This window comes from Miscanthus floridulus, chromosome 2, assembly GCF_019320115.1.
Source record: "Miscanthus floridulus cultivar M001 chromosome 2, ASM1932011v1, whole genome shotgun sequence".
NCBI classification, from domain to species: domain Eukaryota; kingdom Viridiplantae; phylum Streptophyta; class Magnoliopsida; order Poales; family Poaceae; genus Miscanthus; species Miscanthus floridulus.
The window spans coordinates 83558015-83630103 of record NC_089581.1 but is presented as its reverse complement, the minus strand read 5'-3'; the positions used below and the strand labels follow the sequence as shown (position 1 = coordinate 83630103).

The 72089-nt window shown below is 48.1% G+C and overlaps 1 protein-coding gene and 1 pseudogene across 1 annotated transcript; both read right to left on the bottom strand.

Moving 5' to 3' along the window:
- Positions 1-22486: 22486 nt before the first annotated feature.
- LOC136526579 (uncharacterized) lies at positions 22487-42400 on the bottom strand (annotated as a pseudogene).
- LOC136536764 (uncharacterized) lies at positions 40328-42374 on the bottom strand. The gene is made up of 7 exons (XM_066528950.1): positions 42051-42374; positions 41630-41792; positions 41451-41554; positions 41113-41362; positions 40780-40990; positions 40592-40655; positions 40328-40333 (listed from the first exon to the last, which is right to left on the bottom strand). The coding sequence occupies exons 1-7, from the start codon at positions 42372-42374 to the stop codon at positions 40328-40330; spliced, it is 1122 nt and encodes a 373-aa protein (XP_066385047.1).
- Positions 42401-72089: the final 29689 nt, after the last annotated feature.

Below are 72089 nucleotides of genomic sequence, written 5' to 3'. Positions count from 1 at the left end.
TCAGCAACCAGCCGTGGAGGAGCCCATGGCAGGGACTCCGCCTGGGCCACAGCGGGCGGACGACCAGACGCCAGTCCCCAAGCAGAATACAAGTGCTCCAAGCACGAACCCTGATGAGGCGGATTCCACGGCGCCAAGGGAGCTGGATCTAGCCGAGGGGCAGCAACCAGAAGTTGCCCGGAGCATGGTTGCCGACGCGACGGCTCGTGGGAAAGCCCTGGTGGTCGTGGAGTCTGCGAACTCCGGACCAGTGCCGCCTCCCGAATAGGAGGCTAAAGAGGATGAAGTGGAAGAAGTCCTGGGCCGTCCCCAAGATAGGCGACAACATATATATGTGTCGCGCTATCGAAACGACGAATGGGTCATGCACGAGGAAATCCTAGAGGTCGAAGAGACCTTAAGAGTCGAATGAGCGGCCAAGCGTCTGGTGACTAAAGTCCAGGTATATTTGGCTTTAGTCCTTGACCCTGTTGTATAGTCGAACTGTCTGACGTAGCTTGTCTGTGTGCAGGACTTGATGAAAACTGCAAGATACCGAAAAAGGTGCTTCGACCAGATAGAAGGAATCATGATGACCAATAAGGAGCTGACGGCTAAAGTGGATCGCCTACGGCGCCAACTTGAAGCCGCTGACCAGGAGAGGACGGACCAAGAAACACAGAACCAAAACCTGGTCGGTCAGCTCGAAAACAAAGAGCAGGAGAAAACCGGTAAGTATTCACCGTATCATAACAAGTGCAGGACTTGTGTTATTTTGTTCTTGACAGTAATAGCTGTAATGCAGGTTTAGAAGCTGAAGTGACCCGCCTCTAGGGGGAGAATAGCCGTGCGCTTGCAGAATGTGGTCGCCTGAAGGAGGACAATGAGAAACTGACACGCCGCCAGTCGGAACTCCAAGACCACACTAACAGAATGAAAGACGACCTGAAAAGTAAGCACTCTAGACCACCTTTCTCATTCAATTGCCCACATTGCCTTGTCGTGTCATCACATTTGATGTCTTGTACCGTTTTCAGTTTTGAAAGTCAATGCCAAGAGGCACCTTGAGGCCGTGATCAAGAAGCGTGACGACTGGAAAGCACAATGCCTTAAGGCCACCGAGGAGCGGGACACGTGGAGCAAGCGGTGCCAAGAAATGGCAACTGGCATTGTGCCCGTCCTCGACCTTATTGACCCGGTGCTCACAGAGGAAGAGCTAAGGACGCCTCAGCTTGGACTGGTCGAGAGATGCAAGCAAGCATGGGGATGGTTCCAAGACTTCGTGAAGGAGGCGGGTGAGTACACGGGTGCCCATGTGCTAAGCATGGTGCGTGCTCACTACCCCCTGATCAATCTCAAACGCTTGGAGGCTGGGTACCCGAAGGAGATAGACCCAGACAAGGCCGAAGAGCTTCGGACGGCCCAGCTGGACTTGTCGTCAAAGATAATTGGCAATATTAACCTGTGCGGAGGTGGGACAGCACCTGTGCAGGGTATGCCATCGACAAGCCAGCTGGAAATGCCATCAGCTGCAAGCCAACCAACGAAGCCTGCGGTCTCGACCAGCCAGGCACCGGCGGGGCCATCCCCTTCAGCTTGACTAGCTCTAGAGTCCCCGAGACTCGAGTAGGGTATCAGAGGTGGCGAGCAGTAAATGCCATGCGCCCCGACCAGCCAATGTAATAGGCTTAGAGCTATAGAAGGAGGACGTAGTTGTGTTATTGTAAACTTGAGCCTTTTTAGGCAAGCTTGTAATAACGTAACTGTATATCATTATAAGCTTGTTTGTTTTATACAAAACGCACTTTAAGCTTAAAATTTTTTGTTGGTGTAACTAAGTGGGAACGTGTTAACGTTCGGTTTAGTTGTACCGTTTTGCTCGACACGTCACCCTGAAAAGTTTGTGCGGCCCTAGTCTGGCATGTGGTCGGAGTATGAGGTACTATGACCTGTGCACACGTGGACGCAGACAAGTCAAACCAGGGGGGACCTGCCGATCACCCGCAACGTAGAGAGCGGATCCCGTGCACGTGTTGGGAGGAACCGGAGACAGGGCCTGCTCCGAAAACTGTAGAAGGAGTGGTGGTCGGCTTGTACTGGCTTAAGTTAGAATAACCATAAAATTCGGAGTGACACATTAGAGTGGTCGGAGAAATCATAGTTGCTTTAGTAAAGTAAATCGAAAATACAAGTAGAGTACATATCTCAGTAGTTAAGCATAGAAGCGTCTAAGCTTGTTGATGTGCCATGAGTTTGGTACGTCCGTGCCGTCTAGATGAGCTAACCTGTAAGACGTTGGACGTGTGACTTCCTTGATCATGAAGGGTCCCTCCCATGGGGTTGCGAGTTTGTGGACACCAGCCTGGTTCGTCTTCCACTTCAGGACTAAGTCCCCGACCACGAAGAAACGCTCTTTAACATTCTTGTTGTAGTACCTGCGCAAAACAGCAAGGTATTTGGCCGTGCGTACGCAAGAATCAAGCCTTTTCTCTTCTGCGCTGTTGACTTCTAGCTCCCGTACTTCGTTGACCTTGCCTTCGTCGAAGTTCTCTACCCGTGCTGATCTGAAAGCTATATCTGGTGGGAGGACTGCCTCAGCGCCGTAAACCATAAAGTATGGTGAGACGCCGGTGTTACGACTGGGCTGAGTTCGGAGGCCCCAGACAACGGCTGGTAACTCCTTGAGCCATCTTCCAGGAGCTTTATCGTTTTCTCTGTACATCCTCTTCTTCAATGCGTCCAAGATCATGCCATTTGCCCGCTCGACTTGTCCATTAGCTCTAGGATGCGCCACCGAGACGTATTTTACAACTATGCTCCTTTCATCGCAGAAGTCCCAAAAAGCGTTTCTGGTGAACTGAGTACCCAGATCAGTAATGATGCTGTTGGGCACGCCGAAACGGTGGATGACCTGGTCGAGGAATGTGACAGCTTTCTCTGAGGATGCCTGTACAAGAGGCATGTATTCTATCCACTTAGAAAACTTATCAATTAGCACGAAAACGCATGTAAATTTCCCAGGAGCTGGTTTGAAAGGCCCGATCATGTCTAGTCCCCAGCATGCGAAGGGCCAAGAGGCTAGAATCGTCTAGATCTCATGTGCTGGTACATGGATTCTCTTGGAGAAGAACTGACAACCTTCACAGTGGCAGACTAGCTTCTCTGCGTCGGCCACTGCTGACGGCCAATAGAACCCTGCTCGGAAAGCCTTACCAACCAGTGTTCTTGAGGCCGCGTGGTTGCCGCAGGAGCCAGAGTGGATTTGGTCTAGGAGATGCTTGCCTTCCTCCTGGGTTATACACTTCATCAAGATTTCCTCCTTAGCGTTTTTGCGCCATAACTTGCCATCGACGAGCAGATACTGCTTACTACGACGCATCAGGCATTCATTTTCTGTTCGATCGATATAACCGCTACCATCTGTTAAGTACTTGATGAAAGGTGTTCTCCAGTCCTGCTCATGAGTGGTCAGAAGCGGCTCGGTTGTGCTCGGCGCCGGAACCGTAGCCACTAATTGCTGGTCTGAAACTTTGTCGGTCGTTGAATCTTCGTCTTCAATGGAAGGCGTGAGCAGGTCTTGGACGAATACGCCATGTGGGATTTTGGCTCGGGATGATCCTAACTTTGACAACGCATCCGCTGCCTGGTTCTTGTCCCGGACCACATGTATGTACTCGATGCCATAGAACCTGCCTTCCAGCTTCCTTATCGATTTGCAGTATGCGTCCATCTTTTCACTGGTCGTGTCCTAGTCCTTGTTGAGTTGGTTGATGACCAGAGCCGAATCTCCATAGACATAGAGACGTTTAACTCCAAGCTCAACCGCAATGCGTAGACCATGCAGGCATGCTTCATACTCGGCGGCATTATTAGATGCTGGGAAATAAATCCTGAGGATGTACCGGAGCTGCTCCTTGGATGGTGATACGAAAAGAACTCCTGCTCCCGCACCGTCAATGTTGAGAGAACCGTCGAAGTACATCGTCCAATATTCGTCGGATCCCAGAGAGGCAGGCGTGCTTAAGTCTGTCCACTCGACGATGAAATCGACGAGTGCCTGAGACTTGATTGTAGTATGGCTTGCAAATTCCAAGGAAAAGGGGCATAGCTCCATTGCCCATTTGACGATGCGCCCGTTTGCATCCTTATTGCGAATGATGTCCCCCAAAGGATACTCGGTCATGACCACCACACGATATCCGTCGAAGTAATGTCTCAACTTTCGGGATGTTATCAGTATGGCATAGAGCAGTTTCTGAATCTGTGGGTACCTGGTCTTGGATTCGTTGAGTACCTCACTAATGAAATAAATTGGCCGTTGTACCTTGTAGGCGTGGCCCGGCTCGTCGCGCTCGACCACCATTGTAGTGGAAACCACCCGATCGGTTGCCGCAATGTAAAGTAGGAGAGTTTCGTCTTCTCTAGGAGCAGTAAGTACCAGAGGCGACGTGAGGTATTGTTTCAGCTGCGTGAAGGCAGCGTCTGCTTCCTCCGACCACTCAAACTTCTCGGACGATTTGAGCAGTTTGAAGAACGGTAGTCCTTTTTCTCCTAATCTTGATATGAAATGGCTTAGAGCAGCCATGCAGCCGGTGAGCTTCTGGACATCCTTCACCTTTTTTGGGGGCTTCATGTCTAAGACAGCTTTGACTTTCTCCGGGTTAGGGCGTATGCCGTCGTAACTGACGACGTTGCCGAGCAATATGCCAGAAGGGACACCAAAGATGCACTTTTTTGGGTTTAGTTTCCATTGGAACGTATTAAGGGCTGCGAAGGTGCGTTCCAGATTGTCAACAAGGGTATGTGCTTCCTTGGTTTTGACAACTACATCGTCGACGTAAGCCTCGACGAGGCCGTCTTTTATCTCGTCGTTGAGGCAGGCCTGTATAGCGCGTTGGTAGGTAGCACCGGCGTTTTTGAGCCCGAACGACATAGTCGTGTAGCAGTAGGCGCCGAAAGGCGTGATGAAAGATGTCTTGATCTGGTCGTCCTTTTTGAGAGCGATCTGGTGATAACCAGAGTAGCAATCGAGAAAGGAAAGCAGCTCGCAACCGGCGGTTGAATCTATGACCTCGTCTATGCGAGGTAAGCCAAAGGGGTCCTTAGGGCAGTGTTTGTTGAGATCAGTGTAATCAACGCACATTCTCCATTCATTATTCTTTTTGCGTACAAGAACCGGGTTGGCTAACCATTCCGGATGATACACTTCTTTGATAAATCCGGCTGCCAAAAGCCGTGTAACTTCTACCCTAATCGCCTCCTTTTTGTCACGAGCGAACCGTCGTAGCTTCTGCTTGATTGGTTTGGCTTTGCTGTTGACATTTAAGGAGTGCTCAATCAAGTCCCGAGGTACACCGGGCATGTCAGAAGGTTTCCATGCAAACACATCCACGTTGCCCCTCAAGAACCTGACGAGCGCGTCTTCCTATTTGGGATCCAGGTCGGCCCCGATGAGGGCCGTTTTGCTGGGATCGCCCTCGACCAGCTGGATCATCTTGTGCTCCTTGGATCTGATGTTCTTGCGCAGAGCCTCGAGCTCTGGGATCTCCAAGTGGTCGGCCGTGGTCTTCTTAGCGTCGAGCATGGTCTCGGCCATGCGAATAGAGAGGTCGTGGGCCTCTGCTATTTTGAAGCTGTCGTCCTCGCAGGTATAAGTTGCATATACGTTGCCCCTGAGGGTTAAAACTCCTTTCTCAGTAGGCATCTTGAGCACCAGATACCTGTAATGAGGTATGGCCATGAACTTGGTGAGCGACGGTCGACCAAGAATAGCATGGTAGGTGCCGTCGAAATCAGCGACCACGAAGTTGACGTAGTCGGTGCGGAAGTGGTCCGGAGTCCCAAACTGCACAGGTAGCGTGATCTGCCCGAGAGGTGTGGAGCTCTGTCCGGGGAGAACGCCCCAGAACTGTGCCTCGTACGGCTTCAGGTCCACCTAGGCTATTTTCAGAGCGGGCAAGCTGTTCTTGAACAGTATATCAATGGAGCTGCCGCCGTCGATCAGTACCCTGTCGAACTGAACCTTGTTGATACAAGGATCAAGGACCAGGGGAAAACGCCCTGGCTCGGGTATGGCGGCCCATTGGTCCTTCCTGCTGAAGTAGATTTCACGGTGAGACCACGGAGGAAGCCGCGGATCGGTAAGAAGGTTGTCGTTCTTTGCCACGTTCAAGCAAGCGCGGGCGAGCAGCTTGCGTTCTCGTTTGGTCTCAATGGACACCTTGCCGCCGATGATGGTGTGCACGCGATCAGTCGGCTTGACGTATTTATGACGAGGATCTGCATCGTCGTCGTCGTTGTCCTCGTTGCGCTGTTCCCTCACGTCATTAGGCTTGTCGGACATATCCAGAGCCTGTTGGCGCGTGTAGATAGTCTTGAGGACGCGACAATTCTCCATGGTATGGTTCGACTTGGGATGGAGCTGGCAGGGGCCCTTCAATGCTTTGGCGTAGTCGTCCTCGTAGTTACGACGTCCGCCGCCCTTTTTCACAGTATTGACCTCGCCATCGTCTTCCCGAGCACGCTTGCTCCTGTAATCGTCATGGCGGTTGCGCCGCTGATTACGTTGATCACGGTGGTCGCGGGAGTCGTTGCGCTGGTTGCGGCGGTCAAAATTGTCATTCCGACCACGGTTGCCGCGGTAATCGTCGCAGCGTGGAGGGTGGTCGGAGCGTGGAACCCTTGCTGCTTCTTCGACGATTATCTTTTTAGCGTCGTCAGCATCCGCGTATTTCTTAGCGGTGGCCAAGAGCGCTGTGACTGACTCAGGTCTTTTCCGGAGGAGCTTGTCTCTTAGGGCATCGTGGAAGCGGAGGCCGGTGACGAAAGCCTCGATTGCTTCGTTGTCGGAGATTGATGGGACCTTGATGCGCATCTCCAAGAAACGCCGAACGTATTCGCGCAGTGGTTCGTCTTTCCGATCTCGGATCCGTTGCAGATCGTACTTGTTGCCGGGTTGTTCACAAGTAGAGATGAAATTGTCGATGAAGGCCTGCTTGAGCTCCTGCCAAGAGTCAAAATAGTTCACCGGCAAGCTGACTAGCCATTGGTGACCTGCATGACCAACGGCGACTGGGAAGTAGTTAGACATAACGTGCTCGTCAGCCATGGCTGATCGGCACGTGGTTTTGTAGAGCATGACCCATAATTCGGGGTTTTCCTTGCCGTCGTACTTCTGAAGTTTCTCGAGCTTGAAATTCTTGGGCCATATGACTTGGCGAAGGTGTGGAGTGAACTGCTTCAGACCCGGCAGGCCGTGGGCGGTGTCATACTCCATACGGCGATAGCTTTCATGGGATGCACTATCGTTGGCTCTCTGGTTGATGCGAGCACGCAGATCACGTCCACCGAGGTAATGGCGAAGATCGTTATTGCCGTCGCGGCGATCTCGATTGCCATCTGGACTAGCCCTGCGACCGTGGTTATCACGGCGATTGTCGCGGTTATCTCGGCGGTTGTCACCTCGAACGTCGTGACGGTTATCCTCTCGGCGACGGTTTTCATCCCGACCACCATCATGACCACCGTTTCCGCCTTGACGGTTGTCCGACGGGTCGTTGTTGCGCGAGCCACGTCGGTTGAGCGGCTGTGAGCGACTTGAGTATTGGCGGCTGTGGCTTGATTCCACTGAAACGGATGGGGCCCGGGCTTGATTCATCTCTGCGGTCTGAGCCATAGCAGCCGTCAAATAAGCTTGTATGTCATCACGGACTGCTTGGGTTTTGGGAGTGTTGGGCAGCCGCTGCATTGTCGCCATGGCAACGGCTACGTTGGCGCTTGGGGTCTTGAAGACTTGTTTGTCCCCCACCCTGTCGAAAGCGTTGTTGAGGTCGCACGGTTGGATCCTTATGCGCCGTGCCTCCTGGTCTGCTTCAGCTTCGATCTGCCGGCGATTAAACCGGTCAATGTTGCGTGCTTCGCGTGCAGTCTTTTCTTGTTCTGTTTCGCCAACTGCTGGCGGCTCGTCATTGCTGACAACATGGATCAAATCCCCTCGTCTTGGCGGGAAAGACGGAAATTGGGGGAAACCCGGGGCGTGGTCTGGTAGATCTAGATCGTATTTGACGCCTTCATCTTCGTGATGCTGAAGCTCGGTGTGGACAGATGCGTTGGATGCGATGCCGGATGAGGAGCTGGAGTCACCCTCTCGGACTGTGTGGACATATCCTTCTTGATAATCTTCAATCCGGACCATGTTGACGATGTTGCATGGCTTCGGACGAGATCGGTGTATAGGACATAGATCCGAGCAGCGTCGTAGGTTGTATGCGTAGCTGGAGGCGGCGTTTCGTAGGCCGTAGGGCTGGACCTGGTGGTTCTCCGTCGGGACTTCGTACTCGCAGAGTCGGAGGCCCGTCGCGAAGGCTGGCTGGCGATGAGCGGAGCGCCCCTCAGGAGTAGATACGACCACAAGATCTGTTCCAAGCCGTGTAGGACGACTGGCCCGAGCTGGTCGGATAGATCTGTTGTGGGGGGCTATTACCTGCTCGTTAGGTTGGCTTTGAATCGTACTTACCAGAGCTAGGGTTTCAGCGAGTTTGATGCCAACCCGATCGATGGAGTTGAGCAGGTCGGTGTCGTCGATCTGCTTCCCTCTGTAGCGGGGAAGCGGATGACGGGTTGTCGGCGTGGCTGTAGGCGTGGTCGGAGCTAGATGTACCGTGGTCGGAGCCGTGTTCGTTGTGGTCGGAGCCGTGTTCACCATGGTCGGAGCCGTGTTCACCGTGGTCGGAGCCGTGTTCACCGTGGTCGGAGCCGTGTTCACCATGGTCGGAGCCATAGCCGATGCAGGTGAAGTAGTCGTCGGCGCGGGTTGAATACACACCTCGGTCATGGTGATGGAGACGTCAGGGCCGGTGGTCCAAGTGATCTGGCCGATGGTGAACGTGAGGCCGTTGGGCGTAGCCATGGAGCCGGAGATGATGACCATCTTGTTTGCTTGGAGAGCAGTACGCACACCCCCTACCTGGCGCGCCACTGTCGACGAAATATGGTCGGCAGTCTACCTAGGGGTATGCCCAAGGTAGTAGATTATCGGCAGACAGGTGCGCAAGCCCCAAACAAGACGGTGACGCAAGACAGACACGAGGTTTTTATTCAGGTTCGGCCGCCAAGAAGGCGTAATACCTACGTCCTGCGTCTGATTTGTATTGCTGTATGTCAATGAGAGATGTCTTTTAGAGGGGTCCCCTGCCCGCCTTATATAGTCCGGGGGGGCAGGGTTACAGATCTGGAAACTAATCCTAGTCAGTTACAATTGCCATATGTGGCCGGATAAGGATTCCTATTCTAACCGACCAGGATCCTGCTTGGTCGCCAAATCCGTCTTGATTCCTTGTGCGGGATTCCGATCAGGTTAACTGGGCCGCACGTCATCTTTCAGGTGGACTGAACCCATCGATCTGGGCCAGCCCAAGCTTAGCCGTAAGGGTATAGGGGTTAATACCCCCACACCGACTGAAGGACAACAATGACGACATTCTCACCAAACGCTTGGAACAGCTATGTCATTTTTCTTCCCCTAAAATCCAGTCTTACCATTATTTACTTAGTGTTTGCTCTGATAAGAGCACCCCGACCTGAACACTTTTTGGCTTGGGTCGCTCAGGGGGCTCCACAAGGATGCATTACTACCTCTCTATTTCATTTACTATCATATGGTGAAATTCCTTCCAACCAGATCAAAAGGGTAGTTCATTCCTTTAATTTGCCTTACGTAGCTTTGCTTTAAAACATTCCGACCGATCGCACCCTGCCCTTTCCTATGGTTATGAGAAGCTGAGCCTCGTGGGCCATGCCCCGGGCTCTCAAGGTTGTAGCCTACGGGACAAACGGGCAGGTATGAGAAAGAAAGAATAAAAAACAAAATTATACTAAGGGAAAACTAAGGAACAAGCTTTCTCGAACGGAGTGACTCCATCATAGAAAATGAAACCGACTGTAGTCATTAAGTACACAGGAACATTTACACGGGGGCTCCACCATGAACTTAAACTTTTTTTGTTTACTAAACTACTTATACTTTACAAGCTATTGGGCTGGCTCAACAGCATCTATTGTCGGTGCGACCGGCGAAGGCGCCGGTGGCTCACTCCCAAGCGGGATGACATTTGGCTCGGTCGAAGCCAGGGCGATGTCCACCTCCGACCTAGGCTTTGTGCCATCCGTAGGCTAGGCAACGTCCTCTCGATGCACGCTTCTGGCCATGTCTTCACAGTGGACATCCATCACCCACTAAGCAGAGACTTGTTCTGCCACTGACCTTGCATGCGGTAGCAAGTTCTCCCCAATCGATTGGATATCCTCTGTGCTCAAGCCATCAGCGTACCCACTGCAGATAGTGGTGAGGTCTAGGTTCAGATGGTGTGTCGCCACCGAAGTCAACACCCCCGACGCTCCGTAAAACAGTCTGCTCGTGATAAGGTCCTGAACCGCATCCAGGACCTCCGCCAGCTGGACGGCGGGTGCGCTAGTGCTTGGCGCCGACCCAAAGACCTCCGAGATGACAAGCTAGGCAACGTTGCGGATCTGGTCAAGTTCCCCCTCGAGAGCACGTCGCTCTTCATGAGACTTGGCCAGCTCCTCTGCATTCCAGCTGAAAGTTGCCTTGACCGTCTCTAGGTCCTGCTCCAGCAACTTCACCTTTCCGCCCAGCTCTGAAAGAAGGGTGACAAGCTTAGAAATAGGCTGAAGGAAGAAACCAACATGACAAAAAATAGAAAAGGTACATACGAACGCGGAAGTTCTCAAGGGTGGAGAATTCCTCTGCCTGTCGGGCCACCTGCTCGCGTAGTCAGGCGCTCGCCTCCTTTGTCCCCATCATCTAGCCCCGAAGCACGAGAACTTCCCGGTCTACCTCTGACTGGGCTTTCCACGCCAACTCTAGGGCATTCCGCTCCGACACCAAGGTGATCTGCTCTGACTCAAAGGCCACCAAGGATTCTTGAAGGGCCACCTCGGTGTCCGATAGGGATATCTGCAACCCCGCCTTGGTCTCCGCCTGGCAGGCCTTCGCTGCCTCAAGCCCTCGCTCAGCGGCGATCACCCGCTCTACTACACATTGCCCCTCCACCCGCACTGCGGTCACCTCAGTCGCCCAGTCCTAGGACTCACGGCAAGCGGACTCTAGCTGACGCTCAAGCTCAGCCACTCGAGCATGCTCCATCTAGAGAAAGCAGGACTTGCAGGATGACATCTCCTTTAGACCCTACGAAAAACGAGCATGCTATGGCAACCAACAAAAGATTCAGAGGTCAAAGACAAATATGAGAAACTCACCTCCACGGTGAGCTGTAGGTCAACCTCGACTAACTGCTGGGCAGACTTAACCTGCTCCTACGTGTCCCCGAGCTTCGTGGATAGGTTGGCGAGTTCGAACACCGCGGCAAGTCCTTGCTCCCCAAGGATGTCCAGAGCCGACGCTCCTGGGAATCCCAAAGGATGAACCATGCCTTTGTTGGGTCCTCAGGGTAGGGAGACTCAAGATCACCTTCCAGCAGCCCGCTAGAGGGCCCCGCCTCCGATCGAACCACCACCAGCTCCCACGACGACACCGATAGCTCCGCCATGACATCCACCTCATCATCAGACAGGATATCCATCACCTCGGTTGCATAGGCCACCGCTGGGCATTCTGACTCTGTCCTGGCCATGCCTCCCTCCAACACCTTTGGCTCCGACCGCAAGGGTGAGCCGTGCAGCTCCCCGACCGGCAAAGCAGGAAGCTCGATCTCCCTCTCCTCTTCCACCGCAGCTGGTGGAGGAGGGGCCACAAGAGTTACCTCCAACGCAACCTCCGCCGTCAGCACTAGGATCGCCACCAATGTTGACGCCACCGCTGCCACCATACCAGCAACCGACCCGAAGGGCACCCTCGGAAGGGAAGGACTCACCACCGCCACCCTGTTCCCCCCGTCGCTCACTGCAACACGCTGTAGGGTGGGGCTCCAAGTCTCCCACATGGGAGTTGGGGCGATGCTCAACCCCGTCATCGCCCAGCCACTAACAAAGAGTGCAGGTAAGTCACGCTCCAAAAAGACTCAACAGCAAAAGATAAAAAAGAAACAAAGAAAAATGTGCCGGGCGATGAGCAACATGACTCTGAAGGCAAGACCCGACGTCGATGGCCCTGCAGGGCAAGGACCGCTCCTAGGATGTGACCCACGCCCCCTCACTTCAGCCGGGGGCAGAGTCGTCCCAACCAGCCCCTGCCCGGACTGTGGGTCACCGTGGCCCTCGGCTCGGGACTCCCCGACCGGAGCAGTGGGTAGGGCATCCTCCGGCTACGAGTCACGCATTGGTGCCAGTTCTAGCGATGCACGGGTGCCAGTCCGCTCCTCAGACTGCCCAGCTTGCTCGGCCACGTCCACGGCAGGCGGTGACGGGACCGGCAATGCCACCGAGGGGCGCGGTGACCGCATCCGCTTTGCCTCCCGTTCGCCAACGGCGTCCACGCTTGCCGCACGCTTCCTCGGCACGAGAACCACTGCATACCCCTCCGCCTCCTGCTCATCACTAGCGGACATCGCCGCAGGATCATGATGCTCCACCGAGGTCACAACGACCTCCCGACTTTCCTCCTCCTCGGAGAAAACCATGTCATCCAGATCTGTGGGATCCTCTGACGCGAACTCCAACTCAACGTCGCTCCTACGTTCCCCGACCTTCACACGCCGGGTGATCTCCTACTCCTTCTCTTGCTTTCGCCGAACCTCCCTAGTTCTCTTCTTCTTCCTAGCGTCTGCCGCCTCCTTCTGGGCAGCCTACCGAGCTATGCCCTCCGGTCCCCTGGGAAGGTGCGGTTGGGACTTGTAAACTCCAAGCCCCTACGGAACAAGTGGCTTGAAATAAAAAAATAGGAAAGCAGAGGAAGAAGCATGGACTAAAATAGAAGGGAGCATACCAGTCTGGACACAATCACGGAGTTGAAAGGTGCGGGCTTCCCATCGACCCTCTCTTTGGGCTTTAGCTATAGCACCCGGCCAAGGCGACTCCAGACCTCGTCGTCCGGTAGCTCCTCTAGTGATGCACGGTCCGGGTCTGACGGGCCGCTGTACATCCACATCGGCCATGTCCTCTCTGCCAACAGTGCAACCCAGCGGCAGTAGAGGGTGTGGAACACCCGCACCCCGTCGAGGCCGTGCCGCACAAGCTTTTGGAGCACCTCCTCGATGATCTCCACCTTCTTCTTCTCCTTACGGGCACAACCCCACGACCAACTGTCCTGCTTCTCCGGCCTCTCACCGGTGAACGCCGGGAACAACGCCTCCACCGGATTCTTGATGTAAAACCATTCCCCATGCCACCCTGGTTGGAGTCATAGGGGATGTACGTGGGATACGAGCCTCCTGCGCTCGGTTTCCTCTGCAGGCCTTCAACACTGACTCCCTCATAGTGGATGACCTCTAGTCCAACATTTCGCTCTGGGATCGCAAAAGGGATTGGTGAGTTTTCTCTTCTCCCTCGCTCTCTCCCTTTTCTTTACTAGAAACCACCGTGGCTCTCAAGAACGCTCACGGCAAGAAGGAAAAGGAAAGGAGGCGGCAGATGGGGAAAGGCGAAAGAACAGGGCGAAAACATTCTCCCTTCTCCTACTTAAGGAAAAGGGTACAGCAATTAGAGGAAGGCGCGTCGATCAGGAAAGACAAAACGGTGGAGCGAAAAAACATCTCTCTTTCCCATTTAATGCAGATGAGACGCGCCCTGATCGATGAGACGTGCCCTACTCGATGGAACGGCTCTTGATCAGATGGGATGTGGCCTAGGTATGGCCCACCACTACCGCATGCCAGCCACTACCGCATGCCGAGCATAAGAACCAAAACGCCACCGCACACAGGCGGCTCTCCGCATCCCCAGGTGGGACTTAGAAAAAAAAATCCAAAACAAGATCTCCACCAGGAGAGACCGTCGGGCTTCTTAAGTCGATCAAACGGCTTAGGAAAAATACCAAGAGACAGGTAAGGAGCAAAGGGACGCCCCATGTAGGCCATGCTGACTCCATCACGAACGATGAGCATGGGTCCTGGTCGGACACTTTCGACTGGAGCTCTTCAAACCCCGTCACTCGAGTCATCAAGGTAACACTACCGACCCCTGCTATTTCTTTATTTAAACCATTTTATACATCCATACGCGCATTCATTCCATACACCCGTGCCCCCCGGATGATTCGGGCCCTGAACCGCCCGGGGGCTCAGGAACTAAGCATCGCACGTGTAGCGAAATACATCACAACGCTCCGTGTTGCATCACAAAGCGGCAGTTGCCTCATTCGACATGAGCAACGACAGAGCCAGGGTAGAAAAACGCAGATGAGCCCTGTGCGGTCCTCGCCTAGTCTGGCAGACAGGGTCATCTTGACCTTCTCGTTCGATCCTAAGCCTCTGTCAAGCCCATAGAATCTCCATCGAGGGGAGGCCGTTAGGCCACCTAGGTCGGTCTCTAGAACGACTCAGGCATCTGTCGGGTTGCAGGTAAAGGAGAAGTGGAATGTCACAAGAGGGCTATGCCGACCCCGTCACGAACGATGGACCCAGATTCCACTCGATCATACCCGTTAGCGAACTCACCAAGCACGTCACTCGAGCCCGAGCGATCTGGACAAGCGACAAAACTTAGTCCCTCCGGTTATGAGGAACCAAGGACAGGGTAACGCACACAACTCAAACTGACCCCTACTAAATCCCACCGGGGCTCGGGGGCTCAAGACACAAAACGCCTGGGTCTACGACCCCGAACTTGCCCCATCCAGCTACGCTTCGACTGCACTCCAAAAATACCTAGGTCTGTGACCCTGAACTCGCCCCATCCGGCTACGCTTTGACTGCACTCCAAAAATACCTGGGTCTACGACCCCGAACTCGCCCCATCCAGCTACGCTTCGACTGCACTCCAAAAATACCTGGGTCTGTGACCCTGAACTCGCCCCATCCGGCTGCGCTTCGACTGCACTCCAAAAAATACCTAGGTCTGCGACCCCGAACTCGCCCTATCAGGATCTACGAGCTTCAGCTCGCCCGATCCCAAACTAACTAAACTAACTACCTCAATTGCGCGGGCCGCACCGAGGCCAGGATCCACGACTCTGACTCGCTCGATCCCACGGCGCGCACCGACGTGAGGATCCGTGAGCTCTGTCTCGTCCGATCCCTAAAAAGACTAATTGCCTCGCCCGATCCCATGGCGCGCACCGACGCCAGGATCCACAAGCTTTGATCCCTTGACTAAACTACCGCGCCTGATCCCATGGCGTGCATCGATGCCAGGATCCGCGAGCTCCATCTCACCCGATCCCTAAAAAACTAAACGCCACGGCTGCGCAACGACGCCTTGGTTGACAATCCTGTCTCGACTAAAAAACACGCACACACGCCCGCTAACAAACACCCCCCAGATGGTTCTGCCCAAACCGCCTAGGGGCTTGGAGGCTACACCCGTGGGCACCCTCCGACGAAACAAAAACCTTCCTCGCTGGCAACACGGAAAACCCCCCCAGATGGTTTTGCACGAACCGCTCGGGGGCTCGGGGGCTACACCCGCGGATGCGCTCGCGCGCACCCACCGTTAAGACAAAAATCCCCCAAACGATTCTGCCCAAATCGTCCGGGCGCTCGGGAGCTCCTATCGGGTTCATAAACATGGGGTCCCTCATGGACCGGATTCTCCACAAAGACTTGGCCCAAGCAGACAGCGTGCAAATGCATGGGCCGGCCCAAGAGTCTAAACAACAGTCCAGAAGGGCGATCCAATCACCGACCGAAAGGTCTGGCCGAGGAGGAGCGGCACCTGTTTTCTGGCTCCAGCCCACCTCTCCTATCGGAGCGCTTGCTCCGACTCCAGCCACCTCCGGATGGCCTCTCCGACCGAAAGGCCTGGCCAAAGCACTACTTCCGACTCCGACCCCACGTCTCCGACCGGGGTACACAGAAGCCCTGCTCACCGTTCTTCTCCGACTGGCGCAACCAGAGCCGACTGGGACCAACCGACCAAGGACGCCCGCCCAGAAACGACCAGAGAACTAACGAAGAAAGCAAGGCAAGGCGCATAAGTCAAACCACAATACTGGAGACTGTACCCTGTACACCTGCAGAAACAGTAGTCTGTAACCTCCTTGACACAAATAGTGTTGTAGGCGACAACATTTTCCTCTACAGTATTGTGGGCGCCATTAACTCCCATATGGTAAGGTCCCCCACAGGCCTCTAGGCATCGACAGTGTTGTGGGCGCCGGCATTTACCGTACCGAGTCAACATGGTGAAACTCCTCACATGCCTCTGGGCATCAATAGCAGGTACCGACATCTGCCATACCCGAACAAAACGACGCAGCCTCTCATGTGCATCCGACATCCAACAGTGTTGTGGGCGTCTACCATCATCCTGTACCTATCGACGTGGACAACAAGGTTTAGAAGCATACGTACTCTCTCCCTCTCACTTGTAAGTTCATCCCCTTCATCTATAAAAGGGGATGTGCTCTCTCCTAAGAAACTCAGTTAACCCAAGTGGATTCAAGTTCATACAAGTTATTCTGGATTCATTAGATCGACCAAGCTCACTAGCTCACAACCATAGAACCGGCAGGTTTGGACCTCAGGCACACGCTTGAATACTTAGCTCATAGCGGAGCTCATGTCGCTCTCGGCCCTTTCGACCGGAGCCCGACCGGACCTCTCATACACCCCATCTTCCTCCTCGTTTGTAACCCCACTGCAAACTTCGAGCACCTGGGCTCAGGAATAAAGTCACCGACCGACTCAAACTGGACATAGGACACGTTGCCTGAACCAGTATAAATCCTGTGTCATTAAGTGCTAGGCCACCTCCGATCACAATGTACGGCAAAACTATAAATATTTACTAGTTGGTCACTTTCTACACCGACAATTAGAATCACAGATTAGGAGATAAATAGCGCTAAACATTGCAGTGTCAGATAAAACACTGAGCACTTAGAAACTTCCCAAGTCACCCAGGAAACAACATTTTATTCAAGCTTTGGAGCACTAACTAAACTATCAAACGTTCAAACTAGGCACAAACAAGCACCCTACCACGAAGTACATCACTTATACTACGTTTTCATATTAACAAAATTTTAAGTATATTTAAAAAATGATAATTTATCCAGCTCTCAAAAACTATTAAGCAATTAAAATCCAGTTAGGGTTTTTGGTATTTTTAGACATTTTCTTCGAATTTTTCAAACATGAACCCTAGACAATTTTTGTTCACAAGATTATTTAGAGGTGTTTGAGCAAAATAGCAAGGTTTCTTGGCAACACACATATTAATTTTATTCACTAAAGTGATTCAAACAAACATGTATCTTATGCAACTCATGCAAGAGTTCATTACCAAGCATAGGAAAACTTATTCATTAGGTATTATTTAGCCTTAAACTTAAACAGGTATGTAACACCTGGGGTGTTACACCTCACTACCAAGGAGAGCTGGAATTGGAATTTTTGTTATCAACATGCGGGTTCGTCCGCCGCAACACTTATACATCAAAGCTGCAATGTTAGACTTATCCTCAGTTCTCATGGCTGAGGCTGCAGCCTTGGCGCTGGCTGCAACTGTTACTGAACAGTTAAATCTACAACATACAAACTTCTTGTCAGATAATCAAGAGCTGGTCTTATTCCTCAATGCTTCAGACTGCTCCAACCCTCTGGACTGGAGAATTAAGCACCTCACACAAACCTTTCATCAACCACACAAAGCAAAAAAGCACAGGAATTTACAAGATTCGTAGGAATCAGAATCAGACAGCAGATACATTAGCTAGACAGGCTGTTTTAGACTCGAGTCCTCAACTCTAAATTTATCTTCTTCCTGTTCCAACAATGCTCATGTATCTCACTGTCCACTTATGGCTGCTCTTCTTTCTGCAGCCATTGACTGTAACAATTTTATCAGCTGGATGTTGTTGAAATAAAATCGTTTTTTGTCAAAAAAAAAACCTTAGTCTCCTGCAGACATACTATTGTTGTCCTGTGATCTCTCACCCTCAGACCACTTGTCTTCTTGCCAGTTCAGATTTATTAGCAATGAATAATCAATAGAAAAGCTATAATACATCCGAGTAAAAAAAATCCCTACCCTACACCCATTTCCCCCCTGTTTAAAAGGAAGTATACTTCTTGGAGTTTTAATTAGAATTGTATATACTATAATAAAGAATATACAAATTTACAATTTCATAGGTAACGTGAACGAGAAATCCAATGTACCATGTTTGGATAGGAAGAAATCTTTGCCCAATTCCTATTGTCTCCAATCGAAGGAAAGGTAGACCTGATCCTCCATCCAACAATGCTCGGGATGTCCTTGTAACAGCTAATAAGTTTGTCTACGTGCTATGAAGCCCATTTCTTATGCATGACGAAGAACATGAAAGAAAATGCTTAAATCTAGTTTTTCTTCATGCATGAACTGATCATAACTCAGTTGATTGGGTTCTCTTGTGATGAAACATGTCCACAATAAATCTAAACTTTAACTTGTCATAATTGTTAGCATTTTCCTACTTTATTTCACAAAGAAACAATGTTATTCATTTAGTGGTACGCAGCTTGCTCATAAATATTGAGACACTTGCAGTGACTTGTCAATCTGAAGATTTAGCATAGCTAATCAAAGATGCATATAAGGATGAGCGTGCGTACAAATATGTTACTGTATACGTATATTATGTTCAGGGGAAAAATCTCATTACGTGACATGATTACAAAAGTTTGATGTATCATGTATATCTTTCTTTTGAATAAATACCTTTACAGATTTATGGATTATGTATTTCCTTCTACCGAACAAACTCTTCGCACATCCACTATCAAACCAAAAAAACTCTGACACATCTTACTATACTACGCTTCTTATCACACGGGTTACTGAGATCTGTTGCTGCAGGATAGCCGTGCAGTGCTAGTCTACTACTCGAGTGAAAGGTTTCTAATGTCGCGTTGCTGACCAGCAATTCCTTTGGCTAACCGCGAAGGTAGTGGAAGCAAGTCAGCTGGTGCGGCAGCAGAGGATTTGCTATTCAGTTTTGGATTGAACCACCTCCTTAACGTGAGGCCATTGATCCTCATCCTCACATGAGACTTCCTCCCCCTGGTATGAAATTCTTAATCGCCTCAGGAGAGAGCCAACTGCTTGACCAATTCTGCACAATGTAATCCAAATCAATCTCTTCAAAATGCTATCAGGTTATTTAAATGGATAACTGAGATATATTGTTTTCAGTAGAATTCACAGAGTGTTCCCTAAACTTATACGTTAAAGTCATCTAGATCCCAGACTCGAATTTTGATATTTGAGTCCATGAACTTGTATAATAGTGTCATTTGGGCTCCAACTCTCAAATTTTGATATTTAGGACTTTGAACTTATACACCAGTGTCATCTAGTTATTGGTACAAACGGGCTGTGATCAGCTCCGTGTACTGAGTATATGCCACATCTGCACATTTTGCAAGTCAAAGGACATTTGGACCAATCCTAACGCCAAAAACAAGTTCATAAGTTTAAAGACAGAGATGACATGTTGGAGCTTAGGGATCTAAGAGAGTAGGGGTGGAAGACGAGAGGTCTGGGCTTGAAACCCCGGCGACGAACTGGCGGCGCCGTGCTCGGCGCCTGGCTGGAAGCTTGATGACAATAGGAGAGCGTGAACAGTAACGCCCGAGGGCCCAAGGTGAGATAAACTCAATCTCAGGCTATCCTTTATTCCTTTAGATTGTTTGATACTTATAACAACTCAATAACAAACCTTTCCTAAATCTAAGGGCTGACAGCCCTGACTCAACAAACTCCAAACTAACTAGGACTCTTAATAACTAACTCCTATAGACCCGGCTGGGGCCCAAACTGGCTCCCACGCCTTGCCCTGGTGGCTGGCCACACCCTAGTGCCTGGCCCGGCCCCTGCTACCTTAGCCACTCATCTTGTTACGGCGGTGGTACACCTTTCCCACCATAACATCACTCCCCCCCTCGACGAACAGCTCGTCCTCGAGCTGGAAGGCAGGGAACTCAGCGCGGAATTCGTCCAGCTGTTCCCAAGTGGCTTCATCTTCCGGCAGCGTCACCCACTGGATCAAGACATGCCAAGTGCCCCACCGAAGCTGGGCACGCAGCGCCCGTGCCGGTTGCTGGAGACGATGGCCGTGACGCAGCGGAGGAAGGGCCGGGGGCGTTGCTGGAGGAGTCCCCCGGAACGGCTTGAGCACGCCCACATGAAAGACGTTGTGGATGCGCGCTCCTTCGGGCAACAGCAGTCGGTACGTGACGTCACCAATGCGCTCGGTCACCTGGAAGGGGCCTGCGAACCGTGGGCTGAGCTTGCCCCGCGGCCCCGGCAGCAGCGACTGCACCGGTCGACGAAGGATGCGGAGCCACACCCAATCGCCCACTGCAAACTCCAAGGGGCGATGGTGGCCGCCGTAGTATCGCTTGGCATATTCCTGGGCCTGGAGAAGGCGTTCGCGCACCTCAGCCAGGAAGGCGTCACGATCCTAGAGAAGTGCGTCGACAGTGTCGGTGCGCGCTGTACCTGCAGTATAGGGGATCAAGGCAGGAGGCGGCCGGCCATAGACAACCTGAAATGGCGAAGTCCGTAAGGCCATGTGGTATGACGTGTTGTAGCAGTACTCGGCCCATGGCAGCCACTCCAACCATGCCCTTGGACGGTCGCCGGTGATGCAGCGCAAATACATGGCAATGGTCTTGTTGACTGCTTCGGATTGGCCATCGGTTTGCGGGTGGAATGCCGTGCTGAGGCGGAGCTTGACCCCCGCTAACTTGAATAGATCCCGCCACACATTGCCCGTGAACACGGGGTCCCTGTCGCTGACAATGGAGTTGGGGAACCCGTGCAGGCGAACAATGGCCTCGAAGAAAGCCTTGGCGACCGAAGCTACGGTGTACGGATGACTGAGCGCAATGAAGTGCGCATGCTTGGAGAAGCGATCGACCACCGTTAAGATGACGCTCTTGCCATTAACACGCGGCAGTCCTTCGATGAAGTCGAGCGAGATGTCGGACCACACTTGTGATGGCACCTCCAGGGGCTGCAGCAGCCCTGCCGGCCGAAGGGAGTCCACCTTGTTCTTCTGGCAGACGGCGTAGGCGTGCACATAGTCACGCACGTGTGTGCGATCTCCCTCGACGTAGAACTGGGCACGCAAGCGATGGAGGGTCTTCTGAACGCCCTCATGCCCAACCGAGTGGGCCAGCTCCAACACTGTGGGCAGCAGTGCCGACTGCACTGGCACGAAGACGCGGGTGCCGTGAAGGATGAGGCCATCCACAACACGCCAAGGGGCGCCGCGGTCAGCGGCTATGGAGTCCCGCAGCGTGCGCATGGCTGTGTCCTTGTCGAGCTCGCGGCGGAGGCTGTCGAAGAGGTTGAATGATGGTCCTGACAGGGCATGCAGCTGAGCAGCAGCCTCGTCACGCCAGGACAGCGCGTCCGCCACCACGTTCAGGCGGCCCGGCCGAAACTCGACGGCAAAGTCGTAGCCGAACAGCTTGGAGACCCACTGATGTTGTGGCAGGGTGGAGAGGCGCTGGTCGAAGAGAAACTTGAGCGCATAGTGATCTGTGCGCACGACGAAGCGACGCCCCCAAAGATATGGCCTCCAGTGTCGAACAGCTTGCACCAATCCAATGAGTTCCCGCTCGTACGCCGCGAGCTTCATGTGCCGTGACGAGAATGGCCGGCTGAAGAATGCTATAGCGCCCGTGCCTTGGTGCAGCACAGCGCCGAAGCCCGATCCAGAAGCATCGCAATCCACCGTGAAGGGTACCCCGAAGTCCGGCAACTGGAGAACCTGCGCTGCAGCCAGCGCATGTTTCAATGCCGTGAACGCCGCTGCTGCCGCCTCCGACTAGATGAAGGCGTCCTTGCGCAGGAGCTGCGTGAGGGGCACAGCGATGGCGCCGAAATCCTTGATGAAGCGGCGGTAGTAGCCCGCCAACCCGAGGAAGCCACGGAGACCCCGCGCTGAACGTGGCTGAGGCCACGACGTCACTGCCTCCACCTTGGAGTGGTCCATGGCCACCCTATCAGCGGAGATGATGTGTCCCAGGTACGTGACGGAGGGCGCGGCGAACGAACACTTGCTGCGCTTGACGCACAACTGCTGTTCCCGCAGCACTGTGAGGACGGCCTTGACATGCTGGAGATGCGCCGTCCACGAAGGGCTGTAGATTAGAATGTCATCGAAGAAGACCAACATGAACTTACGGAGGTAGAGCTGAAGGACTGTGTTCATGAGGCTCTGGAATGTTGCGGGTGCGTTGGTCAGGCCGAACGGCATGACCAAAAACTCGAAGTGGCCGTTCGGCCTGACCAAAAACTCGAAGTGGCCATGATGTGTGCGGAAGGCCGTCTTCTCCACGTCATCCGCATGCATCCGAACTTGATGGTAGCCCGAACGGAGATCCAATTTGGTGAAGAATCTGGCGCCTTTGAGTTCATCCAGGAGCTCTGATACCAGATTGTTATGGATGGCGTTGGGGTTGTTGGGATCGAGAGGAGCGAGTTGAGGGAAGTGGCGGCGATGTGCGTGCTACAGTACCCGCAGCGCTACAGTATCCGTGGGTACTGTTCACGTGGTGGTGGCGGCGGCTAGGGCTAGGGGCGCAGGGGGAGGCCGGGATTTCCTTCTAATCTCTTGCTTGATTCTAGATTGATACATCTCCTCTCATTATATAGAGAGGTCTGACTTGGCCCTAAGCAAGCGACTAATTAACCCTAATGGACTAAGGCCCAATAGGCCCTTGACTCCTCTAACACTACACCCCACCTGGATATGCAGCTCGTCCTCGAGCTGCAATCTAACGATGACACTAACGATGCCTCCACTAGACACAAACCAAACACATAAAAATAAGACTTTTACATCTCGGCTTATTTTATTGACCTGAAGAAGACTACGACTCTTTATTTTTGAATCCTGAAGATACGGCGGGCACCCTCCGCTTGCTGGACCAGCACGTGTGTAGCCACCTGGATCCCATGGAGACCATCGGAATGAGAGGGGTGCACGGGTATGGCCACCTAGAATTAGTGGCAACAACAACCAGCGGAGACGTGCTCGTGGCGGACGGTGGCGGAATGCGATGGCGCTAGGCAGTGCGTCCCCGCCGGTGACAAGGAGGAAAGCTGCTCCCATATCGCCGGTGCCGCAGAGTTGGAGTCCGCCGCCCACGAAAAAAACACCATGCTTGCGCCTGAAGACAACAGCAGTTTGGGGCGGTTGCTGGTGGCCGTCCGACCAGGCGAGGTCGACCGACCATGCTAGGTCGCGCTCCCCTATGCTGAGGTCGACCGCCGTCAAGGTCGCCTCGTGCATAGGTGAGCGCATCTTCTGCAGCCGCCGGCGCGCTAGGAGGCCACGCGCCGCAGCCTGCAGCCGCACCGCCGCAAACACCTTGCAGGCACTTGCCCGCGCAATTGCCTTCCTCTCCGTGAGCTGCAAGGCTGCTGCTGTAGGGACGACTGGACGCCGCCGCTTGAAGATGGGGTGTTGTCGTCCCTGCCGGCGCGCTAGGAGGCAATGCGCCACCGCCTGCAGCTGCGCCGCCGATGCCTGGATGCCATCCACGCCCCCGTAGAAGACTCCATCGCTGTCCTGCTGTGGCGGCACGGGGCTGGGGGTGGTGAACAACGGGATCAGTGAAGGAGAGGTGGAAAGCAGCGCGGGACTGCTGCTCTCCTCGGCGGTCAAGAGTCCGTTGGACGGTTGCGGCGGCCAGCTGACCGGCTGCGGGAAAGGGCTGGGCGCCGAACTCGCATGCAGGGCGGTCAGGGTCGCCTGCATGGCCGCCATGGCCGCCTGCATGGCCGTCATGCCGCGGGCGATCGCAGCCACGTCGGTGGCCAAAGATTCCAACGTCAGGGGCGCTCCCGAGGATGCGGACGACAACCCCGACGCGGCCAACGGCGCTGGCGCTGATGGCAGGTGGTGGACATGATCGAACTACATGATCGAACCAGAGATCTCTGATACCAACACGAACGGACCGGCGGTAATCCCTGGGGCTCAGCGAAGAGGTCCTCGAAAGACTGCAGCAAACGTTCCATCAGAGCCGACCCATCTTGGCGCAGTGTATGGAGGCGCTGAGTTGATTGAACATCGCGCCGTGTCGAGCCGATGCCGCGCCAGAACACGCGACAGCCGTTGCGCGAGAACGGCATACACAAATCATCGAAGTCCCAGAGGATGGGTCCCAACGTCCTCAGGAAGGTGACGCCGAGGACCATGTCATAGCCGTCAATTGGGATCGAGTAGCAGTCGATGGAGAAGTGTTCGTCGGTGATGCGAATGGTGACGTCCTTTGCGAGGCCGCGGCAGGCCACACGGTCCCCGTTGGCGACGATGACCCTGGCGCCCGGGCAGGGATGGAACTGAAGGCCAACGCGCCGGGCGACATCGCCGCGCACAAAATTATGCATGGAGCCTGAATCCAAGAGCGCGACAATCTGGTCATTGCCCATCTGGATATAGAGCTGCATGGTGTCCTCAGTTCGAATGCCCGTAATGGCGTTGAGCGAGATCATGGGGGCATCGGGGTCGAATGGTGGCTGGCTCGCTGCTACAGGTGCCGCTGGCTCCTCATCGGTATCCGCTGGTTCCTCGACGATGTAGTCTGATGCCTCTAGATAAAAAAGTCGGGCGCACTTGTGGCCGCGGACGTACTGCTCATCGCAGTTATAGCAGAGGCCCTGTTTGCGACGTTCATCCATCTCCCCCGATCTCCCTGGGACCCTGCCGACGCAGTAAGTGCTGGTGCCGTCCCCGCATTGCGGCGAGACAGGCGGCCCGACGACGCTGGCAGAGCGAGCTGTGCAGGCATATTCCGCCGCTCGTATGCGCGTGCCAGGCGCATGGCCCGCTGGAGATCTTGCGGGTCGTGGAGCTCGACGTCGACGCGGATGTGGTCCGGAAGTCCCCCGGTGAATAGCTGAGCCTGCTGGTGCGGCGAGAGGCGACCGGCGTGCGCCATCCGCGCCTGAAACGCATCTAGGTAGGCATCCACCGATGATGTGAAGGGTAGGCGTGCCAAGTCCGCCAAGTGATTGGTACTGAGCGGGGGTCCGAAGCGTTGATGGCACAGCCGCTTGAACTCTTCCCAATCGGGCCGGCCGGCGTCGCGTTCCAGGATTGTGTACCACATCTGGGCTGTGCCAGTGAGGTGGTAGGACGCAAGCCAGACCCAATCCGCTTGCCGAGTTTGCTGGCCGCGGAAAAATTGCTCACACTTGAGCAGCCAGCCAAGCGGATCCTCCTTGCCGTCGTAGGTGGGGAAGGACAGCTTATGGTACCGGGGGACAGCAGGACCCTCCGGCTCCGGCGGTAGATGAGGCAGTGGCGGCAGCGTGTGCATCGCGTTCGAAGGTGGCGGTGCAGCGATCCTGGCGCCTTGCATGATGGATGACAGGGAAGGCACGGGCGACGGCGAGTGTGGAAAAGGAATCTGGGTGATGGAAAGCCCCGCAGATGGAGGCTGCGGCGGGAGGGACAGGGCACCGGTGGTGGTGACCCCCGTGGTCGGCACTGGCGGTGCGGAGAACGGGAGTTCCAAGATGGCCGGCCCCGAGGCAGGCAACGCCTGAATGCCGCCGTAGCCCGACAGCCCGTACTAGAGAACCGGGGGCCCCGAAGATGAGGGCTGGCGCTCCACCGCTGCAAGACGCAAAGATATGTCCCCCATCTGACGTTGAAGACCTCGGCGGGGAATGCTGGGGCTGCGGGTGTTGGGCTGAGCAGCGACGCGGTGGTGGCCACAATTGGCGCGGAGGTGGTGAGCACAGGGAGGCCGGTGGTGGTGACAGTGGCAGCGGCAGTGGTTGGAGCGGCGGCGGCGGTGGATGACCCAGGACCAGACATGGCTGATACCAGGTTGTTGGAGCTTAGGGATCTAAGAGAGTAGGGGTGGAAGACGAGAGGTCTGGGCTTGAAACCCCGGCGACGAACTGGCGGCGCCGTGCTCGGCGCCTGGCTGGAAGCTTGGTGACAATAGGAGAGCGTGAACAGTAACGCCTGAGGGCCCAAGGTGAGATAAACTCAATCTCAGGCTATCCTTTATTCCTTTAGATTGTTTGATACTTATAACAACTCAATAACAAACCTTTCCTAAATCTAAGGGCTGACAGCCCTAACTCAACAAACTCCAAACCAACTAGGACTCTTAATAACTAACTCCTATAGACCCAGCTGGGGCCCAAACTGGCTCCCACGCCTTGCCCTGGTGGCTGGCCGCACCCTAGTGCCTGGCCCGGCCCCTGCTACCTTAGCCACTCATCTTGTTACGGCGGTGGTACACCTTTCCCACCATAACATAACACCACGATACAAGTTTGTAGATCTACATATCAAAGTTTGAGAGTTAGGAACTCAGATGACGCCATCATAAAAACATGGGAGATCAAATATAAAATTCGAGAGTTTAGACCTGGATGACACCGTCGTGCAAGTTTAGGAACTGCTTGTGAATTTTACTCTATTGTTTAAAAAAAATTAAAGCAGGATTAATTTGCAAAAGTTAAGCCACGAAATATAAATATGTATAGTACAAGTATCCATATAATAATGGATACGATTTCACCTTCCAGCAAGTTTAAGTGTTTTCAACTTTTCATCAATGTCAACTTGTTTCTTTTCTGTGGGTAACAAGATTGTCACGTTTGGTAACCTTGAACCTGCATCACTAAGAAATGTTAGAACAGAAAAACTAATGTAAATCATACATGAGTACAAAATTCTCCATTTTCTTATTGGTGTTCCAGCCTGTGAGGATATCACAGGATAACCATTTAGTTAGTTACAAGAAATCATAGAACCATGCACATGTGACTAAAAACCATGTCTACTGTGTTCGGATAATTCAATTGACCGAAATAACAGTCAGTAGTTATAGTCAGAAAAAATATCCAGATTATATTTGTCTGCTCGCCTTATCAGGAAATGGCCAATAATCTATATTTATATAGTTTACAATCTAAACAAAATTCACAGGAGCACAAATAATCCATAGACCCTCCATATTTATTGTTTCACACCATTTGTCCAATGTCGGTGGTGCAAAGCATGAATACTTTTTCTTGATTCACTAGAAAATAGAAGCATTAACACACTATTTGATTTTTTTTTTAAAAATAATCTAGCATTCACCTGCAGCCAGTCGATGCTTCAAAGATCTTAATGTTCTAAGAAGAGATACCTGCAAAATAAAAAATATATATACATAAGACATGCTATCAGCTGCATAAATTGCCTCAACCCCAGCAACAACACAAGTCCATACCACATACTCAAAACTGGAAAAAACAAACACATATACTTCTGTCCTCTACGTGATTGGTCCAGAAACTTTAGCCAAATCTCCATGCCATCAGCAGCATGCAACAGATCCATAATTTTAATACAGGGGCTTGCTTTTATATTTTAGATTCCTGAATATCAATGTTTTTATAAACTCTTGATGAGAAAATTCTGAAATAAATAACATGAAAAATGCCAGATTGTTGTGAAAGACGACTCGCAGGAGGCCATAGGAAATCACGGTTAGATTAAAGCAACTTGTGTTGATCTAATGGCTACAAACTTTTGATGGCGTGGCTAGAAGGCATCTAGGCAACGGGCATGACCAGTGCAGCAGAAATCACCACAAAGAAAAATCTAAAAGTGAACCTACAGTAAGCTAACATCTAAGGAGCTGTTTGAGATCGCTCCCAGCTCTCAATTTGTATTGAAAATTACTCCTAGGCAGCAAAACGAGTAAAGCACAACTAGATTCTGGTGGGGATGTGACATGAATTGCTTCTCCATTTACACTGTGAGCTAAGGGGTGAAAGCGGTACGAGAAAATCTGATACCGTTTTCCGTATTATGATACCATTTACGACCGTTTCTGTTTTTATCAAAAGATGAAAGTTGACATTTTTTTTTTATTTTAGCACAACCATTTTTTGAGCTTTTTCCATTAGTTATTTTGATAGAAACAGGAAGTCTCAATTCTGTATTATTGTACTGTTTCCAACCATTTTCATCCCTAGCTGGGAGCTAAATAGACCCGCTCATATTCAATCACCACCAGAATCACTTCCCAACTACTCCCCACCCTGCGCCCCCACCATAAGCACTCCAACTCAAAAAATATCCTAAAATACAGAAACAAGAAAAAGGACACATCGATGTGTCCTTGAATTGCATTCAGATACAGTTTCGCTTATGTGGCATGTTCCAATCAGCAATAGTACCTCGGCTGTGTAGATCTTTAACTTTCTAGCATCAATAAGAATTCAGGTCTCTTTCATGGAAATACTTCCAACTGCTCCTAATGAAGCAGCCTCCTGTGACAAGAAGCCATGCAACTTTCATTAACCTGCATATGTTGAAACAGAGCCATTTTTAATTAAAGATAGCATAATTACCTCCAGTATAGAAAAAGCTCGAATGTCATATTCACCGAATCCTTCGAAATGTGAATTTATATTTGGGTGTTGTGGAATATCACAACTTATTCCCATGTTTTCAATGAAACTACTCTTCAGAGAAGAGCCATGAGGAAGCCTAAGGCACCCCAACACTTGAGATAAAACATCACTTGAGGGTAGTAGCCCAGCTGAAACTGCCTCACGATACACCATAACTGCTGAGGAAGTCCTACAGAAAATACAAATATGACTTAGAAAGAACATTGTAAAGATTTTTTATATAATGAAGAACATTGTAAAGTAATTATTGTAGAGAATTAAGGAACACCTCACACCAGTTAAGGGAGGGGTGACTTTCATATATATAGTCAAGATACAACTTGGAGTACAAGTAAAGTACATACATATCTCTAGACTATGCATATCCCTAATAGCCGCCCACAGTCACAGCCACTAAACAACTGTACAAGTAGTCCCTTAGTCATGATGTCCATGAACTGATGTCCAGAGGGGACATGTAGCACTCGAACACAGACGAAGTGGATGTCAGTCTCAATGTGCTTCGTGTGACGATAATGATAGATATATTAGGCAAGTGTATATTAGCCAAGTATATAATAGGCAACGGCACAAATCAGTGTGATTAGCACCTGCTATGTAAAGCATGTACATGCCTGTTATACCCTGCCATATTGGTTATATATATGAATGTCACCCCCCCATGTTGGGCGTGTGGTGTTTCCCATTTCTCTGTCATTCCACATGGCATCAGAGACCGCGTGATCAATCTGATCCCGGACCTTCTGCTTCCGCCCCTTTCTCCTCTCCACCTTTTCCCGCCGGCTGACCTCTGCAGCCGCCGTCCACACCATGTCTGTCACCGCCAACGGCTCACCGCCGGCTGTGCTCGTCCACCCCTACACCGCCGTCAATGTGAAGACTCACATCCCGGTGGTTCTGGAGATGAAGAATCCCAACTTCACCAAGTGGGCTTCCTTCTTCAAGTCTCTGTGTGGGAAATTCGGTCTCCTCCCACACATCAGTGAGTCTGCTGACCCCCCCGCCAACGATCCATCGTGGCCCATTGCTGAGTGCACTGTCCGCGGTTGGATCCTCAACACCGTCGACGACTCGGTTCTTGATCTCGCCATCACCGACGAGAACCAAACCGCCCGCGAGCTGTGGGTGGAAATTGAAGCCCTGTTCCGCTCCAACCGCGCACCCCGGGCCGTCTTCCTGCTTGAGGAGTTTCACTCCCTCAAGCAGGGCGACTCGACGATCGACGAGTACTGCCAGAAGATCAAGGTCAAGGCCGCCGCCCTCCGGGATGTCGGCGAAACCATCGACGACAAGCAGCTCGTCCTCAGTCTCCTCCGCGGCCTCAATCCGCGCTTCAGCGCCACCGCCGACGACATCGCCAACGCCACCGTGCTGCCCTCCTTTCCCAGGGCGCGCGAGATGCTCTCCCTCAAGGAACTGCGCCTCGCCAACGATGAGAAGACCACGGCGGCCTCCGCTATGGTAGCCGCCTCCGGCTCTAGCTGCACCTCTGCCGAGTGCCATTCCTCCACTTCCAGCGCTCCCTCTGCCCCTTCCAAGGGTCCAGGGGGCGGCAAGAAAGGCAAGGGCGGCAAGAAGGGTCCCTGGCGCGGCCAGGGTGGCTGGCAGCAGGGCGGCGGCGCTGCCTGGCAGCAGGGCGGCGGTGGCGGTCAGCAACACGGGGGCAACCGCCCCATGGTGCCCTGGTTCTGCTACACCCCCTGGGCCCCCCAGGGCGGTCCTCCTCCACATGGCGACTGGCTGCAGGGCCCTCGCCCTGGCTTGCAACACCCCAATGCCCAGGGCGGGCGTCACCAGGGGCTCATGGGCACCAACCCGCAGGCGCACTTCGCTGCACCTCCACCAACACCGATGTGGGATCAAGCCGGCCTCATTGCCGCCTTGAACCAAATGGCGCTCCAGAACTCTGGCTGGGTCATGGACTCCGGCGCCACCTCCCACATGCACAACTCGGATGGTATACTTCTATCTCGTCATCCCTCCTCCTCTTCTTCCATCACTGTCGGCAACGGGCATCAGTTGCCTGTGTCCTGTTCTGGTCACTCCACTTTACCTGGCCGCACCTCCCCCTTCTCTCTTCGCAATGTTCTTGTTGTCCCCTCCTTAGTGCGCAACTTACTTTCAGTTCGCCAATTCACTCGTGACAACCATTGCACTATCGAATTTGACGCGTTTGGTTTCTCTGTTAAGGACCTGCAGACCCGACGCGTGATTATTCGCTCCAATAGCTCCGACGGCCTCTACACCGTCCCCGCCACGCCACAGGCCAACCTCGCCACCTCCACTGACCTATGGCACCATCGTCTTGGTCATCCAGGGGCTGCCACTCTAGATTTGCTTAGGAACAATAATTCCATTTCCTGTAATAAATCAGCTCCTACTTTATGTCATCCATGTCAACTTGGCAAGCATGTGCGGCTGCCCTTTGGTAATTCCAGTTCAGTTTCATCTCTCCCCTTTGAGCTTGTACACTGTGATGTTTGGACGTCCCCGGTCGCTAGCATTTCTGGTGCGCAGTACTATCTTGTCATCCTAGATGATTTCACACATTATTGCTGGACGTTCCCCCTCGTCCGCAAATCTGAGGTAGCCACTCACATCATTAATTTTTGCGCCTACGTCCACACACAGTTTAGCCTTCCTGTCAAAGCTGTACAAGCTGATAATGGCACTGAGTTCATCAATACTGCCCTCACCACCTTCTTTGCCTCCAGCGGTATTCACCTACGCCTCTCTTGCCCTTACACCTCCCCTCAAAACGGGAAGGCTGAACGCATCATCCGTTCTCTGAACGATATATGCCGCACCCTCCTCATCCACGCTCACATGCCACCCAAATACTGGGCCGAGGCGCTCACCACAGCCACCTATCTCCTCAACAGGCGCCCCAGCTCAGCCATTCACCATAAAGTCCCCTATGAGCAACTCTACCAGCAGCCACCAGATTACACTATTCTTCGTGTATTCGGTTGTCTATGCTATCCTAACCTCACCGCTACCTCCAAACACAAGTTGGCCCCCCGCTCCACCGCTTGTGTCTTCCTTGGTTATCCCTCTTCCCATAAGGGCTACCGGTGTCTCGACCTAACGACACGACGGATCATCATTTCCCGTCATGTTGTATTCGCCGAGACGACATTTCCATTTCAATCTGACTCCACCAGTGCGCTGCCAAGCTCTCTGGATTTTCTTGCAGGAACACCAGCGCCGGTGCCACGCGCAGCAGCGGTCGCTCCGTCGCAACCCGACGCTGAGCAGCCGCGTCATCGAGCTCATCTGGAGGAGCTCGCTGAGGACCCGGCCATCCTCCAGATTGGCCCGGTTCTTCCACCTGCACCGGTCGCTCCCCCACCCCTTCGGGTCTACACCCGGCGCCGCACGGCACCAGCTGTTTCCGAACAGCCGGCCCCGGCTCCAGCCGTGGCAGCTGTTCCAGCCATGGCGGCTGCTCCGGCTGTGGTGGCTGCTCCGCCACTGCCACCACCACTGCCTCCGAACCGACCTGTGACGCGCCTCCAGACAGGTTCCCTCAGGCCTGTCGATCGGTACGGGTTCCCTCCAGCAGCTCACGTCGCCACCGGCTCCACTGCCTCGCCCATTCCGCGCGACTACAGGGGGGGTCTTGCTGATTCCCAGTGGCGTGCAGCCATGGCTGAGTACAAGGCCCTTGTCGACAACAACACCTGGCGCCTCGTTCCTCGTCCTCCTGGCGCCAATGTGGTCACCGGCAAGTGGATTTTCCGGCACAAATTCCACTCCGATGGCACCTTGGCTCGGCATAAAGCTCGCTGGGTCGTCCGCGGCTTCACCCAGCGTCACGGCGTCGACTACGACGAGACGTTCAGCCCCGTCGTCAAGCCGGCCACTATTCGGGTCGTCCTCAGCATCGCCGCATCTCGCCAGTGGCCTATCCATCAGTTGGATGTGAAGAACGCTTTTCTTCATGGCCACCTGCATGAGACGGTCTACTGTCAGCAGCCCCCCGGCTTCGTCGACCCAGCACGACCCGAAGCCGTCTGCCTCCTCCAGCGCTCCCTCTACGGCCTCAAGCAGGCCCCTCGAGCGTGGCACCAACGCTTCGCCACGTTTCTCCGACAGCTCGGCTTCGTCGCCTCTGCCACCGATGCCTCCCTCTTCATCTACTCCGAGGGCAGCTCCTCCGCCTACTTGTTGCTGTACGTCGACGACATCGTCCTCACGGCTTCCTCGGCCGCTCTGCTTCGACGTATCATCGCCCGCCTTCACTCTGAGTTCGCCATGATGGACCTCGGGGAACTACATCACTTCCTGGGTATATCCGTCACTCGCTCCTCCGACGGCCTCTTCCTCAGCCAGCGGCAGTACGCCGTGGACCTCCTCCAGAAGGCGGGCATGGCCGAGTGTCACTCGACATCGACACCTGTTGACTCTCGTGCCAAGCTCTCTGCCTCGGCGGGCGCTCCTGTCGCTGATCCCGCCGCGTACCGGAGTCTCGCCGGCTCTCTCCAGTACCTGACGCTTACTCGCCCCGACCTGGCCTATGCTGTACAGCAAGTGTGCCTCTTCATGCATGACCCGCGCGAAGCTCACCTCGCGCTGATCAAGCGCATCCTTCGATATGTGAAGGGCACACTGTCGGCTGGTCTCCACATCGGCACTGGGCCAGTCGACAAGCTGATTGCATACTCCGATGCTGACTGGGCCGGGTGCCCAGACTCCCGCCGCTCTACATTAGGCTTCTGCGTCTTCCTCGGCGACAGTCTGGTGTCCTGGTCTTCAAAACGGCAGACCACGGTGTCCCGGTCCAGTGCGGAGGCCGAGTACCGGGCTGTTGCTCACGTGGTTGCCGAGTGCTGTTGGCTTCGACAACTCCTTCAGGAACTTCATGTTCCCTTGAAGGTTGCCACAGTTGTCTACTGTGACAACGTCAGCGCTGTCTACATGACAGCCAACCCGGTCCACCACCGCCGTACCAAGCACATCGAGATTGACATCCACTTCGTCCGTGAGAAGGTGGCTCTCGGCGAGGTTCGAGTTCTCCATGTGCCGTCACGTTTTCAGTTCGCTGACATCATGACAAAGGGGTTGCCGGTTCAGCTGTTTGACGAATTTCGGTCCAGTCTCTGCATCCGGAATCCTGACGCTTCGACTGCGGGCGGCTGATAGATATATTAGGCAAGTGTATATTAGCCAAGTATATAATAGGCAACGGCACAAATCAGTGTGATTAGCACCTGCTATGTAAAGCATGTACATGCCTGTTATACCCTGCCATATTGGCTATATATATGAATGTCACCCCCCCATGTTGGGCGTGTGGTGTTTCCCATTTCTCTGTCATTCCACAGATAATGAACCGGATTGGAGGTCATATAGACTGCCCTGACGTTGTCACAATAGACAACCATTGTTGAAGGAATCGGGACGTGAAGCTCCTGATGCAACTGTCGCAGCCAGCAGCACTCGGCAACTGCATATGCAACAGCCCGATACTCAGCCTCTACACTGGAATGGGACATTGTAGTCTGCCGCTTTGAAGACCAGGAGACCAAGTTGTCGGCGAGGAAGATGCAGAAGCCCGAAGTAGAACCAAGAAGATGCAGAAGCACGAAGTAGAACTAGGAGTCCGGGCAACCTGCCCAGTCAGCGTTGGAGTAGGCAGTGATGGATGACACACCACCAGTGGCTAGGTGGAGACCGGCGTCCAGGGTGCCCTTCACATAGCGTAGAATGCACTTGATCAGGGCAAGATGTGGCTCTCGTGGGTCGTGCATGAAGAGGCAGACTTGCTGAATGGCGATGTGGCTCTCGTGGGTCTTGCATGAAAAGGCAAACTTGCTTAACGGCGTAGGCGAGGTCAGTCCGAGTCAGCGTGAGGTACCACAGAGCACCAGCCAGACTCCGCTACTCCGAGGGGTCAGCAACGGGGTCGCCTTCAGTAGCAGACAGCTTGGACCGGGAATCAACCGGAGTTGTTGTGCGGTGACACTTAGCCATGCCGGCCCACTAGAGTAGATCGATGGCATACTGTCGCTGCGATTGGAGCAAGCCATCGGCGGAGCACGTGACGGAGATGTCGAGAAAGTGGAGAGTGCCAAGGTGTTGTGGCTTAGGGACCGGAGAGCGTAGGGGTGAGAGACGGAGGGCCTGGGCTTGGAACCCCAGCTATGAACGAGAGACGCCGTGCTCGGCGGCTGGCTGGAGACGCCTAGAGGGCAGCGACAATAGAGAGATCGTATACAGTAACACCCGAGGGCCCAAGGTGAGTTAAACTCAATCCCAGGCTAAATCTATTCCATCATAAGAGTCCCATACTTATACAAGTAAATCTTTAACTAACTTAACTCTAACTCAATCTAAATAACAAACTCAAGAGATAAGTATCCTAAATTTTAGGACTTGCTAACCAACTAGTCCACCGACCCAACCGGGCTACTAGCCATGGTGTCTGCGCCCATAGACCTTACCGGTCATAACATCTCTCCCCTCCTTTGGAAACAGCTCGTCCTCGAGCTGAAACGAAGGAAAGGTAGCACGGAACTCCTCCACGGGCTCCCACGTAGCGTCATCTTCCGTCATGTTCTCCCACTGCACCAGCACATGCCACACACCGCGACGCAGCTGAGAACGAAGCACTCGTGTAGGATGATGAAGCAGTCGGCCCTGATGGAGAGGAGGAAGCGCTGGTGTAGTTGATGGCGAGGTTCCCCGAAACGGCTTGAGCACCCCAACATGGAACACATCATGAATCCGAGCTTCCTCCGGAAGACGTAGGCGATATGCCACTTCGCCAATGCGTTCAATAACCTGAAATGGACCAGCAAACCGTGGACTAAGCTTGCAACGAAAACCCAGCACCAGGGATTGCGCCGGCCGATGCAGAAGGCGCAAGAAAACCCAATCGTCAATGTTGAACTGAAGAGGGCGGTGGTGAGCATCATAGTGCCGTTTGGCATACTCCTGAGCATGCAGCAACCGATCCTGAACATCAGCGAGAAAGGCGTCACGGTCGCAGAGAAGCTTGTCCACCGTGGCTGTACTTGCCGAGCCGGCAGTGTAGGGCAGCAGTGGCGGTGGCGGCCGGCCATACACCACCTCAAACGGCGTCGTCCGCAGGGAGGAGTGGAACAAAGTGTTGTAACAATATTCAGCCCAAGGCAGCCACTAAAGCCAAGAACGAGGACGATCACCTGTGAGACACCTCAGATAAATAGCAATGGTGCGATTGACCACCTCAGACTGTCCATCGGTTTGTGGATGAAAAGTTGTGCTCATCTTTAGTTTGACCCCAGCGAGCTTGAAGAGATCGCGCCACACATGCCCTGTAAACACTGGATCGCGGTCACTCACAATGGACGCCGAAAAACCATGAAGTTTGACAATCCCGTCAAAGAACACACCGGCGACCGACGCTACTGTGTATGGGTGACTGAGCGGAAGAAAATGTGCCTGCTTGGAAAATCTGTCAACCACCGTTAAAATCACACTCTTCCCATGCACACGAGGTAGCCCTTCCACGAAATCCATGGATATGTCCGACAAAACTTGCGAGGGGACTTCTAGCGGCTGAAGGAGGTCGGCCTGGTGTAGATGGTTGGTTTTATTCCGCTGACACGTGAGACACGAACTCACAAAGTCCCGAACAATGCGACGATCATGGTCGATCACGAACTCCTGCCGAAGCCTCTGCAGCGTCTTCTGTGTTCCTTCATGACCAGCCCCGTGAGCCATCTGGAGAACAGCGGGGAGGACTGAAGACGTTGCTGGGACAAAAACGCGGGCGCCGCGCATGATGAGACCCTCAGCAATGCGCCAAGGCTCACCACGTTTAGCCACAATGGAGTCGCGCAGCGCTCGCAGGTCTTCGTCCAGCTGCAGTTCGCGGCGTAGGTCGTCGAATAACTGAAATGACGGAGCCGAGATGGCCTGGAGCAGCAGTTCGCCCGCCTCCCGCCGAGACAATGCATCGGCAACGACATTGAGAGCTCCCGGCCTGTATTCAATCGTGAAATCATACCCAAAGAGCTTACTAACCCACTGATGTTGGGGAACCGTAGATAGCCGTTGATCCAACAAAAACTTCAATGCATAATGATCTGTGCGCACAATGAACTGTCGGCCCGACAAATAGGGGCGCCAGTGCCGCACAGCTTGGACAAGACCGATAAGCTCCCTCTCATATGTGGCTAACTTGTGGTGCCTCGCTGTGAAAGGTCTACTGAAAAATGCCAGAGCCCCAGCGCCTTGATGGAGGACTGCGCCAAATCCAGAACCCGATGCATCACAATCAACCATGAACGTTTTGTCCCAATCAGGTAGTTGTAGAACCGGTGCACTGGACAGGGCCTTCTTGAGGGCGTTGAAGGCGTCCATGGCTGCTGTAGACCACAGGAACGCCTCCTTCTTGAGAAGTGCAGTCAAGGGGGCAGCCACCGAGCCGTAATCTTTGATGAACCGACGATAGTACCCGACGAGACCTAGGAATCCCCGGAGCGCCCGCACGTTGCCGGGTTGAGGCCATGTGTTGACTGACGCGACCTTCTCCTGATCCATTGCTACACCGGCTGCGGAGATGACATGTCCCAAGTACTGTACCGCCGACATTGCAAAGTCGCATTTAGATCGTTTCAGCCGCAATTGATGGTCACGAAGGGCAGTCAAGACTGCGTTGATGTGCTGTAGATGTGTCGACCAAGAGGGGCTATAAATCAAGATGTCGTCAAAAAACACAAGGACAAACTTACGGAGGAATGGCCGGAGCACTGTGTTCATGAGACTTTGGAATGTTGCCGGTGCATTGGACAGTCCAAAAGGCATCACTAAGAACTCGAAATGACCCTCATGAGTCCGGAAAGCAGTCTTCTCAATGTCATCAGCATGCATACGAACTTGGTGGTACCCTGAGCGCAAGTCCAGCTTGGAGAAAAACCGGGCCCCATGAAGCTCATCCAGTAATTCTTCGACCACCGGGATAGGAAATTTGTCCTTAATGGTGAGTTTGTTCAAGGCACGGTAATCAACACAAAACCTCCAGGAGCCGTCATGTTTCTTGACAAGTAACACAGGAGCAGAGAATGCTGAAGTGCTCGGGCGGATCATCCCCATCTACAACATCGCAGCACACTGTGCCTCCAGTTCATCTTTCTGGAGTTGGGGATATCTGTAGGGCCGCACAGCCACTGGCACCGCATTTGGCACGAGGTGAATGCAGTGATCACAGTGTCGAGCAGGCGGCAATCCTTCGGGTGTAACGAACACATCCTCAAATGAGTGGAGCAGCTTGTGGAGCAAGGCTGTTCCTGTGGTGCTGCCCGCGTCCTGGAGAGCATAGAGCCATCGAGTGGACTGCACATCATAGCGGGTTGAGCCGATACCGCGCCAGAAAACACGCCGATCAGCCTTGTTGAAAGCCATGCACAAGTCATCAAAATCCCACAATATCGGTCCGAGAGTGCGCAAAAAGTTGACACCGAGAACCATATCCCACCGGTCCAACGGAATCGTATAGCAGTCCACTGAGAAGGCCTCTTCGGCAATGCGTATGCCGACGTCGCGCGCGAGCCCTCGGCACTCGACACGGTCACCATTGGCGACAGTGACCCCGGCACCTGGGCACCAATCAAAGTGGATGCCCACGCGTCGTGCGACGTCCCCGTTGATGAATGTGTGAGTGGAACCTGAGTCGAGGAGCGCTACGCACTGTACATTGCCCACTTGCACATAAACTTGCATAGTATCCTCGGTCCTGATCCCTGCGATGGCTGATAATGATATGGTGGGTTTGTCTTGGCCGACTGCTGTCGGTTGGTCTTCGTCATCGGACTCTGGCTCCTCCACCGTATAATCGGTCACTTCAAGGTAAAACAGACGCGGACACTTGTGTCCTTGCACATATGGTTCATCACAGTTGTAACACAAGCCCAATTTGCGGCGATCTGCCATCTCCGCCGGTGTGAGGCGCTTGAATGGCCGGCTTGGGGAGGAGGCCGCGGCTGCTGCTGATGGTATAGCACCCCCTGGCTGTCCAGCCAGAATTCGCCGAGGAGGCTGACTGGGTGGTGCTAGTAGCGCGAGGGCCGCTGACGTATGGCGGCGTTCATAAGCCCGAGCCAGGCGCATGGCGCGGTGTAAATCCTGGGGGTCATGGAGCTCCACGTCAACCCGGAGATACTCCGGAAGTCCGCCGGTGAACAGTTGCGCTTGTTGTAGCGGCGCCAGATGTCCCGCGTGCGCCAAGCGCACCTGGAAAGCTTCCATGTAAGCATTGACGGAGGCACCGAACGGTAGTCGAGCGAGGTCTGCAAGATGGTTGGTGGACACTGCCGGTCCAAAACGTTGGTGGCAGAGCAAGCGGAAATCAGTCCAAGATGGGCGGCCGGAGTCTCGTTCCAACACATAATACCACTGCTGTGCTGATCCCGTCATGTGGAAGGACGCGAGCCAAACCTTGTCCGCCTCACTAGTAAGCTGGCCGCGGAAGAAGGATTCGCAACGGTTTAGCCATCCGAGCGGGTCTTCTTTGCCGTCGTAAGTGGGAAAGGACAACTTGTGGAACCTGGGAACGCCCTAGCTATCCCCCTGTCCCTCATGGTGATGTCGCGGTTCATGCACCACCGTCGCAGAAGAGTAGATCGGCCCGTTCAGGATGGAGGACAACGACGGTACCGGCGACAGTGATGACGGAAACGGAATCGACTGAATCGGAAGTCCCGTCGAAGATGGCTGCGAGGTAACGCCAGCCGCTGTGGGCACCGGAGGTGGCGCCGTGGGCCGTGGAAGTGACTGTGAAGGCATCTCAGAGACTACCGGCTCTGACGCCGGGAAAGCCCCATAGCCCGGCATGCCATATTGGAGGAGCGGCGCGGTGGAGTACGGCAGGAGCGGTGTTGTCGAAGGACCAGGGCGGCTCTCGACCGTCGCCAAGCGCAGGGACATCTCCGCCATCTGTCGCTGCATGCCGTGGAACATGTCGCCCATCTGCCGCTGCATGGTCACCAAGGCGGCCAAGGAATCCGCAAGGTTCGATGGTGCAGGGGGTGGTGGTAGGGAACCCGACGTGACGAGGGACGTGGACAGCGGTGGCGTGGTGGAAACGGTGGTGGCCGTCGCCGCGGCAGCGGCAGCAGCACCGGAGGAAGCCATGGTCTCTGATACCAGATTGTTGTGGCTTAGGGATCGGAGAGCGTAGGGGTGAGAGACGGAGGGCCTGGGCTTGGAACCCCGGCGATGAACGGGAGACGCCGTCCTCGGCGGCTGGCTGGAGACGCCTGGAGGGCAGCGACAATAGAGAGATCGTGAACAGTAACGCCCGAGGGCCCAAGGTGAGTTAAACTCAATCCCGGGCTAAATCTATTCCATCATAAGAGTCCCATACTTATACAAGTAAATCTTTAACTAACTTAACTCTAACTCAATCTAAATAACAAACTCAAGAGATAAGTATCCTAGATTTTAGGACTTGCTAACCAACTGGTCCAACGACCCAACCGGGCTACTAGCCCTGGTGTCTGCGCCCATAGACCTTACCAGTCATAACACAAGGTCTGTCATGGCGAACTCAGAGCTGAGATGATCGGTGATGCACAGCATTAGAACAATAGAGGATGTCGTCGGTACAATGTCATCGATGAGTAGATAGGCGACATCATCTCGATCTTTATAAATAAAGAGAGAAGTGTCGGACTTCCACCACGGAGAAGCCATGCTTGCAGATGTAGTTGGCCAGCACGAATGGTGGCCGGCTTGACAACTACTCCCTCTGTCCCCCTTTCTCTGTCGTTCTGGGAGCAAAAGTAAATGTCTAGATTCACTCAATCATCAATGCACCTGTACTCAGTGTATGGCCAGGTTTAGATAACTATTGCTGCATATGGTTAAGAGCAAAAACGACTTACATATAGGGACAGAGGGAGTAGACTGAAGGTCTCGTCGTAGTCGACGTCGTCCTACTGAGAGAAGCCTCGAACAACCCATCAAGCCTTGTGGTGGCAAGAGAATCTTATGTTCAAAAAAAAGAATTAGAGAATCTTAGAATTGGATAGTATATACTTTTATTTGTTACAAAAGGCCAATTGTAAAACTCATGCCCATAAAAAATAAACTATCAGAAAAGGTAATTTACCTTCTTCATATCAAGCAGTCCATTTTGTTCCATGCTTTCTAACAAATCCATGCAGTCCTTCAACCTGAAAATACCAAATAGATGTTTAAACCAGAAAATTTGCATCATCAGAAATTAACACTGTGTATAGAGTTAACTGGAGCTCCAGGCACAGAAGTGTCACAATGATTATCCATAAAATATGTTACCTTCCATCAATTAAGAAACTATTGTATATCCTCAAGTAATCTAATGTATCCTTTGTGCCCTTCGATCCCCCTCTCTTTACTGGAGCGAAGTTATCTGGATTCTCCTTGTTTAGTATGTTAGAAATGTTCCAGCCACCATCATGGCCCTTCACAGCTTTCACTTGTTTACTCACTGGAACTTCCCTTAAGCATGCAACTGGAGCAAAGCATCCTGAATATAGAGTATGCTTCAGAGGAAATGGGCCAACATCATTCCAGGGGAGATATGAAAAATAAATAAATTATTTCAGCAGACTAAGTACCAAGAAGAATACATGAATTCAAAAGTAAAACCTGCTGGCAAATAAGAGCTCCCTGCATTAGAGTTGGTGAATTCAATCACTTTCCCAGGTTCAAGTAAATTGCGGTAGCTGGCCAGGGGAACAAAATTAAGATGATCTTCTTCTACTATTTCAAAGGATGAAAAGGATGTAAAATCAAGATGTTCCTCTTGATCACTCTGAGGGCATCCAACTAAATTAGCATCCTTGGTATCCATTTGCTTATCATTATGACCTTGACTATTTTGTGCCTTTCTTTTGTCCTGAAAGGGATAAAAACTGATATGGTAGCCCAGCTACCCGGCCTGTTCTGTTAGATAAATACTTGGATTTATCTTGCCCTTGCGATACAGAATGTGGCATCACAGGAAGACTTGTATCCTTTTCTATGGAACTATTTGCAGTTGGAATTGAGCAACTAACTTCTTCAGGTCTAGAAATATATAACGGTAAATCTGGAGATATCCAAGGAATAATTACAGAATAAGCCTGTGTTTCTTTATGTACAGTGTTTGCACAGGGAAAATTACCAGCCTTGGGATGCATTTCATCAACAGATATTCTTCCAGAAACACAAGGCTCTGAAAGCCAGTGACTATACTGAGTTAGCTGTGCTTCCAAATTACTGTCATACATTGCTTTTGATGGACCAAGGGCCTTATTTACAATAATTTTGCCATGTTCATGTAAAACCTGCGAAATTAGAAGATCGATCCGAGTTAGCAAATAGTTTCTGTAATGTAATGCTCAAAAACTGATGTAGCGTTCCGTTAGCACAATTCTCAAAAAAAAAAGGAAAGGGAGAGAGTTTAAAAGGCAGAAAACACTATGTTGCAAAATCAATTCAAGCAACTCTGCCTCCAGACTATATAACATTAACTAAATAATTGTGCAAAAAGCATTAATCCACGAAATCGCTACTACAAGTTCACCTCCGGGAAATCCCCGTGCCTCGCACTGCGCCACCGCAACCATATCAGCTGCAGAGCGGTGAGGAGAGCGACCGCCCGCCGCCAAGCTAACGAGCGAGGCCCCGCCCAGCAGCACTTCCGCCTGCTCTGGGCTTGACGCGCAGCAGGTTGTCCTACAGCGGGCGCGGGAGCCGGGGCCCAGCAGCGGCGGCTGGAGCAAAAGGCCACCCCCACCCCAAATCACGAAGCCGTGGCGGCGGCCAGAGGGACGGCGAAGAGGGAGGTGGAGGAAGCGCGGCGGGGCAGCCAGCAGCGGGAGGAGCGCTGCAGGGGCGGAAGCGTAGGAGGCGGCGGAGGCCTCCATTGCCGGGGAGGAGTGGCCGAGTGAGTGAGGTTACGATGATGATGACGACGATGAAACGTTGGTAAAGTGTATATATGGCTCAAGCTCGTGGAATTACTAGGGGAAGCTCCGTCAACAAGTTAAACATTTTAAACTTTAAGTAAAATTATATTAAAAAATACTAACATTCGTAAGACAAAATAAGTATTATTAAATTAGTAACAGAATGTATTTTTATAATAAATTATTTAAAACATAAATGTTAATACTATTTACTATAAATTTAGTAAAATTTGAACTAGTTTGCTGGTACTGTTCATATAATTACATTCTTTTACGAATAGAGGTAGTATTTTTAGTTAATACTAGCAAATGTGCCCGTGCGTTACAACAAAAGTCACTTTTTCTCGAGACTCCAAGAACGACCGTGGGACTTAGGGTCATTTGATTTATAACCACAACTTTTCACATTATAAGTTAGTCACTTTATAGTTTTTTTAAGGTAGTTGTTCGGTTCACTGTTAGAACTACGGTGTGCCACACTTTCTTAGCATTGTTCTCTCATGTCATAGTCTCATTTTTTGTCAAACTTTTATAGCAAGTATGGCTTTGATTTTGCTTGCCACACTTGGATCACGTTAGGTTCGGCTTGTCTATGCCCACCATGCAATGCGGTATGCATCTATGGTGGTGTGTCACGGTACCAAAAATCATGAATCCAAATCAAATCCCACGGTCCATGGCATGATGTGGGGAGAAAATCACCGCAACCATGACACATTTGCATCATTGTCACCTTTGCAACTAATGTCATGTTCGGCTGCTCGTATAAGCCGACTTATCAGCTATGGTACAGTATTTTTCTCTCCTAACAAATTAGCCGTACAAATCAGCACAAGCGGCTTATAGATCAGCCGAACAAGTAGTAACTATACTTTTAAAGCGATTTCAAATAGGATATTTCTACGTTTGCCTAGGATTATACATAGCAAACTATGGCAACCACCGACCCTAAAAGTTTGTTCATGTCAAGATGTGTAGAACAGTCCGAACAACAACACGCTTACCGGAGGTGCTCGTCTTCCACCAAATACTAAGCACCCCGAAAGCAAGCTACCGCGGGGTGATTTCGTCAGGCACACCCCAAGAGAGAACCTAAAAGATCCACATTTTCCCAGGATCCAATAATGAGAACGAGTTACAATAATTGTCCATTTCATACATCAGAAGTTCTTAAAAATAACGTTATTACAATTACCAAATGTCAGAGTGCGGAATAATAAACAGTAGAATTTAAAAATAAACATCTAGCGATAAGTGACGAGGATCCGTCTGAGCCCACTAGAAGAATCCTCCACGCAAGGTACTCTCATGCATTACCTGCAACAGGGGTAAATAAATCCTAGTACACAATGTACTCGCAAGACTTATCCGACTAGTGAGAATAATTTTCTGACTACAAGAAATATGATAAGCTTTATGTTTGCTGGTTTTCTTTGGGCAGAAGTAATACTATTAGTGAATCCTTATTATGTTATCATTATCCAGCCGTATTAAGTTATTATCTAGCCTGTCTATATAAGCACATGTTCTACTTTCAAGCAAGAGTTGAGTAATCAGTTTCATTTCATCATCTTCCATCTTTCAGTTCTTACTACGGTGCTAAAACATAGACACGCCGTACCGGATTGCCCGGCGATTCGTGAATCAATGACTCCAGCTGGGTACCCCGAAAACACATGCTCCGCTTATACCCCAGGCACAAGCAGGACTAACCCATCACCCTCCTATCCTAGGTGTCCAAGTCCCCGTCCAAACTTAGACTCCAAGCACCCCACTCCCTGAGTCCCGGACTCAGTGCAGTGCACGGACCTCCACCATCCCCGCCTCCAATCAGTCGGTCCGAAAAGAGCTGGATCCAAGACAAGAGAGCAACGAGTCTTTCCTGCACCCATACCCAAGTATGTGCTCGGGATAATAAGTCTGTGACTTGCCTGGAGCCATATGCAACGACCAGTCCTTAATTAACATAGACAAAGAAAAAAATGTAACCAAGCTATGCTCTATTGGCCGCAGGACATATCCCCTTACACCCACCAGTACCCAAACCATATCCCTGTCCGGTCACCATTTTCTTTTCCACCATTTTATCATGTGTGATCATATTTATCACCTATTTGCGAGTAACGGTACGTTACTCATACTACCGATATCCTGAGCATAGCAACTACTCAACATATACTAGTAGGACGTATTCATGGCTAGGGCTAAACTGATCACTAAGTTATAGTTCAAGCATAAGTTATCATTTAAATGTGAAGGGTTTGACCAAGTTTGAATCATATGCTAGAGACTTTGCATGTAGGTAGTCACTAAAGCAAAGTTGTAGTATTTGATATGGGGAACAACTTTTATTTTTGGGTCATGAGATAATAAGGTGCATAGCTTAGTCTTTTGGAGCTCACAAAAATCAACCATGCACTATTTTCAACACTTAGCAAATATTTCAAAGTCTGGATGCTTTGACAGTCTGACAAGCTCGACTTTGGGATGAAATAACTCAAGATTGGGTGAGAATTAGGGCATGAGTTCTAAATAGAAATTGGAGCTGGTACTTTGGGCTTCAACATTGGTTTAGGAAATTTTAGCTAACAATCCACGGATTTAGAGATTTCACCACTACAAACCACACTGTCAGGCTTAGCATCGCGGGCACTGAACTAACTAAATCACCGGCTTTGGTGGCCGACCGGCATCAGACTTGGGCCGCCACGTGGAGCCAGAAGCGAGCCGCGCGTCGCCGGTGCCCTGCCCAGCGTAGCCACGCCGAACCAGAGCAGGCCTTTATCACCCCGCACTCACCCGCTCCATCCCCACGCTCACCATTTTCAGTTTTCTGGCCTTCTCCTTTGCCGCCCACAGCAGCCGCCATAGCACTGAGCGCCGCCATCGCCATTCCCGGCACCGGCTAGCTCCACCTCTCCCATTCGCCACCGCAACCACTCTACCGTCACCCCCGTGACTCACCGTGCCTGCCCGTGCTCACTGACCGCGCCTAGTAAGCCGCCGTGCTGCGCACAACCTTGCCGGAGCTCCGCTGTCGAGCCCCGTCAGCATGGCCACGCCATCTCCGTCCACCTTTTGTTGGGATAGCTTATGCGCTAGGTTCGCTAGGGTCAGTAGATGCTTGTTCGAGCTTTGGCTAGAGTCACCGTGGTCACTGCTGGTGTAGCGTCGTCGACCTGCACCGCCGAGCCACCATGGCCGCCGCCGTCGTCCTTTGCGTCGTAGATCAGTCCACCTAGCTATCCTAGCGTGTGCGCCAGGTCGAGGGGTTCATAGTAGTCGAGGTTCCATCACCGAAGATGTCACCGTCGGCGAACACCGGTGGACCCGCGTCGAACAGCGCCGCCTCCCCTGTTTTCGATCACTGACGCGTGGGTCCGTCTGACCGGTGGACCCCGTTTGTCAGTGACTCAGTTCAGAAAAAGCTAGTCCATTTATTCCTGTTCTGTATGCAACTTTGAAAATTTATAAGTTGAGCTATAGACATCCAAAATTTGTGAACTAAATTTTGTAGTGTTCCTTAGGAAGTGTAGTATTTATGAAAAATATGGTATTAGCTTTTGTAGTAGAGTTTTTGAAAGATTTAAAATGAAACTTGAAATGTGTTGTTAAATGTACGTAAACTTGTTTAATTTATATCTAGAGTTCCTGTGCTCCAAAAATTATGAAATTTACATGGTGAGCTGTTCTTGACAAGTATATGCTCTGGTTAAAATTTGAGAGTCAGTGCATGAATAGATTTTTAGTTATAGATTTTCTCTTTATAATTAGGTGATCCTTGTATGAATTTTTATAAATTATTTATGAATCCAATATTGATGAAATTTGTTGGAGGTTGTCCTAGTACCATACGGATGCTAAGAAAAATATAAAATCTATTGCTTGACACTTTTCACTAGGGTTTTCTATTTATGCTATTTTAAGCCTTTCTGTCTTGTCATTTTTGCATAGGTCGTTTTACTTGGTAAAATGGCATAAAACTTTTACATTAGTCTATTGGTAGCACTAGTAAGCCACTGTAAATTTATAAGAATTTATGATGTATATTTAGTATATGTTTATTATTTAACCTAAGTATCTAAATAAAATAATAAAGGCATTTGAATAAATAGTTTGGGCTGTACCATTATGTTTCCTTGAGTATATTTGGTATTCTTGAACTGTTGGTAAACTTGGTGTTGTCAAAATTTGAATGCTTACATGTAGTAGAAATATTATTGCTTTATAATTCGGGTGAAAAGGGTTTTTGGATAGATTCTGTGATTTGTTATGTTGCATAGTAAAAATGATGTTTGCTGTAAAAATGATTAATAACAAAGTTGTAGATAATTTCTTCATTTATCTTGTGTTAAAATTTTAGAGCAATAAGCCAAAGGATTTAGAAGTTATAGCTGTTTAAAGTTAGTATCCTGAAATGCTTGCTCTCTGGAATTTCTGGACAGCACTGGATTGATTGTGTGTTTTGGTTAAGATAAATTGTGAATTAGCTTTTGGTGATTAAATAAGAGATGTAGATAATTTTATAAGATTTCCAGAAAGTCCAAGATTAGCACATTTGGATAAGTAGAACTTCAGTTATGAGCAAAACAAGTAGCTACTATTTTATGGTATAGTCAATGAATTGTTGAAGTATTTGATTTAATAATCAAGAAGAGATATGTACATACTCAGTAGAACATAATGCACTTGTTATTACTTTAGCACCATGCTGTTAAGAATACTTACAAGAATGCATTCATCATGTATCATCATATTATACTTGTCAGCATGTATGCATTCGCAATATCTTATGCCATACTCATGCATCTAGGATCGACAGAGGAGATAACGTTGCTGGAGTTCAATGAAGGAGAGGAAGGGGACCAGCAGAAGATTCCTTAAGCCATAGTTCCCGAAAAAGAGGAGCAGATCCCTGAAGAGCTTTCGGAGTGCCCCGACCACCGCCCCACTTCCTTTCTGAAAGACAAGCCCCGAAGCATTCTAAGTCTCCCAGTATTTTACAAAATATTACTCAAGTCCTTATGATTGATGCATTAGGTTATAAGAGTTGATTGGAACTACTTGATGCATATAAATTCTGATGAGGACATCACTCATTCAGATGTACCCACTGATCCTCCAACCGTCATGCAAGGTCCAATGACCCGGGCTCGAATGCGCCAACTCAATTTAGAGGTGAGCTCGTTCTTAAGCGATCCATTTTATACTTTTGAGAATAGACTACTACCTAATGATGTTATCTTGCTTAGGAACATTGGAGAGGGTCATGAAGGACTTAGAGGATGTGGTGGAGGTGAAGATGACCAGCAAGGACGTCCAACAGGAACCGGAGGCCCGGTCCAACATGATTTTGAGTCTGCCTCGGTCTCCAAGACAAGTCTGCCTTAAAGTAATCACCCAGAACATATCCGGACTCCGTTTTCGACGATCCACATATGGATGGAAAGATAATTTGATAAGGAAGCCAATCTAAGTGGTCTTACATCAAAAGCTTTTCGGAATCAACGGGAATCATCAAAACAAGTCAACATCCAGAATCTGCCAGGGTGCTGCGACACCATCTTTTGGTCTATTGGACCATGTATCGTGTTTGGGCTCATTAGGAGGTGCATCTAGGGTAGGCGATGACCCTAAGACCTTTATAATCATATGCCACTGCCATCATTAAGTTTTGGGTTTTGCTTAGATTATTCTGTCAAGAACAGTTTCGCCGTTCATCGGTTTGTGAGACCCCAACTTTGAGAGATTAATCATTCATCTGCAATTTGGTTGTGTTCTTTCTTGTTCTTGCTTGTGTTCTTCGTTGCACAGGCAGGGATTAGCCTTCTTGATGAGGTCAACCTAGTCTGAGACTCGGTTGATAACCAGAGGAGCTATGGTGCTAAGATTGCAGGGTTCGATCTTTCGATCTGAAGCCGGATCGGTGTGTCATTCTCCACCACAACGATAGTTACCACCACCTGACGGAAGATCGGGATCCCCTTTCCCATTAAGTGGTAATCAGAGCTAAGGTATACCGTCCGGTTCATATTTATTCCCTAGTTTGAGTGTTTCGCATTCATCCCATAGTCCAGTGCCATACTTATTTTTCCTGTCCTAGAACCTTCCGCGCCATAGCCTTTGCATATTTTAGTTTCAGAGTCCGTCGTGTTGAGTTTGTATCCTAGTCAAAGTCTTGTTACTAGTTAGGTCGTGTTAGATTCTAGTTCATGTGTTTTCCCCATCGTTTCCATCAAATCTTTGCTGTTGTGACCAGTTTTGTGCACATTGTTCTCGTTGTCCTTTAATTCGGAGCCAATTCTTAAAACTGGTCTAGTTTTCGCATACGAACTCCGATTTCGATGTTCCATATATCAAAATCGATCAGAAAAAAATTTCGAATCCATCCATCCCCGACTTTGCCATTTTAAATTGGTCAAAAAGTGGTCACAAGATCCTCTTTTCATGGTCATAAGGTTTTTGTCGTGAGCAAGTTTTCTAAAAATTCCACAGGCCACTTCTTACACTTGTTTGAGCTCATATTTTTTGTGGTTGCTTCTTTTGTGTTCCTAAGTAAAGGAAAAATATCAAAAAAATAAAATAAAAAGTCGAAATTTCCCCAAAAAAACAACGATAGCCCAAAAAATAGAAAAAAATAGAGGGGCAAAAGAGGAATAATATCTAGAGGAGCATATAGAGAAGACCAAAGTGAGCTGTGTTAGCGTATGCTATCTGGTTCCTTATTTATGTTGCTGTTTCCATCCACCATACTTGTTTTTCACACACCTGTCACCTTTCTATCCACCATACTTTTGTCACATGCCTGGTACTTGGAACATTTAAGACCAGCAACGAGAACAAGTACTTTAGACTATAATTCAGCATTACTTTCTGTTACTGACTTATGTGCCAGATATACATAATACTTTTTGTTTGCCTTCCAAGCTCCACAAACTCTTCAGATCAGTACAGAAAAAGGGCCATGCAATCTCGGTACCACTACCTCACAGGTATCACGAACCAGCCACCGGTTGTACCGTCCACTGCTTGTGTTGGTAAGAACTTTATAAGAGCTTGGTAAGACGCTTCTACTTACTATGGAAAGTGACACCACTACAACCATGTAGTCATTTGGTAGGGATAACTTTCACCGTTTGTTCCTGTTTTTGTGTTTACAATGGCAGGAGGTGATCAGACTGGAGATAACAATCCCAAGGGTTTCAACGAGTGTGTCAGCCAAGAGCAACTACAAGCTGTTGTAGAGGATGCCCAAAAAAGGATGAATGAGGCCGTCAGGAAGGCCGTCACTGACACACTCATTGAACTCAACATTGGCAACAACATGGAGAGATTGGACAAACAAATTTCTACGCTAACCGACAAGGTTACTGAGTTGGAAACCTTGGTGGCGGTCAACAACAATGACGTCTCCGGCAGCAACACTGATGGTCTCTTGCTAGAAGACACAGTGCATGATGCCATTGGGAACATAGATCGAGCAACCTTCTAACAAGCAAGATTACGACGACGTCTTCGCCGCAACACGACAGGTATGGATGGTGTCCACCACCATCAAGGTAATAATCACCATATACCCGATGATCCTTATGCTAAGATTAAGTTCACAATACCATCTTTTTTAGGTCATTATGATGCTGAGGGATATCTTGATTGGGAGATGACGGTAGAACAAAAGTTTAGTGCCCACCTTGTGCCTGAGCATCATAGAGTTCGACAAGCTACTAGTGAGTTTATGGATTTTGCCATTATTTGGTGGAATGGATTAGCTACATAGGATGCTTTACCTGTTACATGGGAAGAACTTAAGGTAGCTATGCGTGATCGCTTTGATCCTCTTTCTTATCATAGAGACTTGTGTAAGAAATTAATGCGTTTAGAACAAGGAGATAAATCTGTATAGGATTACTATGGTGAGCTCCAAAAGGGATTGATGTGCTATAGTGTTGTGGAGGGGAACGAAGATGCCATTTGTTGTTTTTATTTGGGTTTGAGGCGTGAGATTTAGGACATTGTTGATTATAAAGAATTTAACACTGTTAACCAGTTGTTTCAGTTTGCTATGCTTGTAGAAAAGGAATTGCAGGGGCGTGAATAGCAGAGCAAGAGCAAGGTCAGCACCACCACATACACGCCACGCTCGGCACTATCTTCGGGGCTGACCAAGCCAACCACTTTTCGGGTGCCTCCACCAGCGAGCAAGCGACCAACAGCCTCTAGAGTTTCCGCTACACCTAAGGCACCTCCCACATGACCTTCAGATTCAGGTAAAAATTCTTTGCAGGTACCTACTAAGAGTTCCTCATCTGTTGCATCGATGGGACGCACTTCGGGTATTCAGTGCCACCGCTGCCATGGCATTAGCCATGTGTAGAAGGACTGCCCAAGTCAGCGGGCATATATTGCTATAGAAGATGGTTACATCAGCACCTCTGACATTGAGGATGAAGAAGACCAAGATGCAGATGAGGAGGACGGCGAAGTCCTTGGTGATGAGGCCACAGCGGCCCATAGGAGCATCATTGTATAGCGGGTGCTCAGCTCACAAGTCCAGCAACCTGAGAAGCTACAACGCCATCAGCGATCATCGCGCACATGTCATTATTGACGGAGGTAGCTGCAACAATTTGGTGAGTTCTGATTTGGTCAAGAAGCTTGACTTGACCACACGCCCACACCCACGTCCATACCATATTCAGTGGCTAAATGATTCAGGTAAAGCAAAGGTAACACAAACTTATAGAGTATCAATTTCTATTAGTTCTTATGATGATTCTGTTGATTGTGATGTGGTACCTATGCAAGCTTGTTCACTCTTATTGGGTCATCCTTGGGAACATGACAATGATACTACACACTATGGTAGAAGTAATAAATACACTTTTGTGCATAAAGGAAAGAAAATTACTTTGGTACCTTTGACCCCTGCTCAAATTATACAAGCTGATAGAGAACGCGCTGCTAGTTTGAATGATGTCCAATCTAAAAATCAGCAAGTTGCTAATTCTATTTTTCCCACCTAAAAAGGATAAGTCTATATCTATTTCTAAGGCTGAGGGGATTAAATTGAAGGGTGGTGTTATGCTTGCAACAAAATATGACTTTGCTGAAATTTCTGATGATGATATTTGCTATGCTTTGGTATGCAAACGAGCTATGTTTTTGCTTGATGATATTGTTAGCTCGGTGCCTCCTGCTATCACTAACCTTTTGCAGGAGTATGAGGACATTTTTCTAGCTGAGATACCCCCGGGGCTGCCACCTATGAGAGGAATAGAGCATCAAATTGATTTGATTCCAGGAGCAACCTTGCCCAACTGTGTTGCCTATCGAACCAATCCTAAGGAGACTAAGGAAATTTAGCGGTAAGTCCAAGACCTTTTGGACCGCGGGTATGTACGTGAAAGCCTTAGTCCTTGTGCCGTTCCTGTACTTTTGGTTCCTAAGAAAGATGGAACTTGGCGTATGTGTATTGATTGTAGAGCCATCAATAATATTACTATTCGGTATTGTCATCCTATTCCTAGGCTAGACGACATGCTTGATGAGTTGTGTGGTTCTATAATTTTCACTAAGATTGACTTGCGAAGTGGCTACCACCAGATTAGAATGAAACTTAGAGGTGAATGGAAAACTGTGTTTAAAACCAAATTCGGGTTGTATGAGTGGTTAGTTATGCCTTTTGGTTTGACAAATGCACCTAGCACTTTCATGTGCTTAATAATGAGGTTTTAAGAGCTTTTATTGGTCATTTTGTGGTAGTTTACTTTGATGATATATTGATTTACAGCAAGTCTTTTGATGAACATATGGATCACTTACGTGCTATTTTTAATGCTTTACGTGATGCACGTTTATTTGGTAACCTTGAGAAGTGCATCTTTTGCACGGATCGAGTTTCTTTTCTTGGCTATGTTGTAACTCCACAGGAAATTGAGGTGGACAAGATGAAAATTGAAGCCATAAAGAGCTAGCCGGTTCCCCAAACCATCACACAGGTGAGGAGTTTTCTTGGTCTTGCAGGATTCTACCGCCGCTTCGTTAAAGATTTCAGCACAATTGCTGCCCCATTGCATGAGTTGATGAAGAAAGGAGTGGTGTTCCATTGGGGAAAGGCACATGAGGAGTCCTTTGACACCTTAAAGGACAAGCTTACACATGCACCATTGCTGCAACTTCCAAACTTTGGTAAGACTTTTGAGCTAGAATGTGATGCTAGTGGAGTTAGCATTGGAGGTGTTTTGAAGCAAGATGGTAAACCCATTGCTTACTTTAGTAAAAAATTGCATGGCCCTGTTCTTAATTATTCCACGTATGATAAGGAATTGTATGCACTTGTTCGTTCTTTAGAGACGTGGCATCATTATTTGTGGCCTAAAGAATTTGTTATTCATTCTGATCATGAATCACTTAAGTATCTTCGTTCTCAAAATAATCTGAATCGTAGGCATGCTAAATGGGTTCAATTTATTGAATCTTTTCCTTATATTATCAAACACAAGAAAGGGAAGGATAATGTTATTGTTGATGCTTTGTCTAGAAGATATACATTGCTGTCCCAACTTGATTGTCGGATTTTTGGTCTTCAATCAATTAAAGAACAATATGCGCTGGATCCTGATTTTAAGGATGTGTTGCTTAATTGTAGAGAGGGACATACATGGAATAAGTTTATGATCAATGATGGTTTTTTGTTTAGAGCTAACCGCCTATGCATTCTAGTTGGTTCCGTTCATCTTTTGTTGTTGTAGGAGGCACATGGAGGTGGATTGATGGGACATTTTGGTGCCAAGAAGATGGAGGAGGTGCTGTCCACACACTTCTTTTGGCCAAGGATGAGGTGAGATGTAGAGCGGTACGTGGCTCGGTGTGCCACATGTCAAAAAACTAAGTCGCGGTTGAACCCACATGGTTTGTATATGCCTCTTCCTATTCCTTCTACTCCTTGGGCTAATATATCTATGGATTTTGTGTTGGGTTTGCCAAGGACTAAGAGGGGGAGGGATAGCATTTTTGTGGTGGTTGATCGTTTTTCTAAGATGGCACATTTTATTCCTTGTCATAAGAGCGACGATGCTATTCATATTACTGACATTTTCTTTCAAGAAATCGTTTGCTTGCATGGTATGCCTTCTACTATTGTTTCAGATCACGACGCAAAATTCTTGAGTCATTTTTGGCGCACCTTGTGGAATAAATTGGGGACCAAGCTGCTCTTTTCTATAATATGTCATCCCCAAACTGATGGGCAAACTGAGGTTGTGAATCGAACATTGTCCACCATGTTGAGAGCAATTTTGAAGTACAATTTGAAGATGTGGGAAGAGTGTTTGCCGCATGTGGAGTTTGCATATAACAGGGCGGAACATTCCACCACCAAGGTAAGTCCTTTTCAGGTAGTGTATGGTTTTAACCCCCGTGCTCCTATTGATCTTTTGCCTTTGCCTAACACTAAGAGAATACATAGTGATGCTAGAGAGCATGCTGATTTTATTCGTAAGTTGCATAAAACAACTAAAGCAAATATTGAAAGAATGAATAAAAAGTATAGAATTGCTGGTAGTAAAGGTAGAAAAGAGATTAAACTTGAACCGGGTGATTTGGTTTGGTTACATTTGAGAAAAGATAGATTTCCTGAGCTGCGTAAGTCTAAATTAATGCCAAGAGCAGCTGATCCTTATAAGATAATTGAGAAAATAAATGATAATGCCTACAAACTTGAGTTGCCATCCGAGTTCGGGGTTAGTCCCACCTTTAACATTGCAGATTTGAAACCTTATTTGGGAGAAGAAGATGAGCTTGAGTCGAGGACGACTCCATTTCAAGAGGGGGAGGATGATGAGGACATCACTCCTTCGGATGTACCCTCTGATCCTCCAACCGTCATGCAAGGTCCAGTGACCCGGGCTTGAATGCGCTTTAGAGGTGAGCTCATTCTTAAGCGATCCTTTTTATACTTTTGAGAATAGACTACTACCTAATGATGTTATCTTGCTTGGGAACATTGGAGAGGGTCATGAAGGACTTAGAGGATGTGGTGGAGGCGAAGATGACCAGCAAGGACGTCCAACAGGAACCGGAGGCCCGGTCCAACATAATTTCGAGTCAGCCTCAGCCTCCAGTACCAGTCTACCTTAAACTGGTCACCCAGGATGCATCTGGACTCCATTTTTGACGATCCATAGATGGATGGAAAGATAATTTGATAAGGAAGCCAATCAAAGTGGTCTTACATCAAAAGCTCTTCGGAATCAACAGGAATCATCAAAACAAGTTAGCATCTAGAATTTACCAGGGTGCTGCGACACCGTCTTTTGGTCCGTTGGACCATGTATAATGTTTGGGCCCATTAGGGGGTGCATCCAGGGTAGGCGATGACCCTAAAACCTTTATAATGATATGCCGCCACCATCATTAGGTTTTGGGTTTTGCTTAGATTATTCTGTCAAGAACAGTTTCGCCGTTCATCGGTTTGTGAGACCCCAACTTTGAGAGATTAATCATTCATCTGCAATTTGGTTGTGTTCTTTCTTGTTTTTGCTTGTGTTCTTCATTGCGCAGGCAGGGATTAGCCTTCTTGGTGAGGTCAACCTGGTCCAGGACTTGGTTGATAACCAAAGGAGCTGTGGTGCTAAGATTGCAGGGTTTGATCTTTCGATCTGAAGCCGGATCGGTGTGTCATTCTCTGCCACAACGATAGTTACCACTGTAACACCTTGGGTGTTTAAATACTAAAACCTAACATATCATCATATGCATTACAAAGCATTTGGCATTTGGTGAAAACTTTGAGATGCACACACTAAAACAAGTTTATATTTATGTGTTAAGTATTGCTTGGTAATGTTTGAATCAAGTTTGAAACCTTTGTATTGATTTGAAATTCCGAAAACCCTGATTTTCAATATTTAAATCCTACCCTAAAAATCCATTCTAAAATCTAAGAATATTTTGGGGTTGAGCCTTAAAGCAAAAGTGTAGAGCTTGACAAGTTATACAAAGTTTATTTTTGGAGTTTTTCAAGTTGTTTAGAAAAATTTGGAGTAATTCAAAAAGGCGTAATTCGCTAAATATCCCCTATTTGAATTTAAAAGATCATTTCAAAATGTGGACCGAATTAGGGGTTGGTTATAAAAGCAAAGTTGTAGAACTTTTGATTTTGAACAACTTTTGTTTTGGGAGATTTTTGAGTTGTTATGAAAATTTGGGAGTAATTTGGTAAATTTGGCAAATGGCAAATCTGTAATTTTGGTGAACAGTGTCCACCGCCGAAGCTACATTGCCGGCGTTTCCTTCTTCGGCGTTCCAGGCGCGGTCGTGGCCGTTTTGGCATCGCGCTGGCATGGTGAAGGCCACAACACAGCTTCCTTGAGCTTCTTGGCCCCCTTTATAGCCTGAGCCGCCGTCGTCTTTGCCCTTTCTCCTTGCTCTGTTTTTCCCGTCGCCTTGCTCATCTCCGGCGAGCCCGCGCCATCGTTGTTGTGCTCCACCATCGCTGATAAGCTAGTTCTAGCTTCGCTTACTCCTTGCGCATCCAGCCGACCCACCAATTCGGCTTGTCTTTGTCGGGAACTCGAGTTGCATCGTCTTCTTCCTCGCGGCCGGCAACTCCTCCGCCGAGCACGATTCGCCGCGGCCAGGGCTCCACGGTGCATCTCCGTCCCTGGCTTTGGTTGATTCCATTTTGTCTCGATGCTGTGGTACTTAATCTATAGTTGGTTGCTCATTTTGACCACTGCAGTCACCGGTTCTTCCTCACCGACGATCTTTACTCCACCGTGATCACCGTGATCGTCGTCACGCCTCTCCGTTGCTTCTCCGACCTCGCTCCTTGTTTCAACGCGTTCGGGGTGAGCCACTGGTGCTTCCTGGATCCTTTGTTTGAGCTCTACCGGTTGCACGCCACTGGCGTAGCGTTGCCATGCCACCGCGTCCGCCATGGCCGACGTCGAGCTAGTATAGGGTCGTAATCAGTGCTGATAGGGACGTAAATCGATGCGCCTAGTCTTGGTGATCATTTTGGTACTTTGGCCGTCGCCGTTGGACTCACCGTCGATGAGTTTACGTCGGTCAGCGCCATCGCCGTCGTGGTCAAACGTGCGAGGTTAGGGATGACAGGTGGGGTCAGGTTGTCAGTGACTGCGTAGTTCAAAAATGGATTTTTCTATTTTTCAGCAATGAATGAATAGTATCTATTTTTGTTATAGATTTATTTAGAGCTCCAAAAATTATGAAAATTTTTGTGTGACCTCTATGTGCTGTATATTATTTAAGAAAAATATGAAATATTGTTTTTCAGCACTTTTTGAATGTGATAAAAATTGCTCAATTTATTAATAAATGAATTTCCATGATTTTTCTAGGCTTATTTAATTGTCCAAAAATTATGAAATTTGTTTTGCCACTTACTTATCATGTAATGAACATTTACTAAAATTTTGAGCTCAATTAGAATAAGTTGATTTATTTCATAATTTTGAATTAAATAATTAATTCATAAAAGCAAATAGTAACCTTTAATGATTTAGGTTTTGTTTGAAATTTTGGATTAAGTGATGACCTTGGGTCATTAGTTGATAATGATCCTTGGCCATTGATGTATGTGTTACGAAAAAGATTTAGTTTGTTTGACTTGCAACTGTACCGCGAAGGAAAGTTGTATTCAAATTGTTAAATTTTGCATCCATCATCGAGCATCATGTTTCGTATTCCGCATCATGTTAAACATGGCATTGTTATTACGTGTAGTGAACGAAGGTGAACACGTGGTAGTTAATCAAGTTGTTGAGGAGGTTAATCCGTCTATTGAGGTCGGATCGAATACTTGTGAAACGTCGCAGGAACTGGATTTTTCCGTCAACGAAGGCAAGCCCCGGATGCATACAACCCTACCTTGTATTTTACAAATTGATTTCGCTTTTGCTTCTCTTTACTACATTAAGTGATTAGGAGTCAAGTGAAAAACAAATTGGTGCATTACCAACCTTATTATTCCATAATTACCATATTACCAGTTTTAAATTCGTATATGCCTAGTTTTGCTTAGCTATGCTTAGAACGATGAAAGTCGGGTGATTACCTGTCACCTACGAACTTTAAACAGAATTTTGGTTAACTTATATTATCATGTGATATGGGAATGTGGAGTAATAAATCTAGACCGGGCGGACTCGGTGCGTGTGAGCCATAAGACATGGAGGTCTTGTGAGCGGGTTCTTTCCGCCTGTGTCGATTAAGGCACGTCCGTTGTTGAATTGCATGAGGTGAAAATTTGTAGTACTAACCACATACTTCGGTAAGCCTTTACTCGGCTATTCTATTATGAGAATAGCTACTCGCGCACTGGGAGTGGAGAGATGGCGGGAATAGCGTGTACCCACGTGGCAATGGAATGGATTGGTGGAGTACTGTATTCTCGGGTGGCGCGGACCTGTTCTTGTTTTAGAGGATCCAAGGGTAGGTTGGTATATGGAGGTCAGGGACCTGCATATGTCATGTGGTCTAGAATTCCCAGCTGGGCTTAATCGGTTCGAATCGTCGTTGCTCCTTGGTCATGGAGACTCAACTCACTGTTCATCATCGTAGTATTAATAACTGGAACTCGAATAAGGCTTGTGAAGGTGTTGGATATGAAGTTTCATGATCTCAACATGGATCGTGTCAACTTTGTATATAATTTTTATGAAGTTTTCTATATAAAGAATTTTGTTAAAAGAGCTTTTACGCAAAAGAACTTTGAGTATTGTTAAAGCTATACCTTGAATCCCTGAGCCTGCATTCCTAAGTTTATTAGTTAATATTTCGGTTAAGTCTTGTTGAGTACTTTTGTACTCAGGGTTCGTTGACCCTTGTTGCAGGTGAGCTTCATGAGCAGATCTGTTTTGGATCGTGCTGCATGGCTATTGTTCGTTCTGACGATGAGAAGTAAATGTGTGATCCTTGGGCAGGATGTCTATTTTGTGTGTTATGTATATGTTAATTATGCCACTCCACTACTACTATGGTTTGTAATAATTATCGAACTTATTTTGTAAGGTTTGAAACAACTGGTTTGTAAACTATGTTATCGTAAGACTTCCGCTATTTTTACTCTGGTGTAGATATTTGAATAAATATTGTAATACTGCAATGACTCTGTAATGTGATCCTGCTCGAAAATCGTGGATGATTCAGGGTTCCCCGAGGACACCCGATAGTCTTATTAAGTTAACGGAAACACATGCATAGATGTCAAAGGTCGTCGGACAGTGACAGGTGCATGTGGGCCCTATAATTTAGGAGGTTCTGCCACAACCACCACCTGACGGAAGATCGGGATCCCCTTTCCCATTAAATTCCTTGTCCAGATATATACACATTTAACCCTATGTAGGTCTAGGATCGAATATATGCTTAGCCATGCTTAGACCGGTAGAAGTCGGGTGATTTCCTATCACCTGCGAGATATAGGTGGATACCGAAGCACGGTTGGCTATATTTGCTGTCGTGGAAAAGAACAATGGGGTAATATAAGTTGAGGCCGGGTGGAGTCTATATGTAGGTTGACTCATGTGATTCCGTCTGTGCCGATCGAGGATCGTACCGTTGATTGAACTTCTGACAAGATTGAACGCGTGCCTATCACTTAGCTAGCTGGATAACTCATTCTGACTGTGAAGCTGAGTAGCTCAACTCAGGCTGGGCCCTGTTCTATTGTGCGCTCCTTGCGGGGAGCCAAACTGAGCCCAAGGGCAGCTAGGCCTGAACGTCCTGGCATTTGGTGTCCCCGATTGTGTGGCACGGTACGAACCCATGAAATGTGTACTTATGTTGTACCAATGGTGACCTAAGGTGACCGTTGATCAGGTCTGCCTAGGTTTGTGTTAGGAATAAATTCCCAGCTGGTTGAAATCGATTCGAATCGCCGTCTCTCCCGGATAGTGAGAAACTTGGCTAGCTCCAGCATCGTAATAACTGTACTATGGAACATGATGGTTCGCGTGAACATGGATTTACAATACCGGCTATGGTTACTAGTGTATGCTCTTAAAATGATATACCACATGTTTGGCACAGGATAGTTGCTAATTTAGAGATGGATAGTCATATTTAACTTGGTAATAGAATTATAATTGTATAATTGATTTAATCGCTTTTTATGCAAAATGTTGTCAAGCTACATCCACTTATACAGCTTTGCATGATCCTTGGAGTCATTTTATTTCTGGTTTATGATGGGTAAGTCTAGCTGAGTACTTTCTCGTACTCAGGGTTTATTTTCCCATTGTTGTAGATGGCACTGTTTATCATGGTTATTGCAAGAGTTGCTTCTATCCCGCCGTGGATGAGGAGTAAGCCTTGGGCAGGCTTCTTTATTAATCCCTCTACATGCTTTTGTCGACTATGATCATATGTTGGCATTGTATCAAACTATGTTGGCACATGCTGCTTTCAAACTTAATTTGCTTCTGCTTTTATCCATTAAACTTGGTTTGTAATAACTTTATTTCATACTCTGATGATGGAAATGTATTTGTGAACTTTATGTAATATGTAACATGTATGTTGAATCATGTACAATCTTGGTTGGTGTAAATCATTTATCGAGACCCATCGGGGTACTCGACGGACTACCAGGTTTATATAGGCTCAAGTATGACAATGCGACTGCTTGTGGGCTGCCATTGTACTTGTACTCTTATAAATTGGTCAGTTCTGCGATAGCTAGCATCAGAGCAAGATTCAACGTTAATTGTCACATGTGTATTTAAAACAAAAGTTTTTGTTTTCCAAAACCTTTTCTAGCAACTGATAGCTATATAAATAGGTATTTGAAATCTAAAGTGTGCCAGTGATCACTTTCCTTATGCCCAAATTAAGGACTATTTAGGTGGCTATTTAAGTACTAACATGGGGGTTTTTATTTTCGTCGTCCATACGGCGTGCTATTGTATGGATGCCATTCACTTGAATGGTAATGTATGGATCGAATGCCTCTACGCCAAGGTAAGTTGATGAGTGGCAAGACCACAAGATGTGAGCGTGCGTTCAGGGAGAGTTAGTTTTGGTACGACTATGTATGCATGCTTGCATGTGTATATGGTGCGTATTTAATTGTGGGTATAAACTATTATCGGATAGCTTTGATACGAAAGTATATGTATGGGTATACATATATGGAAGTATTTAGATTTACATTCTGCATACTTAATTATGGGTTTGGGCTGAAATGAAACTTTTATGTAGGTACACTAACAACGAAATGTGTAGCTCGACTAGTTACGCTATATATGAGAGAACGTAGGTATGCCACCGTGTTTACCGTTAGAAATAATTTTTTTCTAAGTTTGTGAGGACGTATGGAACGAGCATGTGTCATGATAATTATCATTCAAATAATTACATTGTTCCTCCCCTTATAAATTTCTTACTCGGTTATGTAACTCTGATCCATTATAGCCTTATCTCACACAATTTTGTACATGTTGATGGTATAGATGGCAGCGCCAACTGGATGTGAGAATTTCCTGATGGTTTTCAGAATGCCTACACTAATGTGGAGAGTTTTGCACTTTGTGGGGTACCATGAATCGCCCCTTTATCATTGGAATGAAGAGTACTTGGAGGGACAGCCATGGTACGAGGTGTGGCTAACTATACCAGCCCGTACCCAAGCACCCTTCTAGTAGGAGTGGAAGGCGAAATCAGAAGGGAAAACTCCTTGGGAGGCTGCCCAAGTAGTGGCCTTTGAGATTTTGAGTCAAATCTACCAGCAGAATGGGGATGCCCTTACCGACAGTGCAGCGAGTAAGTTTTCTTGGGTGGATCCGTCCACCACAATATGGGAACAATGCAACCAAAATGCATTGATCCAAGATTGGGATGAGCGGGCAAATAGCTCTAACCCTGCTATGAGTGCCATGTTTGTGGTGATGAAGATGTTTTGTATACGCTAGGACACCAGGGATTTCTGGTAGGAATCATACACCACTTGCATGGATAAGCTCATGAGAGCTAAAGCCGCACAACGCAAGCTCAAGAAGTGTGTGTGTAAGCAAAAGAAAGCCGCAAGTAAAGCCCGATGGGAATCTGACCAAGCTTATGCAGCTTTGGGCACTCTCCATGCCCAAATGGAGCAAGTGGATCAACAGAGAGCAGCAGCCCAAGAAGCAAGAGCTAATGATCAAGCGTTACTTGCAGGACTGCGGGAGCAGTTGGAGGCCGCCCGTGCTAAGGTGTCCATAGCTAGACGCCAGCGAGATGCAGTAGAAAACCATGCCACTGCAGTAAGGATAGAAAGAGATCGGCACCGCGACATGAGTAACACGTAGGACCATGCTAAAAGGGGCTTACATCAGCAGCTTGCATAGGCTCAACTTCAAGTGATCAACCTTCAGCATGAAGTGCAGTATTTGAACATCCAGCTGAACCCAATCCTTGATGGGGAAGAAGATGGTCCAAATATGGAGGAAGATGAGGATGAGGAAGAGGAAGAAGTGGAGCCTGAGGAAGGAGATGATCCTATCTCTGACCTCGATAGTGATCATGATGAGGATAGATAGCGTAGTACTTGGTAGAAGTGCTTAATGTATCATCGTTGGTTATGTAATGGACCTATAGTTTGAATTTGGTGTTGGTGATTGGACTATCATGTAATATTGTTATTTGCATGACTATCGCACGTTTGGTTATACGCTAATGCAAATTCTAGTTGATTTATCAGAGATCATGATTTGAATATTAACGTGCTATGAGCCTGATAAGTGATCAAATTGGTGGTGTCATATTGCGAGAATGAATTATTATGCCTCTGTTTTTTATTGTATGAATTTGAGATTGTCTCCAGTAATTTTAGTTTGGCATGATTATAAATTCATCTGCAATCTTTTGACATCAACCAATAATCGCTTATTGTTGCAACTTCGTAGATGACTCGCACACGTGCAGGAGCTAGTAGCAGCCATGATGGCAACGGTGATGACTTACCACCACCGCCACCACCGTCTGCTCAGGAGTTCTTTGCCCAATTCTTAGGAAGCCAAAGGACAATGGAGGAAGCTATGCGCCTCATCATGTAGAACACCGCTTGTGGCCACCCACAGCAACAAGAGCCCAAGCCAAATCAGCACAGTACATTCAAGGAATTTTTTGATACAAAGCCTTCTATCTTTAAGGTGGCAGAGGAACCACTATAGGCGGATGAGTGGCTCCACACCATTGAGCAGAAGTTTCGTCTGCTAAGAGTCACCGAGCACCTGAACGCCGAGTATGCATCCCATCAGTTGCAGGGACCATCAGGGATCTGGTGGACACATTTTTTGTCCTCTCTACCTGCTAATGCACGAGTAACATGGGAGTAGTTCAAGTTGGCTTTTCGGGGACATCACATTCCCCTAGGCCTAATGTGCATGAAGGCAGCTGAATTTATGAGGCTCACATAGGGGACAAAGACCCTCACAGAATATATGCATGCGTTCAACAACCTATCCAAGTATGCTCTAGGTTTTGTTGATACTGAGGAGAAGAAGATAGAGAGCTTCAAGTGGGGTCTAGGCACAAAACTGATGAAGACCATGGCAAATTCCAAGTGCACCACCTATAACGAGTTTATTAGTGATGCTCTGACCCAGGAAAACCATAATAACATGCATACGGTAGCTAAGGGTCATAAGAGGGCAATTGAGGCAGGTGCCTCCGGATCTTCATAGTCTAGAGCTCCTATAACAGCTAGGCCATAGTTTCATCCACCTGCACCCAAGTTTAGGCCTCCACCCCTAAAAGCTCAGAACGGCAGGCCTTAAAAAATGTTTTGTAAGGCATTCACTATTGCCTTACCAAAAGGAAATGGCAGTCAGGGAAGCTCCACAGGACCTAGGAGTAATCAACCCTGTTTTAACTACAATCAAGTGGGGTATTAGGCCAAGGAATGCCCCCACCCAAAGAAGAATGGCAACCAGAATCAGAACAATCAGAGGCAGGCGAACTCAAGGGCACGTCCTGGATACGTGCATTATACAGCTGTTGAGGAAGTGCCCGCAAGAGAAGTTGTCACAGCTAGTATATTTCTTGTCAACAAGCATCCCACTATTGTTTTATTTGATTCAGGAGCTTCTCATTCATTTATGAGTTAAGCATTTGCATCTAGACATGATCAGAAAATAATTGAAGTAAGCAAGGGTGGTTATCATATAAGTTCAGCGGGGGCTACTATTTCTACAAATAAGATAGTAAAAAATGTGCTCATCTCTATACAAGGGAGGGAGTACATAACGGATTTGATAATATTGCCCAGGTTATCAATAAGTGTAATCTTAGGCATGAATTGGATAAAGGATCATGGTGTTCTCATTGACACTAGCACTCGTACTATTATGTTGAGAGAACCCAAGGCAAGGAATGCTTTTCTAGTACCACTCTCCTGAAATTTTGAACTCCAACATTTAGCTTGTGCTATCCAAACCACTACCCTTTGTGATATCCCCATGGTTTGTGAGTTTTCGGATGTATTTCTAGAGGAGTTACCAGGTTTATCACCTGATAGGGATGTGGAATTTAAGATTGAGTTAGTGCCAGGTACGGCACCTATCTCAAGAAGGTCGTATAGAATGCCACCAAATGAGTTAGCAGAACTTAAGATTCAGTTACAAGATCTATAGGACAAGGGTCTTATTCAACCTAGTTCATCTCCATGGGGTTGTCCAGCATTGTTTGTGAAAAAGAAGGACAAGTCCTTGAGAATGTGTGTGGATTATAGGCCACTCAATGCTGTGACTATTAAAAACAAATACCCGTTGTCTCGCATCGATATCTTGTTCGATCAATTGGCAAAGGCAAAGGTATTCTCCAAGATTGACTTGAGATCAGGCTATCATCAGATAAAGATTAGGCCAGAGGATATACCTAAGACTGCTTTCTCCACTCGGTACGGCTTATATGAGTATTTGGTTATGTCTTTCGGACTAACAAATGCTCCTGCCTACTTCATGTACCTGATGAATTCAGTATTTATGCCTAAGCTTGACAAGTTCATGGTCATGTTTATCGATGATATATTGATTTATTTGGAGAATGAGGTAGATCATACAGAACATCTAAGGATTGTTCTATCCAGATTAAGGGAGCATAAGCTATATGCAAAATTTAGCAAGTGTGAATTTTGGTTGAGCAAAGTACCTTTCTTAGGTCATATCTTATCAAGAGATGGAATCTCTATAGACCCATCAAAAGTACAAGAGGTCATGGATTGGAAGGCCCCGACTTCGATTCATGAAGTTCAGAGTTCTCTAGGGTTAGCAGGATATTATCATCGTTTCATTCTAGATTTCTCATAGATAGCTAAGCCCATGACCAGACTACTTCAGAAAGATGAGAACTACAAATGGACACTAGAATGTGAAGCAGCTTTTCACACCCTCAGAACTCTATTAACTACAGCGCCTGCCTTAGCACAACCCAACATTGAGAAGCCTTTCGATGTATTTTGTGATGCCTCAGGTATAGGTTTAGGGTGTGTGCTTATGCAAGAAGGAAGAGTTATTGCATATGCTTCTCGGCAGTTGAGAAAACATGAAGTCAACTACCCTACACATGATTTAGAACTTGCAGCCGTTGTTCATGCATTAAAGATATGGAGATATTATTTGTTGGGCAATGTATGTCATATATATACTGACCACAAAAGTCTCAAGTATATCTTTACCCAACTAGAGCTGAACATGAGATAGCGAAGATGGTTAGAATTGATTAAGGACTGCAATTTGGAAGTGCATTACCATCCTGGGAAAGCCAATGTTGTAGTCGATGCACTCAGTCGGAAATCTCATTGCCACACTAAGGAAGCCTTGTTGGAAGATGGCTTCAATTTGTTACATCCTGTTGTACTACACAATATCACTATTAGTTGTTCACTTAAGACCAAAATCATAGAGCTGCAGCAAACGAATGTAGGTATAAGTCACATCAAGAGAAAGATGCAAGAGCAAGAAACCAAATATTTTAGATTAGATGAAAAGGGTGTACTATGGTTTGAGGACCGACTTGTGGTACCAAAAGACCGTGAGCTTAGAAATCAAATTTTAGATGAAGCTCATTCGTCCAAATTGTCTATCCATCCGGGTAGTAGCAAGATGTACCAAGATTTAAAAACCCGTTTTTGGTGGACTAAGATGAAGAAAGAGATCGCAGCCTATGTCGCTAGGTGCGACAACTGTAGCAGAGTAAAAGCTGTTCATATGAAATCTGCCAGATTACTCTAGCCATTGCCTATTCTAGGTTGGAAATGAGAAGAAATCAGTATGTACTCTATCATAGGCCTTCCAATGACACCGCAAGGTCACGATTCAATATGGGTTATTATAGATCGTCTCACTAAGTCAGCACATTTTATACCGGTTCACATAACATATCACGTGGGGAAGTATGCTGAGTTGTACATTTCTCAGATTGTGAGACTACATGGTATACCCAGGACCATAATCTCAGATCGAGGACCATAGTTTATAGCTCATTTCTAGGAACACTTGCACCAGGCTTTGGGAACTAAGCTAATCAGAAGTTCCGCATACCATCCATAGACTTCTGAACAAACAGAGTGAGTGAACCAAATCTTAGAAGATTTGCTAAGAGCTTGTGTTATATCTTCCAAGGGTTCATGGGAGAAATGGTTACCTTTAGCTGAGTTCTCCTACAACAACAGTTATCAAGCAAGCATCAAGATGGCTCCGTTTGCAGCCTTGTATGGCAGAAAATGTAGAACTCCGTTGAATTGGATTGAGCTCGGTGAGAGGAGATACTTTGGTATTGACTTTGTTAATGAAGCTAAAGAGCAAGTGCATATTATCCAACAACATATGAAGGCAGCTCAATCGAGACAAAAGAGTTATGCTGATAAAAGAAGAAGACCATTGACTTTTGAAGTGGGTGACTATGTATACTTGAAAGTATCACCCATGAAAGGGGTGAAGAGATTTGGAATGAAAAAGAAGCTTGCGCCTAGATATGTAGGACCATACAAGATTTTGGAACAGAAAGGAAATGCTGCTTATAAGTTACAACTTCCACTAGAGATGAGTGCAATATTTGATGTCTTCCATGTTTCTCAGTTGAAGAAATGTCTTCGTGTACTGGAAGAAGTTATTGCACCCACCAACATAAAGCTTCAATCAGATTTAACCTATGAAGAAAAGCCAATTTGAGTGTTAGAAGAGATGGAAAGAGTAACATGGAGTAAGATCATTAAGTTCTATAAGGTGGTGTGGAACAATCACAGTGAACAAGATGCTACGTGGGAACGAGAGGATTATTTACGAGAGGTTTATCTCGCATTTTTCCAAGAATAGTAGGTTTTGCAAATCTCGGGACAAGATTTTTATAAGGGGGAGGGGCTGTAACACCCTAGGTGTTAGCCTTGCACAATTTGACTTGCATAGCATGAGCATGAGCATCAAGCATTCATACTTAAGCTTTTACATTTGAAACATGTGATTGAAACATATGAAACATGCTTGTTATTTTATGTTTCTTTGTATATATGCATATGATCATAAGTGAATACATGTAAATGGTTGATGTGAGTCACTAAAACATATTAGCTACACTTAGGTTAACAAATGGAACATTGTTCATGAAGATCACTTTTCATGATCAAGTACTTAAGTGATGTTATATGTGTTGACCTGGATAGCCCTATATGTGACCAATGCATGAAATGATTGTGTGACCTTGCAAATAGCTTAAACATGTTTAGAGTATCATTATGAACAATTTTGGTATTCATGGCTAGGGCTAAACTGATCACTAAGTTATAGTTCAAGCATAAGTTATCTTTTAAATGTGAAGGGTTTGACCAAGTTTGAATCATATGCTAGAGACTTTGCATGTAGGTAGTCACTAAAGCAAAGTTGTAGTATTTGATATGGGGAACAACTTTTATTTTTGGGTCATGAGATAATAAGGTGCATAGCTTAGTCTTTTGGAGCTCACAAAAATCAACAATGCACTGTTTTCAACACTCAGCAAATATTTCTAAGTCTGGATGCTTTGACAGTCTGACAAGCTCAACTTTGGGATGAAATAACTCGAGATTGGGTGAGAATTAGGGCATGAGTTCTAAATAGAAATTGGAGCTGGTACTTTGGGCTTCAACATTGGTTTAGGAAATTTTAGCTAACAGTCCACGGATTTGGAGATTTCATCACTGCAAACCACGTTGTCAGGCTTAGCATAACGGGCACTGAACTAACTGAATCACCGGCTTCGGTGGCCGACCAGCATCAGACTTGGGCCGTTGCATGGAGCCAGAAGCGAGCCGCGTGTCACCGGCGCCCTGCCCAGCGTGGCCACACCGAGCCAGAGCAGGCCTTTATCACCCCGCACTCGCTCGCTCCATCCCCACGCTCACCATTTTCATTTTTCTGGCCTTCTCCTTCACCGCCATAGCAGCCGCCACAGCACCGAGCGCTGTCGTCGCCATTCCTGGCACCAGCTAGCTCCACCTCACCCATTCGACACTGCAACCACTCCACCATCACCCCCGTGACTCACCGTGCCCTCCCGTGCTCACTGACCGCGCCTGGTAAGCCGCCGTGTCATGCACAACCTTGCCAGAGCTCCGTTGCCGAGCCCCGTTAGTGTGGCCGTGCCATCTCCGTCCACCTTTTGCTGGGATAGCTTGTGCGCTAGGTTCGCTAGGGTCAGTAGATGCTCATCCAAGCTTTGGCTTGAGTCGCCGTGGTCACCGCCGGCGTAGTGTTGTCGACCCGCACCGCTGAGCCACCATGGCCGCCTCCGTTGTCCTTTGCGTCGTAGATCAGTCCACCTAGCTATCCTAGCGTGTGCGCCAGGTCGAGGGGTTCATAGTAGTCGAGGTTCCATCGTCGGAGATGTCACCGTCGGCGAACACCGGCCGACCTACGTCGAACAGCGCCGCCTCCCCTATTTTCGGTCGCTGATGCGTGGGTCCGTCTGACCGGTGGACCCCGTCTGTCAGTGACTCAGTTCAGAAAAAGCTAGTCCATTTATTCCTGTTCTGTATGCAACTTTGAAAATTTATAAGTTGAGCTATCAACATCCAAAATTTGTGAACCAAATTTTGTAGTGTTCCTTAGGAAGTGTAGTATTTATGAAAAATATGATATTAGCTTTTGTAGTAGAGTTTCTGGAAGATTTAAAATGAAACTTGAAAAGTGTTGTTAAATATATGTAAACTTGTTTAATTTATATCTAGAATTCTTATGCTCCAAAAATTATTAAATTTATGTGGTGAGTTGTTCTTGACAAATATAAGCTCTGGTAAAAATTTGAGGGTCAGTGCATGAATAGATTTTTAGTTATAGATTTTCCCTTTATAATTAGGTGATCCTTGTATAAATTTTTATAAATTATTTATGAATCCAATATTCATGAAATTTTTTGGAGGTTGTCCTAGTACCATATGGATGCTAATAAAAATATAAAATCTATTGCTTGACACTTTTCACTAGGGTTTTCTATTTATGCTATTTTAAGCCTTTTTGCCTTGTCATTTTTGCATACGATGTTTTACTTAGTGAAATGGCATGAAACTTTTATAGTAGTCTATTGGTAGCACTAGTAAGCAACTGTAAATTTCTGAGAATTTATGATGTACATTTAGTATATGTTTATTATTTAACCTAAGTATCTAAATAGAATAATAAAGGCATTTAAATAAATAGTTTGGGCTTTACCATTGTGTTTCCTTGAGTATATTTGGTATTCTTGAACTGTTGGTAAACTTGGTGTTGTCAAAATTTGAATGCTTACATATAGTAGAAATATTGTTGCTTTATAATTCGGGTGAAAAGGATTTTTGGACAGATTCTGTGATTTGGTATGTTGCATAGTACAAATGACGTTTGCTGTAAAAATGGTTAATAACAAAGTTGTAGATAACTTCTTCGTTTATCTTGTGTTAAAATTTCAGAGCAATAGGACAAAGGGTTTAGGAGTTATAGCTGTTTAAAGTTAGTATCCCGAAATGCTTGCTCTCTGGAATTTCTGGACAGCACTGGATTGATTGTCTATTTTGGTTAAGATAAATTATGAATTAGCTTTTGGTGATTAAATAAGAGATGTAGATAATTTTATAAGATTTCTAGAAAGTTCGAGATCACCACATTTGGATAAGTAGAACTTCAGTTATGAGTAAAACAATTACTACTATTTTGTGGTATAATCAATGAATTGTTGAAGTAGTTGATTTAATAATCTAGAAGAGATATGCACATACTCAGTAGAACATGATGCACTTGTTATTACTTTAGCACCATGCTATTAAGAATACTTACAAGAATGCATTCATCCTGTATCATCATATTATACTTGTCAGCATGTATGCATTTATAATATCTTATGCCATACTCATGCATCTAGGATCGATAGAGAAGATAACGTTGCTGGAGTTCAACGAAGGAGAGGAACGGGACCAGCAGGAGATTCCTCAAGCCGCAGTTCCCGAAAAAGAGGAGCAGATCCCTAAAAAGCTTCTAGAGTGCCCTGACCACCGCCCCACTTCCTTTCTGAACGGCAAGCCCCGGAGCATTCTAAGTCTCCCAGTATTTTACAAAATATTACTTAAGTCCTTATGATTGATGCATTAGGTTATAAGAGTTGATTGGAACCACTTGATGTATATAAATTCCTTGTCTAGATATATACACCTTTAACCCTATGTAGGTCTAGGATCGAATATATGCTTAGCCATGCTTAGACCGATAGAAGTCAGGTGATTTCCTGTCACCTGCGAGATATAGGTGGATACTGAAGCACGGTTGGCTATATTTGCTATCATGGAAAAGAATAATGGGGTAATATAAATCGAGGCCGGGTGGAGTCTATGTGTTGGTTGATTCATGTGATTCTGTCTGTGCCAATCAAGGACCGTACCGTTGTTGAAACTTCTGACAAGATTGAACGTATGCCTATCACTTAGCTAGCCGAATAACTTGTTCCGACTACGAAGTTGAGTAGCTCAACTCAGGTCGGGTCCCGTTCTGTTGTGCGCTCCTTGCGAGGAGCCAGACTGAGCCCAAGGGCAGGCTAGGCCTGAACGTCCTAGCATTTGGTGTCCCCGATTGTGTGGCGCGGTACGAACCCACAAAATGTGTACATGTGTTGTACCAAAGGTAACCTAAGGTGACCATTGATCAGGTCTGCCTAGGTTTGTGTTAGGAATAAATTCCCAGCTGGTTGAAATCTATTTGAATCGCCATCTCTCTCGGATAGTGAGAAACTTAGCTAGCTCCAACATCGTAGTAATTGTATTATGGAACATGATGGTTCACATGAACATGGATTTACAATACCGGCTATGATTACTAGTGTATGCTCTTAAAATGATATACCACATGTTTGGCACAGGATAGTTACTAATTTAGAGATGGATAGTCAGAATTAACTTGATAACAGAATTATAATTATATAATTGATTTAATCACTTTTTTATGCAAAATGTTGTCAAGCTACATCCACTTATATAGCTTTGCATGATCCTTGGAGTCATTTTATTTCTAGTTTATGATGGGTAAGTCTAGCTAAGTACTTTCTCGTACTCAGGGTTTATTTTCCCATTATTGTAGATGACACTGTTTATCATGATTATTGCAAGAGTTGCTTCTATCCTGCTGTGGATGAGAAGTAAGCCTTGGGCAGGCTTCTTTATTAATCCCTCTACATGCTTTTATGGACTGTGATCGTATGTTGGCACTGTATCAAACTATGTTGGCAAATGCTACTTTCAAACTTAATTTGCTTTCGCTTTTATCCATTAAACTTGGTTTGTAATAACTTTGTTTCATACTCTGATGATGGAAATGTATCTGTGAACTTTATGTAATATGTGACATGTATGTTGAATCATGTACGATCTTGGTTGTTGTAAATCGTTTATCGAGACCCGTTAGGGTACTCGACGGACTACTGGGTTTATATGGGTTCAAGTATGACAGTGCGACCACTTGTGGGCTACCATTGTACTTGTACTCTTATAAATTGGTCGATTCTGCGACAATCTTTACTGAGTAGGTGCATATCTCTTCTATAGTACAAGAAACATACACTCAACAAGTTCTAGTAACCTAAGGTAAAGTTATTCATCATCAGTAAGAGGCTTAGAACCTACAGCTAACAACTAATCTCAATTAGCCTAACCATCTACACAAGCATCACATAAGACAAACAATTACAATTGACTTTGTCACTTCCTGTACTGTAAACACAACTACTTATTTTGGTCATATCGGGAGTTCTACTCAACCAAATATAATGATCTTGGACTTTATGGGAAGCTTATAAAACTACCTACAACTTTCTTATAGTCATCTCAAGATGATAAAATGGCTATCAATGTCAAATAAAGCAATTTCCCAAATCTATCTAGAAATTCCAGTGAACAAGTATTTCTGGAGACCAATTTTCAACAGCTATAACTCTCAAACTATTTATCCTATTGCCATGAAGATTTGACACAAGCAAGAGAAGTAAGTTATCTACAACTTTGTTATTGACAAGATTCACAGCGAACATCATTTTACCCATACAATTTACTTAACAATAGAAACTGTCCAAAATAGTCACTAAAATAGATTTGTAGAGCAATTCAATTTCACTACATACAAGCAATTCAATTTGGGCACAACTAATGGTACCAATAGTTCATAGACATCATATACACTTTAG

What these genes read in the sequence shown, in the direction of transcription:
- LOC136536764 (XM_066528950.1), bottom strand. Translation starts at nt 42,374, where the DNA reads ATGGAGGCCTCCGCCGCCTCCTACGCTTCCGCCCCTGCAGCGCTCCTC. An exon ending in TGAAATGCATCCCAAGGCTG is followed by an intron (nt 41,555 to 41,629) that starts GTAATTTTCCCT and finishes GGATATCTCCAG; the next exon opens with ATTTACCGTTATATATTTCT. An exon ending in AGTTTCTTAATTGATGGAAG is followed by an intron (nt 40,656 to 40,779) that starts GTAACATATTTT and finishes TGGTATTTTCAG; the next exon opens with GTTGAAGGACTGCATGGATT.